This window comes from Cherax quadricarinatus, chromosome 13 (genome assembly GCF_038502225.1).
Source record: "Cherax quadricarinatus isolate ZL_2023a chromosome 13, ASM3850222v1, whole genome shotgun sequence".
Classification (NCBI taxonomy): Eukaryota; Metazoa; Arthropoda; class Malacostraca; order Decapoda; family Parastacidae; genus Cherax; species Cherax quadricarinatus.
In genome coordinates, this window is record NC_091304.1 from 8,652,078 (window position 1) to 8,704,327 (window position 52,250).

A 52,250-nucleotide genomic window follows, 5' to 3' on the forward strand; every position below is an offset into this window, starting at 1 on the left:
TATGATATGGGATGTTAGTGCTATTGGTCTGTAGTTCTTTGCTGTTGCTTTACTGCCCCCTTACGGGCTATGCATATACAACTATGTATCATGTCTTAATAAATTATTATTATTATTGTTACTATTATTATTATTATTATTATTAATATACTGATTTTGACACCGGATTATTATTATTATTATTATAATCAAGGGGAAGCGCTAAACCCGGAGGATTATACAGCGCCTGGGGGGGGGATGTGGAAGGCATTCAGGCTTAATTCGGGGAACTGGAGCACAGATCCAGTTTCCTAAATCAAGAGCCCCTCACCAACATCAAGGAACCTTCCTTGAGGGGTTTGACACCGGAAGAGAGCTCCATACAGCTTACACTGTGGTAACCCTTAATAGCAACAAGAGCAACAACATGTGCTGTGTGAGGTTGATAATACGTGACTAACACCTGCCAGGGAACACCACCATGAGGATAATACAGTGTTTTGTGCTGATTAACATGTGTTCACTGTGGTGGGCTCAGCAGCCACATAATGATGGGGAATGGTGAGCGGCCTTGATCTCGTTAATATCAAAATACCTGTTGAAATTTTGTGAAGAGCATATTTTATAATGGATTGCAGGTGACGAAATTCCTCGTAGGTGAATCATTATAATGGCAGATAAGTTTTTCATTCGTAAGCATTTAGTAAATAGATTTTTAAAGTACGAATGGAAGGACAGTTCAACTATGCTTTCAGTTGTGAAATAATGTAGTTTTAAATGTAGGCGCCTTGATGTTGGTGATGGGTTCTTCCATAGAATTTGAGCTACCATATCTTTCCTTACAACAGATATAATTACGTCTGTGTCTTGCCCTGAATAACCCAAGTGGGTTTAGCGCACAATATGAATTGAACGAAAACATCATCAGGCTCTGTATAGCCCCTGGGATTTAACACCTCCACATGATAAAATAATGTGTTCTGCTAAGATAAGATTTCGTTCGGATTTTTAACCCCGGAGGGTTAGCCACCCAGGATAACCCAAGAAAGTCAGTGCGTCATCCAGGACTGTCTAACTTATTTCCATTGGGGTCCTTAATCTTGTCCCCCAGGATACGACCCACAACAGTCGATTAACACCCAGGTACCTATTTGCTGCTAGGTGAACAGGACAACAGGTGTAAGGAAACGTGTCGAAATGTTTCCACCCGCCGGGAATCGAACCCGGGCCCTCCGTGTGTGAAGCGGGAGCTTTAGCCACCAGGCCACCGGTAAGGAAATTAAGAACCATCATTGTATACTATCTTCGTTTACTGTATTTATGTTGGAACTATGTCAGTCAAAAAAGAATGAAAGTCACAATACAGTGACTGCAGCATTTAATAACCCATGGCCTGATGGCTAAAGCTCTCGCTTCACACGGCGAGGGTCTGGGCTCAATTCCCAGTGAGGGTAGAAACACTGGGCGTGTTTCTTTACACCAGTTATCTATGTTCACCCATCAGTAAAATGGATACCTGGGCGTTAGTCAACTGGTGTGGGTCGCATCCTGGGACAAAACTGACCTAATTTGCCCAAAATGCTCTGCATAACAAGCGGCTTTCTATATTCGTTGTAGTATGTCATTGGTGTCAGCTAGAGCTGTATACCATGTACATGTAGTAAATAAGGATATTATTATTATTATTATTATTATTATTATTATTATTATTATTATTATTATTATTATTATTATTATTATTATTAAGTTGGAAACTGGTCCATCCAGGAGCATTATCATGATTTGATAATGGTCCAGGAAGGACTAAAACATTCTAAAGATTTATCTAATTGTGAATATGTTAGATCATGTGCAAATTATCCTCCTTTTACTACTTTAATTATCTTTCTTGATTCTTAATATCATTATCTAAACTTTACAAGTGGCCCTTGGCCTGGTAGGCAAAGCTCACTTCATACGCTGTGTCCGTGGTTTGATTCCTGGCAAGGGTGGAAACATTGGGCACTTTTCCTTACACTTGTCCTGTTCACCTAGCAAGTAGGTACCTGGGTGTTAATCGACTGGTGTGGGGGTCACATTCTGGGAGACAAGATTGAGGACCCTAGTGGAAATAAGACAGACAGTCCCTCGATGACACACTGCCTTTCTTGGGTTATCCTGGGTGACAAAGCCAGGTTTAAAAAATCTGAACGAAATAGTATCTTAACTAGCAAAAAAAAGGCACAATACCATGACTGGAACAATACACAAATAGCCCGCACATAGAAGAGAGGAGCTTACAACTTTGTAAATGGTCCAAGTAGGACCAAAACATTGTCGTAAGCTCCTCTCTTCTATGTGCAGGTTATTTGTGTAATATCTTAACTTGCAAATGTTCTTTAAGTTAAATTGGGTTGGTTACATAAGCCTATATAAATGCATATTTAATTACAAATTTAAAAGGTACACATGGCATATCTTGCTGCTAGAGGCCTGAATCACTCAAGATGCAAAATGGAGTTAAGTAAGAAGCAAGTTTATTTAGGTACAGGTACACATAAGTACAATTATCATACATAATTTAACATGCGTAAATTTCCTAGGATAACCTAAAAAAGTCAGTGACTTATTTACAGTGGGGTTGTCATATGATATAATGAGCTCTATATGCTATATGTACATAATTATCTTTCTACATTATACTATATTGCTTTCCTAAATAAAGAACCAAAGAAGAAAGAAATTTGAGTAGCACTATAGTCAATAAAGTAAGCAATAAAAATGTATGAATAAATGTATATTAAGAGTACTATACCAAATAGCTAGGCATGTAGTAGGTTCAGTTGTTATTTTATAGGTAAACAGTCATGAATATCTGTGCACTTTATATTCAAGGGCACACAGCCTCATGTCACAACCAAACCTGAAGCCATTTGTTTGCAACCTTAAAATAAACTGAAAATTGATTATTAGTGCAAGATATTATTTTTAGCACTGACACTGTATTAAGTTTTATTTACTTAAATGTTACTTCTGTTATTTCTCTTTATTTGTGATTTTTTTTTTTTTCAATGCAGTATTTTTTATGGTGATTTTATTCTATTTGTGGTTAGCAAGAACATGGAGTGCTCATTCTTGACTGAAAGATTACAGCTAACTATATTATTATTATTATAATCAAGGGGGAAGCGCTAAACCCGGAGGATTATACAGCGCCTGGGGGGGGGGATGTGGAAGGCATTCAGGCTTAATTCGGGGAACTGGAGCACAGATCCAATTCCCTAAATCAAGAGCCCCTCACCAACATCAAGGAACCTTCCTTGAGGGGACAGCTAACTATAACTCCACTTGCATCAGGTCAATTGTTCAGTTGTGGTCAACCTGAAAAATGATCCTGAATGTACACAAAATTTTTCAGAATTTTTACAACTGGTAAAACCCTAGAGTTAATTGTGAATCATAAAGACACTGCACAGACTAAAAAAAATAACATTTCAGGGTGACAAAAGATAGGGACAGAGTAGCCAAGCCAGGACCCTGCAACATTGTGGTGCAAGATGGATCTCTCACACAAGATGAATTTTTAGAAAGGTAATTAAGGTAATCTTATTATATAAACAGTTTTTCTTTGAAGATTTGTTTTACTAAACTGTATTGAATAACAGGAGTATATGCACAGGTATATGTATTTCTTTATACTGTTGTCACTGATACTTTATTAATCCTTAACTAGCATATCTGTACTGTATTTAGTAATTCTTCTTTCACAAAATAATTACATGTAAATTTACAAATAAACAATGATTACAGATACAGTAACAGTATAGGGTAATGACATTTGTAAAAAAAAAAAGCTTAAATAATTATTAATAATACAAACGTATTTTAGATGGGATTTACATTGAAAATTATAAAAAAAAAAGTATGAAAAAAATAGTTTATGGTTGAGATTATAACTAAGACATATGGGTACAGCATGTGTAAATACAGTAGAAAATCCATATTATTATTCGAGAGACATTCCCAGGTCATTATTCCGTATATAAATTACAGGTCTCCCTCAACATTCACGAGGGTTAGGGGATCAAGAGCCTCGCGAATGTTGAAAAACCATGAATGTTTGGTGCCCCATGTTTGTTGAACCATGAACAATAATAAAATACATGAAAATGTTGTAAATTGTACTAAATACATACGTTATGTGTGTAAAGGTAGAAAGTTGAAAGTGAACATAGAAAAGAGTAAGGTGATGAGGGTATCAAATGATTTAGATAAAGAAAAATTGGATATCAAATAGGGGAGGAGGAGTATGGAAGAAGTAAATGTTTTCAGATACTTGGGAGTTGACGTGTTGGCGGATGGATTTATGAAGGATGAGGTTAATCATAGAATTGATGAGGGAAAAAAGGTAAGTGGTGCATTGAGGTATATGTGGAGTCAAAAAACGTTATCTATGGAGGCAAAGAAGGGAATGTATGAAAGTATGGTAGTACCAACACTCTTATATGGGTGTGAAGCTTGGGTGGTAAATGCAGCAGCGAGGAGACAGTTGGAGGCAGTGGAGATGTCCTGTCTAAGGGCAATGTGTGGTGTAAATATTATGCAGAAAATTCGGAGTGTGGAAATTAAGAAAAGGTGTGGAGTTAATAAAAGTATTAGTCAGAGGGCAGAAGAGGGGTTGTTGAGGTGGTTTGGTCATTTAGAGAGAATGGATCAAAGTAGAATGACATGGAAAGCATATAAATCTATAGGGGAAGGAAGGCGAGGTAGGGGTCGTCCTCGAAAGGGTTGGAGAGAGGGGGTAAAGGAGGTTTTGTGGGCAAGGGGCTTGGACTTCCAGCAAGCGTGCGTGAGCGTGTTAGATAGGAGTGAATGGAGACGAATGGTACTTGAGACCTGACGATCTGTTGGAGTGTGAGCAGGGTAATATTTAGTGAAGGGATTCAGGGAAACCGGCTATTTTCATATAGTCGGACTTGAGTCCTGGAAATGGGAAGTACAATGCCTGCACTTTAAAGGAGGGGTTTGGGATATTGGCAGTTTGGAGGGATATGTTGTGTATCTTTATGCGTATATGCTTCTAAACTGTTGTATTCTGAGGACCTCTGCAAAAACAGTGATTATGTGTGAATGTGGTGAAAGTGTTGAATGATGATGAAAACATTTTCATTTTGGGGATTTTCTTTCTTTTTTGGGTCACCCTGCCTCGGTGGGAGTCGGCCAACTTGTTGAAAAAAAAAAAAATGCCTTAACAACATGTATGTTATTAAATACCACTGCCTCCACCACTGCGAGTCCCTACTACCCTCCCTCCGACCCCCCACAACTGGCAGCCAGCCCTCCCACCACTGTGTGGTGAGTGTTTTGTTTGTTCATTATTTGCTATTAAACTACAGTGTAAATACAGTGGACCCCGCATACCGTTGGCATCACATAACGTTAAATCCGCATACCGATACATTTTATCGCTAAGATTTTGCCTTGCATACCGCTAAAAAACCCGCTCAACGCTATTCGTCCGAGACGCGTCTAATGTACAGCCTGAGCCAGCCTCACATGTTCCGCCGGTGGCATTGTTTACAAGCCAGCCTCCGCGGTAACATCCAAGCATACAATCATAACATTTCGTATTATTACAGTGTTTTTGGTGATTTTATCTGCAAAATAAGTGACCATGGGCCCCAAGAAAGCTTCTAGTGCCAACCCTGTGGTAAAAAGGGTGAGAAATATTATCGAAATACTGTGGTACCATGGTCAACTTCTGATGCTGCTGCTGCTGTAGCACTGTCAGCTGCTGCTGCTGCTGCTGTAGCACCGTCAGCTGCTGCTGCTGTACCACCATCACCTGCTGTTGCTGCTGCTGTAGTACCGTCTGCTGCTGCTGTAGCACCGTCTGCTGCTGCTGTAGCACTGTCAGCTGCTGCTGCTGCTGTAGCACCGTCAGCTGCTGCTGCTGCTGTAGCACCATCAGCTGCTGCTACTGCTGTACCACCATCAGCTGCTGCTGTAGTACCGTCTGCTGCTGCTGTAGTACCGTCTGCTGCTGATGTAGCACTGTCAGCTGCTGCTGCTGCATTAGCACTGTCAGCTGCTGCTGCTGCATTAGCACCGTCAGCTGCTGCTGCTGCTGTAGCATCGTCAGCTGCTGCAGCTGCTGTAGTACCATCTGCTGCTGCTGTAGTACCATCTGCTGCTGCTGTACCACTGCCTGCTGCTGCTGTAGCACTGTCAGCTGCTGCTGCTGCTGTAGCACTGTCAGCTGCTGCTGTAGCACTGTCAGCTGCTGCTGTAGCACTGTCAGCTGCTGCTGCTGTAGCACTGTCAGCTGCTGTAGCACTGTCAGCTGCTGCTGTAGCACTGTCAGCTGCTGCTGCTGCTGCTGCTGCTGCTGTAGCACCGTTGTTGGTGTGGCTTATTGAGAATACCAAGAAACAATTAACCCCAGAGGGTTAGCCACCCAGGATAACCCAAAAAAGTCAGTGTCATCGAAGACTGTCTAACTTATTTCCATTGGGGTCCTTAATCTTGTCTCCCAGGATGCAACCCACACCAGTCGACTAACACCCAGGTGAACAGGGAAAAATGCCTGGAACTAGTGCTCATATTGGTGAATTTAAAGCCAGCAAAGGTTGGTTTGAGAGATTTAAGAATCATAGTGGCATACACAGTGTGATAAGGCCTGTTCTGGAAGAAAATGCCAAACAGGACCTACAGTACTCAGGAGGAAAAGGCACTCCCAGGACACAGTGTCTCATCAGTCATTGCTGCATCTTCAATAAAGGTAAGTGTCATTTATTCTTCATTTAGTAGAGTAGTACATGCACAATATATATTGTGCATGTACTACTCTACTATTGTGCATGAATCCTTCTCTTTGTGTGTAGGAAAATGTATATTTCATGTGGTAAAAATTTTTTTTTCATACTTTTGGGTGTCTTGCACGGATTAATTTGATTTCCATTATTTCTTATGGGGAAAATTCATTCGCATAACGATAATTTCGCATAACAACGAGCTCTCAGGAACGGATTGATATCGTTATGCGGGGGTCCACTGTAATGTCAACCCATTTATGACTGCATATTGGAATGGCTATTCGGACAGGTATTGGAAGGTGACATCATATGTTTACTCTTGAACACAGCAAAGAATCAAACATTTGTGCTACTGCTAATAATAATAATAAATACGATAGAGTTGAAGAAGGAAATTGTACAAAAATATGAGGGCTGAAGCAGTGGTGGAGGAAGTGGTTGACACATGGTCCGTGTGGCTTTGTTTATGCTGGAGTGAGTATTAGTCTCCGTGCTCTTCCAAACATTTCACAATAATTCATTGTATTTGGTGCTTGTAGATTGAGTGTGACTGGAGTGGTTGAGGCAGTGGGTGAGGCAGCAGTTGAGGCAGTGGTAGAGGCAGTGGTAAAGGCAGTGGTAAAGGCAGTGGTAGAGGCAGTGATAGAGGCAGTGGGTGAGGCAGCAGTTGAGGCAGCAGTTGAGGCAGTGGTAGAGGCAGTGGGTGAGGCAGTGGTAGAGGCAGTGGTAGAGGCAGTGATAGAGGCAGTGGTTGAGGCAGTGGTATTTACTAACATATATGTTATAAATAATAATAGTACATGTTAATATTAATAACATTTATAATAATAATAATAATAATAAATGTTATTCATAATGTACTATTATTATTTATAACATATATGTTAGTAAATATCACTGCCTCTATCACTGCCTCTACCACTGTCTCACCCACTGCCTCTACCACTGCCTCTATCACTGCCTCTATCACTGCCTCTATCACTGCCTCTACCACTGCCTCACCCACTGCCTCAACCACTGCCTCACCCACTGCCTCTACCACTGCCTCTACCACTGCCTCAACTGCTGCCTCACCCACTGCCTCTATAACTGCCTCAACCACTCCAGTCACACTCAATCTACAAGCACCAAATACAATGAATTATTGTGAAATGTTTGGAAGAGCACGAAGACTAATACTCACTCCAGCATAAACAAAGCCACACTGACCATGTGTCAACCACTTCCTCCACCACTGCTTCAGCCCTCGTATTTTTGTACAATTTCCTTCTTTAATTCTATTGTATTTATTATTATTATTATTATTATTATTATTATTATTATTATTATTATATTAATATTATTATTATTATTATTATTATTATTAGCAGTAGCAGAAATGTTTGATTCTTTGCTGTGTTCAAGAGTAAACACATGATGTCACCTTCCAATACCTGTCTGAATAGCCATTCTAATATGCAGTCATGGATGGGTTTACATTATTTATACTGTAGTTTAATAGCAAATAATGAACAGCAAATAATGAACAAACAAAACACTCACCACACAGTGGTGGGAGGGCTGGCTGCCAGTTGCAGGGGTCGGAGGGAGGGTAGTAAGGACTCGTGGCGGTAAACTTAAATATGATTTGGCAGCTGGGAATTTGGCGGTTGGGAATTCGCGAATGTGTGAAGCCCGTGAATGTTGAGGGAGACCTGTAGTTGATTTTTTTCAAAGAATTTTTACCAAATATTTTACATTCAGACTGTTCCTTTTCACTTACAAATGGTTTTAAACATTGCTTAATTAATGTATAATAAAATATAACAAAAATTTTTACATATGCTCACCACTTCCTCACTTCTGTAGCTGAGTATGTGGTGTGGGAGGAATGGAGCTAACAGACATGAAAGGGCAGACAACAGCTGACTACCCTCTCTCACTCCCATATTCACTTCCATCTTCTCTCACAGCTTATCTAACTCAAGACTTTACCTATACATATGCTCATGACTTCCTTATTGTTATGCTGAGGGTTAATGTTAATGGGTAAGTAGGGTTTGATAAAGGGTGTTGTAAGAGTAATTGTGGCTACCACTATATCGCACCTTACCCACTCACATGTTCAGCACATGGCAATAGCAGTGGCGGTTACCACAGAAAGTAATTAATCTGTAGTTTTTAACCGGTTTATACCAAACAAATATGAGCATTCTGTACATCCATCAAATGAACATATACAAAGTATGAATGCATTTCATAAAAAACTAATGCAGGGGAAAAATGCAGTACTGTATTTATAATTCATTTTTAAAAAAAAAGTTCTAAATATTAAATCCCTAGTTTTTAACCAGTCTCTACCAAACCAATGTCAATTCTTTATACCTGCATAATGTGTTTGGTAAAAATCTAAACAAGAAAAAAGTATTTATAATTCATCCTTAAGAAAATCATAAATCGAATATAATAGTCCTGCCATAGAAAGAGCCAGTTGTATGTCTATTAGTAATTAATGTGGCATATCATAAGTTGGAACATTGTCAGGGTTCTACTGTATAGTATTTATTTGGTAATTCTTAAAGTTGTTGAAAAAAAAAATTAACATTATTATACATTAATATTTGAGTATTCTTGGTGTTTCATGAAAACAACAATACAATAGTGCAGTGCGCTGTTACTTACACAGAGATGGCTTTGTTCAGTTGCATTTAAAACATAACATCTTTTATGAATCTGCTGTTATGTTTTCACACTTCCTCTCCTCGAGTGAGGATCCTTGATGCTGGTGAAAGGGTCTTGATCTAAGTAATGCATCTTCCCCTTCCTTCCTTGGACCAAATCTGAATGCCTCCCATTTCTCCAGATGCTGTATGACCCCAACAGGTGTAGTGCTATCCCATGAATGTAATAATAAATTTGCACTTTCTCCTTATAGCCCCCTTCCTATGACATAGGGTTTTTTCTTTCAATTTCTTGCTCAGTGTCACTTTATTTCCCACTCTGCTTTCTTCAGAAAAGAATTACTGTAATTACCTATTTGTAGCTACAGTAAAGCTATGCCCATGGTGTCCCATCTTCAGTAATTTGTTCATCATACGAATATCTATTTTAAATTTCCACTGGTTGTAGTACTTAAAACTTCCTCTTTTAAGTCATTCAGTTGATCAATGACTTTGTGTGCTTGCTTGCTTGCTTGCTTGCTTGCTTGCTTGCTTGCTTGCTTGTTTGTAATGACATTGAGATTTAGATACTGATAATGAAGCTAAACTTCTTTGTTTTGCTTTATGAGATGTCAGTTAACTCAAAGAAAGAATCAAGTACATTACCTGTAATCCATATAAAGTGTCTTTTTTTCATATCAAGGTATGCATACAGTAAGCCTGTGGTGATCAAGGGAGCATCACATAACCAGGTGAGACCTGTCAAAGTATAAATTATACTAGTGTACTGCTTTTGCCAGTTTTAATTTTTTATTATCATATAAATGGTATACAATACTGACAACTTGATGAGTAAGACCCATGTGCAACACTTGGGTAACTTTATTATTGAAACATTTTTGCCTTTCCAGCAGGTTTCTTCAGTTGAAAAAGTATATAAACATGTAAGTCTCAAACCTCATGACTATGCTTTAGGCTAATGAACTTACTATCTCAAAATTACCTTGCTACTTCTACTGTTTCCACTGTTATAATTGCCTGTATTTGACTGATGAGGCCTGCTTTACAGGTGTAGCACTTCGACAATAAAAATACCTGAGTCTTTCACATGTACTTACTTTATTTTGCTGCATTATAGAGTAATGTACTGTACTATTTATAAAGTGCTTGATTTTATAATCTTGACAAAATTGATTTAAGCATTCCAAAGTATCATACTACCCTTTCTAATTTTATTTTGGCAGTAATGTATAAAAATTTCATGATAAACAAATGTCTTTTATTGCTAGATAATTAAATTAACACAGAACTATACTGTAGCCTCATTTTAAATTTCATTTTTTATTGGACTTTACAGCTGTTTAAATCACGCACACGGCGCTCAGTCCTATTAAACAATTATGGGCACATGACAGTACGCCTGAGCTCAGCTAACAGCTACAGTTATGCAAAGAAAGACATGTCATTCAAAGACTACTGCAATCATCATATTCATCCTCAGCAACTTTCTGCTCTCGGCAATGGTGAGACAATATAGTAGTTGAGAAAGTCCCTTGCCTTTTGAGATGTTTGTTGGAAATGTATATGAACAATCAGCATATAGCTTTTATCAGTGAATTTGCTTTCACTTGTCCTTGAGAAGTTAATTTATGTGGCTTTTACTTTAGCTTTGTTTCTAGTTAAAATTTTAAAGAAACTAAATGCATCTGATAAAGAAACTAAATGTTCATTTTTATTTTATCTCTTGTATGCATTTTGACCCCAGTTCCTATCATATATCTTTGATTAAGGACAGTTTTTAGAACATTGATAATAGGAATGTTTAGAAGCTTGTATTATGTTAACCAGAGTAAGATCTTGATTCAAACATTGGAGATGATACATTAGTGAAATAACTGTTTGTTATTCATGTTTTATATTTCCTTACTAATACACAAGAACAGTCCTGCAAAGGACATATTGACTCTGTATTGGAGACTGTAACAAAAAGAGGACCTAAGACAGCCATACAACTAGGTATCAAGTGATAGAAGATCAAGACAGAAATATCTGAGAAGTAATAGAGTTCTGGTTGCTCAAAGAAAATTTAAGAAATTTCCCTCGTGACCCATGCCTTACTATTAGATTTCCAAAACACACACAATTTACTCTTCATAACATTGTTTTTCCTGAACACTCTGGGATTTTCAGAATGGTACACTAGTAATGGCTTCACTTTGAAATCCCCACTAGCATTAGCACAGAACATTAGCATCAGCCTGTCTTTCATAGGCTTGTGTCCTGGCATTGCCTTTTCCTCTTGTGTAATGAAGGTCCTCTTTGGCATTTTCTTCCAAAAGAGGCCTGTTTCGTCACAATTGAACACTTGTTCAGGTTTCAGTCCTTCAGCCTCTATGTACTCCTGGAATTCATGCACATATTTTTCAGCCGCCTTGTGGTCCGAACTGGCAGCCTCACCATGCCTTACCACACTGTGTATGCCAGTACGGTTCTTAAATCTCTCAAACCAGCCTTTGCTGGCCTTAAATTCACTCACTTCACCGCTATTTGCAGGCAGTTTCTTTACCAAATCTTCATGCAACTGCCTAGCCTTTTCACAAATAAACAAAGTTATAAGAGTATCTCCTGCTAATTGTTTCTCATTTATCCACACCAATAATAACTTCTCAACCTCTTCAAGTACTGGTGATCTCATTTTTGTCAGCATAGTTACTCCCTTTGCAACAACAGCATCCTTTATTTCATTTTTCTTGGCCACTATGGAACATAAGGTTGTGTAGGGTTTCTTATACATCCTGGACAGTTCGGCCACACTTGTACCACTTTCATATTGTTCGATGATGGTTTTCTTAAATTCAATCGTATTTCTCACCTTCTTTACCACAGGCTTGGCACTAGGAGCTTTCTTTGGAGCCATGGTAGCTTATTTAGTACTTGCAAGCACTAAAATAAATGGAATATTATGAAATATTTTGCTGGAGCACGTGAGGGGACCTTCGCTCACTGGTAAACAATGCCAGACTGGCTGCTGCCCTGGCTCACGCCGTGGGTACACGTCCCGGACGAACTACGACTCGCGAGTCAACCTATGAAAAGCGAGTCCATGTTTATACGAAAATACCCCTATGATTGGCGAATTTTACGATTGCCGGGAACTACGAAAAGCGGGGGACCACAGTATATATGTATATATATTTTTTTTTTCCAACAAACCGGCCGTATCCCACCAAGGCAGGGTGGCCCAAAAAGAAAAACGAAAGTTTCTCTTTTTAAATTTAATAATTTATACAGGAGAAGGGGTTACTAGCCCCTTGCTCCCGGTATTTTAGTCGCCTCTTACAACACGCATGGCTTACGGAGGAAGAATTCTGTTCCACTTCCCCATGGAGAATAAATAACTTTTTTTTTTTTTTTTTTCAACAAGTCGGTCGTCTCCCACCGAGGCAGGGTGACCCAAAAAAGAAAGAAAATCCCCAAAAAGAAAATACTTTCATCATCATTCAACACTTTCACCACACTCACACATTATCACTGCTTTTGCAGAGGTGCCCAGAATACAACAGTTTAGAAGCATATGCGTATAAAGATACACAACATATCCCTCCAAACTGCCAATATCCCAAACCACTCCTTTAAAGTGCAGGCATTGTACTTCCCATTTCCAGGACTCAAGTCCGACTATATGAAAATAACCGGTTGCCCTAATCCCTTCACTAAATATTACCCTGCTCACACTCCAACAGATCGTCAGGTCCCAAGTATCATTCGTCTCCATTCACTCCTATCTAACACGCTCATGCACGCTTGCTGGAAGTCCAAGCCCCTCGCCCACAAAACCTCCTTTACCCCCTCTTTCCAACCCTTTCGAGGACGACCCCTACCCCTCTTTCCTTCCCCTATAGATTTATATGCTTTCCATGTCATTCTACTTTGATCCATTCTCTCTAAATGACCAAACCACCTCAACAACCCCTCTTCTGCCCTCTTGACTAATGCTTTTATTAACTCCACACCTTCTCCTAATTTCCACACTCCGAATTTTCTGCATAATATTTACACCACACATTGCCCTTAGACAGGACATCTCCACTGCCTCCAACCGTCTCCTCGCTGCTGCATTTACCACCAAAGCTTCACATCCATATAAGAGTGTTGGTACTACTATACTTTCATACATTCCCTTCTTTGCCTCCATAGATAACGTTTTTTGACTCCACATATACCTCAACGCACCACTCACCTTTTTTCCCTCATCAATTCTATGATTAACCTCATCCTTCATAAATCCATCCGCCGACACGTCAACTCCCAAGTATCTGAAAACATTCACTTCTTCCATACTCCTCCTCCCCAATTTGATATCCAATTTTTCTTTATCTAAATCATTTGATACCCTCATCACCTTACTCTTTTCTATGTTCACTTTCAACTTTCTACCTTTACACACATTCTCAAACTCATCCACTAACCTTTGCAATTTTTCTTTAGAATCTCCCATAAGCACAGTATCATCAGCAAAAAGTAACTGTGTCAATTCTCACTCTGAATTTGATTCCCCATAATTTAATCCTACCCCTCTCCCGAACACCCTAGCATTTACTTCTTTTACAACCCCATCTATAAATATATTAAACAACCATGGTGACATTACACATCCCTGTCTAAGACCTACTTTTACCGGGAAGTATTCTCCCTCTCTTCTACACACCCTAACCTGAGCCTCACTATCCTCATAAAAGCTCTTTACAGCATTTAGTAACTTACCACCTATTCCATAAACTTGCAACATCTGCCACATTGCTCCTCTATCCACTCTATCATATGCCTTTTCTAAATCCATAAATGCAATAAAAACTTCCCTACCTTTATCTAAATACTGTTCACATATATGCTTCAATGTAAACACTTGATCTACACATCCCCTACCCACTCTGAAGCCTCCTTGCTCATCCGCAATTCTACATTCTGTCTTACCTCTAATTCTTTCAATTATAACCCTACCGTATACTTTTCCTGGTATACTCAGTAAACTTATTCCTCTATAATTTTTACAATCTCTTTTGTCCCCTTTCCCTTTATATAAAGGGACTATACATGCTCTCTGCCAATCCCTAGGTACCTTCCCCTCTTTCATACATTTATTAAACAAAAGTACCAACCACTCCAACACTATATCCCCCCCTGCTTTTAACATTTCTGTCATGATCCCATCAGTTCCAGCTGCTTTACCCCCTTTCATTCTACGTAATGCCTCACGTACCTCCCCCACACTTACATTCTGCTCTTCTTCACTCCTAAAAGATGGTATACCTCCCTGACCAGTGCATGAAATTACTGCCTCTGTTTCTTCCTTAACATTTAAAAGTTCCTCAAAATATTCTCGCCATCTACCCAATACCTCCATCTCCCCATCTACTAACTCCCCTACTCTGTTTTTAACTGACAAATCCATATTTTCCCTAGGCTTTCTTAACTTGTTTAACTCCAAAATTTTTTCTTATTTTCATTAAAATTTCTTGACAGTGCCTCTCCCACTCTATCATCTGCTCTCCTTTTGCACTCTCTCACCACTCTCTTTACCTTTCTTTTACTCTCCATATACTCTGCTCTTCTTATAACACTTCTGCTTTGTAAAAACCTCTCATAAGCTACCTTTTTCTCTTTTATCACACCCTTTACTTCATCATTCCACCAATCACTCCTCTTTCCTCCTGCCCCCACCCTCCTATAACCACAAACTTCTGCCCCACATTCTAATACTGCATTTTTAAAACTATTCCAACCCTCTTCAACCCCCCCACTACTCATCTTTGCACTAGCCCACCTTTCTGCCAATAGTCGCTTATATCTCACCCGAACTTCCTCCTCCCTTAGTTTATACACTTTCACCTCCCTCTTACTTGTTGTTGCCACCTTCCTCTTTTCCCATCTACCTCTTACTCTAACTGTAGCTACAACTAAATAATGATCCGATATATCAGTTGCCCCTCTATAAACATGTACATCCTGGAGCCTACCCATCAACCTTTTATCCACCAATACATAATCTAATAAACTACTTTCATTACGTGCTACATCATACCTTGTATATTTATTTATCCTCTTTTTCATAAAATATGTATTACTTATTACCAAATTTCTTTCTACACATAGCTCAATTAAAGGCTCCCCATTTACATTTACCCCTGGCACCCCAAATTTACCTACTACTCCCTCCATAACATTTTTACCCACTTTAGCATTGAAATCCCCAACCACCATTACTCTCACAATATATATATATATAATATATATGTATACGTATATATATATAATTTTTTCTTTTTTTTTTCAACAAGTCGGCCGTCTCCCACCGAGGCAGGGTGACCCAAAAAAAGAAAGAAAATCCCCAAAAACAAAATACTTTCATCATCATTCAACACTTTCACCACACTCACACATTATCACTGCTTTTGCAGAGGTGCTCAGAATACAACAGCTTAGAAGCATATACGTATAAAGATACACAACATATGGAGGTATTGGGTAGATGGCGAGAATATTTTGAGGAACTTTTAAATGTTAAGGAAGAAACAGAGGCAGTAATTTCATGCACTGGTCAGGGAGGTATACCATCTTTTAGGAGTGAAGAAGAGCAGAATGTAAGTGTGGGGGAGGTACGTGAGGCATTACGTAAAATGAAAGGGGGTAAAGCAGCTGGAACTGATGGGATCATGACAGAAATGTTAAAAGCAGGGGGGGATATAGTGTTGGAGTGGTTGGTACTTTTGTTTAATAAATGTATGAAAGAGGGGAAGGTACCTAGGGATTGGCAGAGAGCATGTATAGTCCCTTTATATAAAGGGAAAGGGGACAAAAGAGACTGTAAAAATTATAGAGGAATAAGCTTACTGAGTATACCAGGAAAAGTGTACGGTAGGGTTATAATTGAAAGAATTAGAGGTAAGATAGAATGTAGGATTGCGGATGAGCAAGGAGGTTTTAGAGTGGGTAGGGGATGTGTAGATCAGGTGTTTACATTGAGGCATATATGTGAACAGTATTTAGATAAAGATAGGGAAGTTTTTATTGCATTTATGGATTTAGAAAAGGCATATGATAGAGTGGATAGAGGAGCAATGTGGCAGATGTTGCAAGTATATGGAATAGGTGGTAAGTTATTAAATGCTGTAAAGAGTTTTTATGAGGATAGTGAGGCTCAGGTTAGGGTGTGTAGAAGAGAGGGAGAATACTTCCCGGTAAAAGTAGGTCTTAGACAGGGATGTGTAATGTCACCATGGTTGTTTAATATATTTATAGATGGGGTTGTAAAGGAAGTAAATGCTAGGGTGTTTGGGAGAGGGGTGGGATTAAATTATGGGGAATCAAATTCAAAATGGGAATTGACACAGTTACTTTTTGCTGATGATACTGTGCTTATGGGAGATTCTAAAGAAAAATTGCAAAGGTTAGTGGATGAGTTTGGGAATGTGTGTAAAGGTAGAAAGTTGAAAGTGAACATAGAAAAGAGTAAGGTGATGAGGGTGTCAAATGATTTGGATAAAGAAAAATTGGATATCAAATTGGGGAGGAGGAGTATGGAAGAAGTGAATGTTTTCAGATACTTGGGAGTTGACGTGTCGGCGGATGGATTTATGAAGGATGAGGTTAATCATAGAATTGATGAGGGAAAAAAGGTGAGTGGTGCGTTGAGGTATATGTGGAGTCAAAAAACGTTATCTATGGAGGCAAAGAAAGGTATGTATGAAAGTATAGTAGTACCAACACTCTTATATGGGTGTGAAGCTTGGGTGGTAAATGCAGCAGCGAGGAGACGGTTGGAGGCAGTGGAGATGTCCTGTTTAAGGGCAATGTGTGGTGTAAATATTATGCAGAAAATTCGGAGTGTGGAAATTAGGAGAAGGTGTGGAGTTAATAAAAGTATTAGTCAGAGGGCAGAGGAGGGGTTGTTGAGGTGGTTTGGTCATTTAGAGAGAATGGATCAAAGTAGAATGACATGGAAAGCATATAAATCTATAGGGGAAGGAAGGCGGGGTAGGGGTCGTCCTCGAAAGGGTTGGAGAGAGGGGGTAAAGGAGGTTTTGTGGGTAAGGGGCTTGGACTTCCAGCAAGCGTGCGTGAGCGTGTTAGATAGGAGTGAATGGAGACGAATGGTACTTGGGACCTGACGATCTGTTGGAGTGTGAGCAGGGTAATATTTAGTGAAGGGATTCAGGGAAACCGGTTATTTTCATATAGTCGGACTTGAGTCCTGGAAATGGGAAGTACAATGCCTGCACTTTAAAGGAGGGGTTTGGGATATTGGCAGTTTGGAGGGATATGTTGTGTATCTTTATATGTGTATGCTTCTAGACTGTTGTATTCTGAGCACCTCTGCAAAAACAGTGATAATGTGTGAGTGTGGTGAAAGTGTTGAATGATGATGAAAGTATTTTCTTTTTGGGGATTTTCTTTCTTTTTTGGGTCACCCTGCCTCGGTGGGAGACGGCCGACTTGTTAGAAAATATATATATATATATATATATATATATATATATATATATATATATATATATATATATATATATATATATATATACATATATATATACATACATACATACATACATACATACATACATACATACATACATACATACATACATACATACATACATACATACATACATACAGTGGAACCTCAAATTTCGAACTTAATCCGTTCCAGAAGCTAGTTCTAAATTTGAAAAGTCTGAAATTCGAAGCAATATTTCCCATAAGAAATAATGGAAATACAATTAATCCGTTCCAGAAACCCAAAAATATTCACAAAAAAAAAATACATTTTATAGAGATTAATTACAGTTTTACATACACACAACAAATGCTATAGTCTTTAATTATGTATAGTAATATAAAATAACATTTTTACTTACCTTTATTGAAGATTGGTGATGGCATCTGGAAGATAGGGAGGAGGAGAGAGGGAGTTGGGGTTATTGTTTGGAAGGAGAATCCCCCTCCATGAGGACATCTGGTATCAAAGCCCTCTCTGGGGTTGCTTCCCTTCTCTGTATTTTAAAGCCACTAGGACCAGCTTGAGAGTCATTGGACCCCAGTCTCACAAAGTAACTGTCTACAGTCCTCTGTTTCTGTCTCACAAAAAACTGTCCACAATCGTCTGTTTGTCTCACAAAATAACTCCACAGTCGTCTGTTTCTGTCTCACAAAATAACTGTCCACAATCGTGTGTTTGTCTCACAAAATAACTCCACAGTTGTCTGTTTCTGTCTCACAAAATAACTCCACAGTTGTCTGTTTCTGTCTCACAAAATAACTCCACAGTCGTCTGTTTCTGTCTCACAAAATAACTCCACAATCGTCTGTTTGTCTCACAAAATAACTCCACAGTCGTCTGTTTCTGTCTCACAAAATAACTGTCCACAATTGTCTGTCTCACAAAATAACTCCACAGTCATCTGTTTGTCTCACAAAATAACTGTCCACAGTCGTCTGTTTCTGTCCCACAAAATAACTGTCCACAGTCCTCTGTACATCCTGGCAAACTCAACAAGTCTCACTCCAATCTCATACTTCTGTATTATTTCCTTCTTCACATCTATGGTATTTCTCACTTTCTTTACCACAGGGGTACCGCTAGCAAGTTTCTTTGGGCCCATGGCAGCTTATTTCACAGCCCCACAAGCACTAAACACAATTAAATAATCGTAAAATGTGTGAATGAGATCGCAGGTTAGTGTTCACTCAAGCATAAACAAAGTTAGACTCCTCACGGCGCCTGCGCGGGGACACGGACAGAGCGGGCCAGTGAACAGGTCCCGTACCTGGCGGTCCGAAAATAGGGGCGCGTTCGATAATAGGGACACTGTTCGAAAAAATGGTCTTATTTTCGAAATGTTCGATATGTGATACGTTCGATTTTTGAGGTTCCACTGTATATATACATATATATATATATATATATATATATATACATGTATATATATATATATACATGTGTATATATATATACATGTGTATATATATATATTTTTTTTTTTTTTTAACAAGTTGGCCGTCTCCCACCGAGGCAGGGTGACCCAAAAAAGAAAGAAAATCCCCAAAAAGAAAATACTTTCATCATCATTCAACACTTTCACCACACTCGCACATTATCACTGTTTTTGCAGAGGTGCTCAGAATACAACAGTCTAGAAGCATACACATATAAAGATACACAACATATCCCTCCAAACTGCCAATATCCCAAACCACTCCTTTAAAGTGCAGGCATTGTACTTCCCATTTCCAGGACTCAAGTCCGACTATATGAAAATAACCGGTTTCCCTGAATCCCTTCACTAAATATTACCCTGCTCACACTCCAACAGATCGTCAGGTCCCAAGTACCATTCGTCTCCATTCACTCCTATCTAACACGCTCACGCACGCTTGCTGGAAGTCCAAGCCCCTTACCCACAAAACCTCCTTTACCCCCTCTCTCCAACCCTTTCGAGGACGACCCCTACCCCGCCTTCCTTCCCCTATAGATTTATATGCTTTCCATGTCATTCTACTTTGATCCATTCTCTCTAAATGACCAAACCACCTCAACAACCCCTCTTCTGCCCTCTGACTAATACTTTTATTAACTCCACACCTTCTCCTAATTTCCACACTCCGAATTTTCTGCATAATATTTACACCACACATTGCCCTTAAACAGGACATCTCCACTGCCTCCAACCGTCTCCTCGCTGCTGCATTTACCACCCAAGCTTCACACCCATATAAGAGTGTTGGTACTACTATACTTTCATACATTCCCTTCTTTTCCTCCATAGATAACGTTTTTTGACTCCACATATACCTCAACGCACCACTCACCTTTTTTCCCTCATCAATTCTATGATTAACCTCATCCTTCATAAATCCATCCGCCGACACGTCAACTCCCAAGTATCTGAAAACATTCACTTCTTCCATACTCCTCCTCCCCAATTTGATATCCAATTTTTCTTTATCTAAATCATTTGACACCCTCATCACCTTACTCTTTTCTATGTTCACTTTCAACTTTCTACCTTTACACACATTCCCAAACTCATCCACTAACCTTTGCAATTTTTCTTTAGAATCTCCCATAAGCACAGTATCATCAGCAAAAAGTAACTGTCAATTCCCATTTTGAATTTGATTCCCCAAAATTTAATCCCATCCCTCTCCCGAACACCCTAGCATTTACTTCCTTTACAACCCCATCTATAAATATATTAAACAACCATGGTGACATTACACATCCCTGTCTAAGACCTACTTTTACCGGGAAGTAGTCTCCCTCTCTTCTACACACCCTAACCTGAACCTCACTATCCTCATAAAAACTCTTTACAGCATTTAATAACTTACCACCTATTCCATATACTTGCAACATCTGCCACATTGCTCCTCTATCCACTCTATCATATGCCTTTTCTAAATCCATAAATGCAATAAAAACTTCCCTATCTTTATCTAAATACTGTTCACATATATGCTTCAATGTAAACACCTGATCTACACATCCCCTACCCACTCTGAAACCTCCTTGCTCATCCGCAATCCTACATTCTGTCTTACCTCTAATTCTTTCAATTATAACCCTACCGTACACTTTTCCTGGTATACTCAGTAAGCTTATTCCTCTATAATTTTTACAGTCTCTTTTGTCCCCTTTCCATTTATATAAAGGGACTATACATGTATATATATATATTTATATATATATATATATATATATATATATATATATAATATATATATATATATATATATATATATATATATATATATATATATATATATATATATATATATATATATATATATATATATATATATATATATTTATTTCAACAAGTCGGCCGTCTCCCACCGAGGCAGGGTGACCCAAAAAAAAGAAAGAAAATCCCCAAAAAGAAAATACTTTCATCATCATTCAACACTTTCACCACACTCGCACATTATCACTGTTTTTGCAGAGGTGCTCAGAATACAACAGTCTAGAAGCATACACATATAAAGATACACAACATATCCCTCCAAACTGCCAATATCCCAAACCCCTCCTTTAAAGTGCAGGCATTGTACTTCCCATTTCCAGGACTCAAGTCCGACTATAAGAAAATAACCGGTTTCCCTGAATCCCTTCACTAAATATTACCCTGCTCACACTCCAACAGATATATACAGTATATATATACCTGTCTGGGTTTTCTTCTATTTTCTTAATAGTTCTTGTTTATTTTTTCTAATCTCCTTGGGGAAGTGGAACAGAATTCTTCCTTTGTAAGCCATGCGTGTCGTAAGAGACGACTAAAATGCCGGGAGCAAGGGGCTAGTAACCCCTTTTCCTGTATAAATTGCTAAATTTAAAACGAAAGACTTTCGTTTTTCTTTTTAGGTCACCCTGCCTCAGTGGGATATGGCCGGTTTGGTGAAAAAAAAAATGTGAATACTGTATACTGTAATTATTATTATTATTATTATAATCAAAAAAGAAGCGCTAAGCCACAAGGGCTATACAGCTGTATACTGTAATAATAATAATTTCAGAAACATTTTACCTCTTTGGGGACAACAGTCATGAAGAATGGCAAAACCTTCTCGAGTTATACGAACCCCCACCTTATAGTCTGCCTCATCACTTGCCTGCTTATAGCTTTGGACTAGCAGGTTAGTTTTTTGTCTTATCATTCTGGTTACCTCACTTTTCAGTACCATTATATGTACCTGTATGTGAGAAGTTATAAAAACATAATTTACAATTATTAGGGTTTAGTTACCTTTTATGTTTTTTATTTTTTAATAAAATCTTCTCTCATTTTTCTAAATTTCGAGGACCTGGTACTGGTGTTCCTTTCCACTTCCATGGCCCAGGTTTTGCTGAAACCATGTGAGTATTGAGTCATGAATTTCAGTTCAGAATATGTAAACCTATAGTTGAATTACATAAAATAATCATACCAATTACTGTACATGTATGTGTATGTGTGGGGGGCTCTTCACTCTCTGAAAGCAGGACAGTAAGTAAATAATGTTTTACCGAGTGGTATTTTTTCGACTATTATTTGCCTGAATCTTTCACACAGTGTGGTGCAATTATTTTATACACAAGATAGTGCTCCTTGCCTCACCACAAGGTTTCAGTGGCTTTGTAACTGTGAGGTATCCTTTTTCGATGACTGATCAGGAAATTCCCCTGATTTTAACCCCATTGAGAGCTCTGGGTTATGATAAAGAGATGCTAAGGTAAGGATATCTTCCCACTCCCAAGGCTGGAAGAAGCCATCTGCAAGTCATGGAGAAATTTATCCCATGAAACCCTGAAGAACATGTGTTAATAACTTATTAGATAGTTGAAGACTGTCCTGAAGTGTAAAGGACTATCTATTTGGTGATCCTGGTTTTAGAGAGGGCTGGCATACCATAATGATAAACACTGTACATTTAATATATACTACTATTTTCAGATGGGGGCGAAAGCGGTGGTTTATGTATCCACCTGATGTAGAACCTAAATTTCACCCAAACTGCACAACTTTGCAGTGGTTAATGGAAGTTTACCCAGATGTGAAAGATAATCCAAATCTTTATGAGTGTACACTTCAACCTGGAGAGGTATGCTGTTTGAGTAGTAGAAGGCACCACAAAGAGAGTACATGAAAATATTTGGTAATATTGTGAAACTGATTTTACTTATCAGTTTAAACAAAAATTAACTAAAGACAAAATGTGTATGGTAGTTTCACATTTGCTGCTGGTACTGTTGAAATAATATAACACACATAGTAATATGATGGTGAAAGTGTTGCTTCTTTTTCAGCTCACTGTACCTTGGTGGGAGACAGGTGGTGTGTTAAAAAAAGAAAAAAAAAAGTTGACTTAGAGAAATATATAAATAAGGCCAAGTTATAAGTGTATTGATATATTTGCTTTTATATTTGCAGATCGTCTATTTTCCTGACAAGTGGTGGCATGCAACGCTCAACATCGATAGCAGTGTCTTCATATCAACATTTCTAAGTCCATAGCAGTGGAAATTAGTCTCTTCCTATAAATTATAGTACAGTAAATTATTTGTTTGTGATTTTCATTGTCTCTGCTGTAAGCAGGAAATAATGCTATAGAGTATATTTTTATTTAGCAAGATAGTATTGGAAATGAAATATACAATGGTAAAATTTTAAATTATCAACCACAGTGAATTAAGTTGTGTACAAAAGATAATTAAATTTTAGTGCATAGCAGTTTTGATTAAAAGCATCAGTTTTATGTGAAGTGTTAGCCAGTATTTATTGCATATTAGCAAGCAGCAGTAGTAGTTGATAAATCTTTAAGTAGCAGTTGAAAGCTTTATAAAAGATGACATTTTGTCTGCATAGCAGGCTTTAGTCTCACCTGATATTTCGCTTTCACGTCAGGCTCTGTCATCTCGATAAAGTTACCAGTTGCTGCTAGTATGTCTTTTTACCAACTTGTTTGCAATTACAAACTATAGTACAAGGGACCAACTGTTTCCTGCCATAAATAACTGAATGAATGGGATTAAGGGTTAAGAAATTAGCAATAAGCCGACTTTTTAAAGTTGTCCATGTTTTTGTGTGTATTTATATACAGTGTAACAAAAAACGTATTTTAATAAACGATAAACATTAACTTGGTTTGGTGTCATCACTCATCAGGCCTCCTGTCAGGATGGCTAAACAGTTCAAAAGAGGTCCATATGGGTCACACTTTTTTTTTTGTACTATACAGTAATGATAGTACAAAATACTATTCCTGATGATGGATGAAATACTATGGCACATAACCATGATGACAAGATGATGCAGTGGTGCCACAGGGAAGAATGAGGACATATGTGGCTGTTGCCATAATTTTTTTTTCCTTGCTGCAAAAATGTAAATAATCACAACAAAGCTTTAATACACAAATAAAGAAATTAAAGAAAAAACTGATGTTTAAAATATTTTCCTTCATAATTGCAATTATAGAAAATAATTCGATAAATTACATTTTATGAGTTGTAACATCAATTTGCCATTACAGCTCATAAAGAAAACTTAACTGGCATTTGCCTTAATCCTTTTGCTGACTGTGCTGTAGCACTACGCCTTTGAGCTCACTGGCCATACCATAGTACTACATGATGAACTTGGCTTGCTCAGATAAGCTCTGAGAAGTAAATTTGAGCCTAGATATAAGAGAATGGGTCGAAGCAGTAGGTGTGCACCATATAAAAAAAATCCTGGAGCACTCGGTGCATAATGAGGAAAAAATGCAACCGTGTTTTTGGTTTAACCCTTTCACTGTCAAGAATACTGCTCTCACACTTCCTCTCATTGTCAAAAAAAAAAAAATTATGAAATTATAGAGAATCTTTTCTTGATGGTAATGACACCAAAAGTAGGAAATTTGATGGAAAACTTACGGAATTACACTCACGAAGTTAGAGGTCTCGGCAATATTTACGCATCAGCAATTTCGCCCACTTTGAACCCTATTTTCAACCAATTCCACTGTTCCAGTTGACCAAACTCATAGCTATTTCACTAGAACTTCATTTCTATCGATTAAGTACAAGAAACCACCCATTTACCAATTTCAACTACCCAATAAAGTGATCAGAAATTGGTAATTTGGCTTCATACACAATTCAAGTAAGGCCAATTTCAAAATAGGGTCCAGAATTAACAATACAAACATTCCTAGCACTAAAATAATATTTTCTCTGTTCATTATTCACGTCTCCAGGCCCCTCTAATATTATGCTTGCTTGACATTTTGAATTTTTATTCACACAAAAAATAGAAGATTTACTGTTATGCAGACTACTGTATATTGTAAAAGTGGTATAAATAATATCAGCGCATTTGTGAAAGCATATTAGACCCACCAGTTAACATGTACTGGATGCATGATGTGATTTGTTTACTCTTGAACATCGGTAAAATCGAACATTTCTAGTACTTTGAGTTCAATTTCAAGATACTTTGAGTCCATAAACCATTCAAAATCATCTCTATTTCTGTAATATATCTTCCATTCTATCAAATGAGACCAAGAAAATGAGAATACAACCCTAAATACCACATGATAATACACTGCAAAGTCAGTGTTTTAAACCAAAACACGGTCGGAGTTATTTTTTTCTCCTGCACTGCATGCTACAGGATTTTTTTTATACTGCGCACACTGACCACTCAGAAATATTCTCTCATATGTAGGCCTACCAGCTTTCTCCCGCAAGATTGGAAGCCACTAGAATTCTGGCGTAATATTACGGGATTGATACTGGCTTGCCAGCCGTAATATTATGAGACTGACAGTGAAAAGGGTTAAAACAGTAACTTTGAAGTGTATTTTCATATGGTTTTTATGGTTGTAGTCTCTGTTTTTTGGTCTCATTTGATAGAATGGAAGATATATTACAGAAATAGAGATGATTTTGAATGGTTTACAGAATAAAGTACAGTGGACCCCCGGTTAACGATATTTTTTCACTCCAGAAGTATGTTCAGGTGCCAGTACTGACCGAATTTGTTCCCATAAGGAATATTGTGAAGTAGATTAGTCCATTTCAGACCCCCAAACATACACGCACAAATGCACTTACATAAATACACTTACATAATTGGTCGCATTCGGAGGTGATCGTTATGCGGGGTTCCACTGTATCTTGAAATTGAGCTCAAAGTACCGGAAATCCGTATTCGATTTTTGCCGATGTTCAAGAGTAAACAAATCACATCATGCATCCAGTACACATTAACTGGTGGGTCTAATATGCTTTCGCAAATGCTCTGATATTTATACCATTTTTACAATAATGCAGTAGTCTGCATAACATTAAATCTTCTATTTTTTGTGTGAATAAAAATTCAAAATGGAAAGCATGCGTAATATAAGAGGGACCTGGAGCTGTGACTAATGAACAGAGAAAATGTTATTTTAGTGCTAGGAATGTCTGCATTGTTTATTCTAGCCCCTCTTTTTGAAATTGGCCTTACTTGAATTGTGTATGTAATTGGCCAAATTACCAATTTCTGATCACTTTATTGGGTAGTTGAAATCAGTAAATGGGCAGTTTACTGTACTCAATCGATAGAACAAATGGAGTTCTAGTGAAATAGCTATGAGTTTGGTCAACTGGGACAATATAATTGACTGAAAATAGGGCTCAAAGTGGGCAAAATCAGTGATGCGTAAATATCGCTGAGAGCGCTAACTTCGTGAGAGTGTAATTCTGTAAGTTTTCTAAGTAATTTTATTTTTTTTGGTGTCATTATCATCGGGAAAAGATTTTCTATCATTTCATAAGAAAAATATCATTTTTTTTTTTTTTGAATATTTTTCGACACAGAACAAGAGTTTAGAATCAGGGGTCCCGACAGTGAAAGGAAGCTGCCACAATACACACAGAATGTAAACACACAGATGAATACACCAGCTAACCCCTTTACTGTGAACTTCTTTTGTACTTCTTCCATTTTCCTCGTTTTTCCTCTTCCAAGTGCTACTGCACTTCTAACTTTATCTTGTACTATGGAGTGCACAATAAAGTATAAATCTGTACCTATATGCATTTATGGATTTAGAAAAGGCATATGATAGAGCGGATAGGAAGCAATGTGGCAGATGTTGCAAGTATATATAATAGGTAGTAAGTTACTAAATGCTGTAAAGAGTGTGTAGGAGAGAGGGAGAATACCTTCTGGTAAAAGTAGGTCTTAGACAGGGATGTGCTGTCACCCTGGTTGTTTAATATATTTATAGATGGGGTTGTAAAAGAAGTATATGCTAGGGTGCTGGAGAGAGGGGTGGGATTAAATTATGGGGAATCAAATACATAATGGGAGTTGGCATAGTTACTTTTTGCTGATGATACTGTGCTTATGGAAGATTCTAAAGAAAAGTTGCCAAGGTTAATGGACAAGTTCAGGAGGGTGTGTAAAGGTAGAAAGTTGAAAGTGAATATAGATAAGAGTAAGGTGATGAGGGTATCAAATGGTTTAGATAAAGAAAAAATGGATATCACATTGGAGAGAAGGAGTATGGAAGAAGTGAATGTTTTCAGATATTTGGGAGTTGACGTGTCAGCGGATGGGTTTATGAAGGATGAGGTTAACCAAAGAATTGATGAAGGAAAAAAAGGTGAGTGGTGCATTGAGGTATATGTGGAGACAAAAAAATGTTATCTATGGAGGCAAAGAAGGGAATGTATGAAAGTATAGTAGTACCAACCCTCTTATATGGGTGTGAAGCTTGGGTTGTAAATACTGCAGCGAGGAGGCGGTGGAGATGTCCTGTCTAAGGGCAATATGTGGTGTAAATATTATGCAGAGAATTCGGAGTGTGGAAATCAGGAGGTGTGGAGTTAATAAAAGTATTAGTCAGAGGGCAGAAGAGGGGTTGTTGAGGTGGTTTGGTCATTTAGAGAGAATGGATCAAAGTAGAATGATATGGAGAGCGTACAAATCTAGAGGGGAAGGAAGGCGGGGTAGGGGTCATTCTTGAAAAGGTTGGAGGGAGGGGGTAAAGGAGGTTTTGTGGGCGAGGGGCTTGGACTTCCAGCAAGCATGCGTGAGCGTGTTAAATAGGAGTGAATGGAGACAAATGGTATTTGGGACCTGATGAGCTGTTGGAGTGTGAGCAGGGTAATATTTAGTGAAGGGATTCAGGGAAACTGGTTATTTTTATATAGCCAGACTTGAGTACTGGGAAGTACAATGCCTGCACTTTAAAGGAGGGGTTTGGGATATTGGCAGTTGGGAGGGATATGTTGTGTATCTTTATACGTATATGCTTCTAAACTGTTGTGTTCTGGGCACCCCTGCAAAAACAGTGATTATGTATGAGTGAGGTGAAAGTGTTGAATGATGAAAGTATTTTTCTTTTTTGGGATTTTCTTTCTTTTTCGGTCACCCTGCCTCGGTGGGAGACAGCCGACATGTTAAAAAAAATATATATATATACATGTGTATATATATCTTCTTTCGTCTTTCAACAAATCGGCCATATCCCACTGAAGCAGGGTGGCCCCCAAAAAAAAAGTTTCTCTTTTTAACTTTAGTAATGTATACAGGAGAAGGGGTTACTAGCCCCTTGCTCCCGGCATTTTAGTCACTTCTTACGACACGCATGGCTTACAGAGGAAGAATTCTGTTCCACTTCCTCATTTATTTATTGTCCATGGGGAAGTGGAACAGAATTCTTCCTCTGTAAGCCATGCGTGTCGTAGGAGGTGACCAAAATGCAAAGGGCTAGTAACCCCTTTTCCTGTATACAGTGGACCCTCAACCAGCGATGGCATCGATGAACGATACATCTGACTAGCGATTCATTTAAACGCAAAAATTTTGCCTCGACTAGCGCTTAAAAACCCGACCAGCGCTTTTCGTTCCGTACCATACGCGTCCACTTTGGCCTGAGCGCGCCTCACTTGTCCCTTTGGTGCCAGTGTTTACAAGCCAGCCAGCCACCGCGGTCGCTTCCAAACATACCACTGGAACATTTCATATTATCACAGCCTTTTTAGTGATTGCACCTGCAAAATAAGTCACCATGGGCCCCAAGAAAGCTTCTAGTGCCAACCCTACAGCAAAAAGGGTGAGAATTACTATGGAGATGAAGAAAGAGATCATTGATAAATATGAAAGTGAAGTGCGTATCTCTGAGCTGGTCAGGTTGTATAATAAACCCCAATCAACCATCGCTACTATTGTGGGCAAGAAAACGGCAATCAAGGAAGCTGTTCTTGCCAAAGGTGCAACTATGTTTTCGAAACTGAGATCGCAAGTGATAGAAGATGTTGAGAGACTTTTATTGGTGTGGATAAACGAGAAACAGATAGCAGGAGACAGCATCTCTCAAGCGATCATATGTGAAAAGGCTAGGAAGTTGCATGACGATTTAATTAAAAAAATGCCAGCAACTAGTGATGTGAGTGAATTTAAGGCCAGCAAAGGTTGGTTTGAGAGATTTAAGAAGCGTAGTGGCATTCATAGTGTGATAAGGCATGGTGAGGCTGCCAGTTCGGACCACAAAGCGGCTGAAAAATATGTGCAGGACTTCAAGGAGTACATAGACAGTGAAGGACTGAAACCTGAACAAGTGTTTAATTGTGACGAAACAGGCGTGTTTTGGAAGAAAATGCCAAGCAGGACGTACATTACTCAGGAGGAAAAGGCACTTCCAGGACATAAGCCTATGAAAGACAGGCTTACTTTGTTGATGTGTGCCAATGCTAGTGGTGATTGCAAAGTGAAGCCTTTATTGGTGTATCACTCTGAAACTCCCAGAGTGTTCAGGAAAAACAATGCCCTCAAGGCTAATTTGTGTGTGCTGTGGAGGGCAAACAGTAAGGCATGGGTCACTAGGGACTTTTTCTATGACTGGTTACACCATGCATTTGCCCCCGATGTGAAAAATTACCTAATTGAAAAGAAATTAGACCTTAAGTGCCTCCTGGTATTAGACAATGCCCCTGGTCATCCTACAGATGTGGCAGAGCGACTTTCTAGGGACATGAGCTTCATTAAGGTGAAGTTTTTGCCTCCTAATACCACTCCTCTCCTGCAGCCCATGGACCAGCAGGTTATTTCCAACTTTAAGAAACTGTACACAAAAGCTATGTTTGAAAGGTGCTTTGTAGTGACCTCAGAAACTCAACTGACTCTAAGAGAGTTTTGGAAAGATCATTTTACCATCCTCAATTGTGTAAACATTATAGGTAAGGCTTGGGAGGAAGTGACTAAGAGGACATTGAACTCTGCTTGGAAAAAACTGTGGCCAGAATGTGTAGACAAAAGGGATTTGGAAGGGTTTGAGGCTAACCCTGAGAATCCTATGCCAGTTGAGGAATCCATTGTGGCATTGGGGAAGTCCTTGGGGTTGGAGGTTAGTGGGGAGGATGTGGAAGAGTTGGTGGTGGAGGACAGTGAAGAACTAACCACTGATGAGCTGCTAGATCATCTTGAACAGCAAGAGGGCAGACCTGAGGAAACTGCTTCGGAGGAGGGGAGAGAGAAATTGAAGAAGTTGCCTACTTCTAAGATTAAGGAAATCTGTGCAATGTGGCTTAAAGTGCAAAGCTTTATGGATGATAATCACCCTGACACACCTACTGCAAGCCGTGTTGGCAACCTGTACACTGACAATGTTGTGAACCACTTTAGGAAAGTCATAAAGGAACGAGAGGTACAGGCCTCTATGGACAGATATGTTGTGCGACAGAAGTCCAGTTACTCTCAAGCTGGTCCTAGTGGCATTAAAAGAACAAGGGAAGTAACCCCAGAAAAAGACTTGCTGCCTCAAGTGCTAATGGAAGGGGATTCCCCTTCTAAACAGTAAGAAGATAATGCTCTCCCCTCCTCCCATCCCATCAATCATCACCAGATCTTCAATAAAGGTAAGTGTCATGTAACTGTGCATGTAATCTTCAGTTTGTGTGTATTAAAATTAATATTTCATGTGGTAAAAATTTTTTTTTTTCAATACTTTTGGGTGTCTTGCACGGATTAATTTGATTTCCATTATTTCTTATGGGGAAAATTAACTTGACTAACGATTATTTTGACTAACGATGAGCTCTCAGGAACGGATTAATATCGCTGGTTGAGGGTCCACTGTACATTACTAAAGTTAAAAAGAGAAGCTTTTTTTTTTTTTTTGGGCCACCCTGCATTGGTGGGATATGGCTGGTTTGTTGAAAGAAGAATATATATATGTATATAGTTTTTTTTTTTTTAACATGTTGCCTTTTCCCACATATATCAACAGTAATCCCCCCATATCTGCATGAGATACATTCCAAGACCTACCATAGATACCCGAAGCCATGGATAGTAGTGAACCCTATACAGCCTCTCCTCACTTAATGACGGAGTTCCGCTTCTAAGACGGCGTCGGTAAAAGAATTCGTCGCTAAGTGAGGAGCTTACTATATTGGTAGTGGGGTTGTGTCAACCACCTCTGATGTTGTTTTAATGTCACCTTTGCACCATTTATAACATTTCTGGTATATTTTTAAATGTTTATACACTAGTGTACTGTATATTAAAATAAACAGAATAGAAGAAATCAGCTCTTAATATAAATTTTTTGGTATGCATACTGGTCAGAGAGCTCATTGTAAGTCTGAGTCTTTGGTAAACAAGTACGTCGCTAAGTGAGGAGAGGCTGTATGTAAGTCATTTTTCATTTACATATATATGTACCTATGATAAAGTTTAATTGATTATTTTTTTTTTTATTATCACACTGGCCGATTCCCACCAAGGCAGGGTGGCCCGAAAAAGAAAAACATTCACCATCATTCACTCCATCACTGTCTTGCCAGAAGGGTGCTTTACACTACAGTTTTTAAACTGCAACATTAACACCCCTCCTTCAGAGTGCAGGCACTGTACTTCCCATCTCCAGGACTCAAGTCCGGCCTGCCGGTTTCCCTGAACCCCTTCATAAATGTTACTTTGCTCACACTCCAACAGCACGTCAAGTATTAAAAACCATTTGTCTCCATTCACTCCTATCAAACACGCTCACGCATGCCTGCTGGAAGTCCAAGCCCCTCGCACACAAAACATTTACCCCCTCCCTCCAACCGTTCCTAGGCCGACCCCTACCCCGCCTTCCTTCCACTACAGACTGATACACTCTTGAAGTCACTCTGTTTCGCTCCATTCTCTCTACATGTCTGAACCACCTCAACAACCCTTCTTCAGCCCTCTGGACAACAGTTTTGGTAATCCCGCACCTCCTTCCAAACTATGAATTCTCTGCATTATATTCACACCACACATTGCCCTCAGACATGACATCTCCACTGCCTCCAGCCTTCTCCTCGCTGCAACATTCATCACCCATGCTTCACACCCATATAAGAGCGTTGGTAAAACTATACTCTCATACATTCCCCTCTTTGCCTCCAAGGACAAAGTTCTTTGTCTCCACAGACTCCTAAGTGCACCACTCACCTTTTTCCCCTCATCAATTCTATGATTCACCTCATCTTCCGTAGGCCCATCCGCTGACACGTCCACTCCCAAATATCTGAATACATTCACCTCATCCATACTCTCTCCCTCCAATCTGATATCCAATCTTTCATCACCTAATCTTTTCGTTATCCTCATAACCTTACTCTTTCCTGTATTCACTTTTAATTTTCTTCTTTTGCACACCCTACCAAATTCATCCACCAATCTCTGCAACTTCTCTTCAGAATCTCCCAAGAGCACAGTGTCATCAGCAAAGAGCAACTCTGACAACTCCCACTTTATGTGTGATTCTTTATCTTTTAACTCCACGCCTCTTGCCAAGACCCTCGCATTTACTTCTCTTACAACCCCATCTATAAATATATTAAACAACCACAGTGACATCACACATCCTTGTCTAAGGCCTACTTTTACTGGGAAATAATTTCCCTCTTTCCTATATACTCTAACTTGAGCCTCACTATAATCGTAAAAACTCTTCACTGCTTTCAGTAACCTACCTCCTACACCATACACCTGCAACATCTGCCACATTGCCTCCCTATCCACCCTGTCATACGCCTTTTCCAAATCCATAAATGCCACAAAGACCTCTTTAGCCTTATCTAAATACTGTTCACTTATGTTTCACTGTAAACACCTGGGCCACACACCCCCTACCTTTCCTAAAGCCTCCTTGTTCATCTGCTATCCTATTCTCCATCTTACTCTTAATTCTTTCAATAATAACTCTACCATACACTTTACCAGGTATACTCAACAGACTTATCCCCCTATAATTTTTGCACTCTCTTTTGTCCCCTTTGCCTTTATACAAAGGAACTATGCATGCTCTCTGCCAATCCCTAGGTACCTTACCCTCTTCCATACATTTATTAAATAATTGCACCAACCACTCCAAAACTATATCCCCACCTGCTTTTAACATTTCTATCTTTATCCCATCAATCCCGGCTGCCTTACCCCCTTTCATTTTACCTACTGCCTCACGAACTTCCCCCACACTCACAACTGGCTCTTCCTCACTCCTACAAGATGTTATTCCTCCTTGCCCTATACACGAAATCAGAGCTTCCTTATCTTCATCAACATTTAACAATTCCTCAAAATATTCCCTCCATCTTCCCAATACATCTAACTCTCCATTTAATAACTCTCCTCTCCTATTTTTAACTGACAAATCCATTTGTTCTCTAGGCTTCCTTAACTTGTTAATCTCACTCCAAAACTTTTTCTTATTTTCAACAAAATTTGTTGATAACATCTCACCCACTCTCTCATTTGCATAATTGATTAATTATGCGAAATAAGTTTAGAATTACCACTTTTTCACTGATGGGAAGCATTTCATGGATTCTCTTAGGCTCTGAAGAACTGCCAGCATCACAACATTTGCATTTTGGTGCCATTATTAAGCAAAATTAAGGGTTATTTTTGGGCCATAGTGTATAACTGAAACCACGGATACTGAATCCGTGGATACGGGGGTTCTACTGTGTGCATGTACGCACACGTGCATGCTCAATTTAACCCCTTGAGGATCCAGATCATATCTGAAAAGTGTCCACAGGGTCCAAGAATTTTCATTTTTTTTTCCTGATGGTAATAAAACAAAAAGCACAAAATTTGATGGAAAACTGACAAAATTACACTTTCATGAATTTTGCAGTGTCAGCGATATTTATGCATTGGCAATTTTGCCCACTTTAAGTCCTATTTTAGGCCAATTACATTGTTTCAATAGACCTAATTCTTGACTATTTCACTAGTATGTTTTTCATTTAATTGAATAAGCAAAAGAAATTGCCCAATCAGCTATTTCAACTACCCAACAAAGTGATCAGAAATTGGTAATTTGGCCAATTTCACACAAATTTCAAAATAGGGTCCAGGAATGCAGGCATTCCTGGCACTAAAATAACATTTCCTCTGTTCATTACTTGCATTCCCAGCCCTCTCTTATATCACACTTGTTTTCCATTTTGAGTTTTTATTTACTGTTATGCATTTTTGTAATACTAATTGTATAAATAATGTCAGTGCATTTGTGAATGCATATTAGACCAACTAGTTGGATGTGTATTGGACAAGTGACATGATCTGGTTACTCTGAAATATTGGCAAAAATAAAATATTTCTGCTACTTTGAGCTCAATTTCAAGCTACTTTCCTGTGCTGTATGACCCTTGTAGGTTTACTGCTTCACTTTGGATTATAATAATAATCAAGCTACATCCAATCCTGAAACCAATCAAAATCATCTCTATTTCAGCAAAATACTTTCCATTCTATCAAATAATACCAAGAAATAGAGAATAAAACCATAAGAACTCTCTGAAAATACACTGCAAATTTACTATTTTAAGCCAAAAACCCAGTCAATTTTTTTCCCATCATGCACCTGCATGAGGCAAGACTTTTTTTTTATATAGTGAACTCACTACATAGACCCATTCTCTCATATCTATGCCAAAATTTACCCCTCACAGCTTATCTGAGTGAGCTGAACTCATGACATAGTTCTACGGCACTGACTCTCAAGGGGTTAAATGGTGAGAAGCAATGTACAGTATATAGTACATAAGTACATGGTTATATTTATGTCACTAACATGAAAGTACTGTAAGCTCAAGAAATGCTTGGGAGGGAAAGTAAAGCAAATTAGTTGTATTGCATCCCAAAGGGATAATTAAAAGAAATTCAGAGATTAACTGATTTATACTTTTGTGCAGTGCAAACCATTAACATTCCTTTATTTCTAAGAGCTGCTGATTCACAGGTACACACAATTAAATTGCAGTCTGGAGAAATATTTTAGGAATATAAATACAGAATATTGTACAGTACTGACTGTTTCTGTTGCAAAATTTAAGTTACCACATGCACCTCATGAAAACATTAAATTATTATAGCACTTTGGTACCAAGACTGCTACAATTGCAAAAAACTGTGATAATGTTGAATGGATATTTAGTTCCTTTCAGAAACCAACAGTATAAAACCTTTATTATTATATTATACTCTTATAAATCTTTAATACTGACTGCACATATTTTATCACTGAAACTTATGCATCGTACTTTACATAAATGGTTTTTCACTTCTTACTAGATCTTTCAACAGGGACATCTGGGCTTTCAGCTCGTCCATCTTGAGGCCTAAAGCAAAAACAAATAAATAAAAGTTGTAACCATATATGGCAATAAGAAATGATCTGATAATACAGTATCATGTAACAGTACATTATTTTCTCAAAAATTTTTTAGAGCTTTAAAAACTTACAAAATGCTTCATTTTGAATGCATGAGTGCGCATTTTTTCCAGTCTTCATTACTTAATTTGCCATATACATTTTAAGAGATTGCAGTGGTTTAATATATATTACCTCATGAAGCCTATTCCAGCCATCCATAATATTTGTGAAAAGGTATATACTAGCTGTATTACCAAAGGTGCTGTATGATCCCTAAAGGTTTAGTGCTTCCTAGTGAAATAAGTAAAAGTACCACTTGACCAGTACAGTAATTTGATGTGACTTCTATTTGTAATTTTCAATAAAATCACTCATTTGTTTTCTCACAGCCTTTTTTATACATTTTGTATGTTTATCACATTATAGAAACTGTGTTAAAATGTTTTTGTTTACCATATTTCAAAGAAGTCATTTAAGATGAGTGAAAGGACTCAAAAAATAAGTTTTTAATTGGTGGCTAAGAAAATTAAAGCTTGCCAAAGACTGCCTAAAAATTTTTGTAGAACTTGTCACAAAAAAGAGTAACAGAAAAAAACATTTAATAAAATCAACCCCTGAAGCATGTATAACAATTACAGTAATTATCTTGAATGCTAGAAAGACAGTAAGCAGTAAGCCATAACAGACCCCTCTTGGGAAGTTCCTGGATGCTAGTGCTATTAATAACATTATACGCTAAACCTATAGATGTTGGCAAGGGGCTCTCGATCTAAGGAAATGGACATGACTTTTCCATCCTAAGATCATACTCAAACCGCCTTCTATTCCCCAGGTACTGTATGACCTTTACATGTTTAATGTTTCTCCTATAAGGCTTTTCAATAATATCTACACACCACAGAGCACAAAACATGCAGTAATCAGTGAGTAAATGCTCCTGACAACAAACTGACACTAGTACAAATATAAAGCTCTTAGGTCTTGGCTCAACAGATGGAGGATCAAGCCTCCACTATGTTTTGCCCTGAATAATACATTTGTGGCACATCATCAACATTTGAAAATCTTTTGAATTTGAAAGTTTTTCAGATACTGAAGGTTTTCAAATTTTGAAATTTCGGATAAAGGATTCTGTACTGTATTTGTATCTCATTTTATTATGTGACCTCTAGACTTTTAAACTTCTGCCAGTCCATGAAATATTACTGCCTGAACTATTATTTGTAATATTGTTTTTATGTGCAGCTTCAGGATTATTATTCTTAAAAACCACCACCCTGACTACCTCACATTAGTATTAAGATTAAATAAAGTTGTAATACGGTTAACCACTATTATCTTGTCTAGTTTTAAGTAGTTACTATGTACTATTATCTGTCTAGTTTTAAGTAGTTTCTATGTAGTATTAGGATTAGTCTGCCCGAAATGCCTTGGCATGATAGTGGCTTTCTTTGTACTTAGCAAACCAAAACTGTAATTATGCATTGTAAACTTTACAAAGAAATAAATCTTTATCTTTGTCTCATTAATGGAGTCCATGTTACAGAATTATTAATATGTATTATATATGGAGGAAAGCACTAAATCCATAAGGGTCATATAATTCTTAAGGAATGGGGTGCAGTTAAGTTCAATGCAAGGGGAGGAAAAGTTCAATTCCTTGGACTAAGAGCCTTTCACCAGCATCGTGGACCCTCCTTTGAGGGGTCATATTACAGAAATAAGACCGGCAAGAACATGGCCCCTCAAGGGAGGTTCCATGATCCTTATGGATTTAGTGCTTTCCTCTACATATAATATTCATAATTCTGTAACATGGACTCCATTAGTAAGATACAAATACAGTACAGAATCCTTTATCTGAAATTCCAAAATCCAAAAGGTTTTGGAATGTTGACATGATGCACCACAAATAGATCATTCAGCGCAAAACATAGTGGAGGCTCGATTCTCCATCTTTTGAGCCAAGGCAGAAGAGCTTTATATTTGTACTAGGTAGCATCAGTTTGTTGTCAGCAGCATTTACTCACTGATTACTGTATATTTTGTGCTCTTTGGTGTGATGATATTGTTGAAAATGTCAAAAAGGCATATGAGTAACAGTGAAAAGAAAAAGAGGAAGTATTTATGTTTATGTGTATCACAGAAAGTCAAGTTGTTGGAGAAACTTGACAGTGGTGTACATGTGAAGTGTCTGACTGAGGAGTTTGGCATTGGAACAACCACTATCTACCACCTAAAGAAACAGAAGGACAAACTGTTAAAGAACATAAGAAAGGAGGAACACTGCAGGAGGCCTGCTGGCCCATACTAGGCAGGTCCTTTACAATTCATCCCACTAACAAAACATTTGCCCAACCCAATTTTCAATGCCACCCAAGAAATAAGCTCTGATGTGAAAGTCCCACTCAAATCCAACCCCTCCCACTCATGTACTTATCCAACCTAGATTTGAAACTACCTTAAGTCCCAGCCTCAATAACCCAACTAGGTAGACTGTTCCACTCATCAACTACCCTATTTCCAAACCAATACTTTCCTATGTCCTTTCTAAATCTAAACTTATCTAATTTAAATCCATTACTGCGGGTTCTCTCTTGGAGAGACATCCTCAAGACCTTATTAATATCCCCTTTATTAATACCTATCTTCCACTTATACACTTCGATCAGGTCTCCCCTCATTCTTCGTCTAACAAGTGAATGTAACTTAAGAGTCCTCAATCTTTCTTCATAAGGAAGATTTCTAATGCTATGTATTAATTTAGTCATCCTACGCTGAATGTTTTCTAACGAATTTATGTCCATTTTGTAATACGGAGACCAGAACTGAGCTGCATAATCTAGGTGAGGCCTTACTAATGATGTATAAAGCTGCAGTATGACCTCTGGACTTCTGTTGCTTACACTTCTTGATATAAATCCCAGTAATCTATTTGCCTTATTACGTACGGTTAGGCATTGCTGTCTTGGTTTAAGGTTGCTGCTCACCATAACCCCCAAGTCCTTTTCGCAATCTGTATGGCTAAGTTCTACATCATTTAACTTATAAGTACGTACTAGGGTTATGGGCACTCCCAAGCTTCAGAACCTTGCATTTATCTACATTGAACTGCATCTGCCACTTTTCTGACCAAGAATAGAGTTTGTTTAAATCCTCCTGAAGTTCCATAACATCTACATTTGAATCAATTATAATACCTATCTTTGTGTCATCAGCAAATTTGCTTATTTCACTAGTAATTCCCTTATCAAGATCATTGAAATATATTACAAACAACAATGGGCTCAAGACTGATCCCTGTGGAACGCCACTTGTTACGGATCCCCACTCGGATTTAACCCCATTTGTGGTCACTCTAGTTCCTGTCTGTGAACCATGACTCGATCCATGTGAGCACTTTTCCCCCAATGCCATGAGCTGCCACTTTCTTTAACAGTCTATGGTGCGGAACTCTATCAAAAGCCTTACTAAAATCTAAGTAAATAATATCAAATTCTTTATTGTGGTCAACAGCCTCAAAAGCTTTACTGAAGAAAGTTAATAAATTAGTTAGACAAGACCGGCCTCTTGTGAATCCATGCTGAGTATCATTAATCAAGCTATGCTTATCGAGATGGCTTCTTATAATCTCAGCTATAACTGACTCTAGTAATTTGCCTACAATTGAGGTCAGGCTTATTGGGCGGTAATTTGACGGTAACAACTTGTCCCCTGTTTTAAAAATAGGAGTTACATTAGCCATCTTCCACATATCAGACACTACACCTGTTTGAAGAGATAAATTAAAAATATTAGTTAATGGTTCACAGAGTTCCATTTTGCATTCCTTAAGAACCCTTGAAAAAACCTCATCAGGACCCGGCGACTTATTTTGCTTCAGTCTGTCTATCTGCTTCACAACCATCTCACTAGTGACTGTGATGTTACATAGTTAATTTTAAGGGGACCTATCTTATCTCTAACTTTTGTTCTATAGATCTGGAAAAAACTTTTTGGGTTAGTTTTAGAATCCCTAGCAACTTTAATTTCATAGTCCCTTTTAGCTTTTCTTATCCCCTTTTTAATGTCCCTCTTAATGTCAATATACTGATTCATAAGATGACCCTCACCTCTTTTGATACGCCTATAAATTCCTTTCTTATGCCCTAGTAGATATTTGAGCCTATTATTCATCCATTTTGGGTCATTTCTATTTGATCTAATTTCTTTATATGGGATAAACGCTCTTTGAGCAGCATGTATAGTGTTCAGAAAACTGTCATATTGATAGCTCTCTTCGTTACCCCAGTCAACAGATGATAAGTGTTCTCTAAGCCCATCGTAATCTGCTAAGCGAAAATCTGGGACTGTTACTGAGTTATTGCTACTATCGTACTTCCATTCAATGCTAAATGTAATTGATTTGTGGTCGCTAGCACCCAGTTCCTCTGAAATTTCTAAATTATTAACAAGGGATTCATTGTTTGCCATAACTAAGTCAAGCAGGTTATTTCCCCTTGTAGGTTCTGTCACAAACTGCTTCAAAAAACAATCCTGAAATACTTCTAAGAAGTCGTATGATTCTAAATTCCCAGTCAAGAAATTCCAATCAACATGACTAAAGTTAAAGTCTCCTAGAATTACTACATTATCGTGCCTTGTGGCCTTAACAATTTCCTCCCATAGTAGTTTCCCTTGGTCCCTATCTAAGTTTGGGGGACGGTATATCACTCCTAAAATCAGTTTTTCATGCCCCTCTGAAAATTCTATCCAAACAGACTCTGTATGTGTTACTTCAGACTTAATACCCGTTTTTATGCAACAGTTCAAGCGATCTCGGACATACAATGCCACCCCACCCCCCCCCTCCCAATACTTCTATCTTCTTGGAACAATTTAAAACCCTGAATATGACATTCTGCAGGCATGTCCCGACTTTTTGAATTAAACCACGTCTCAGTTAAGGCAAATACATCAATGTTACCTACACTAGCAACTAATCTCAACTCGTCCATCTTATTCCTAGCACTACGGCAATTAGCATAATAAACATTGAAAGACTCTCCTTTCTCTTTACCCTTCCTGCTCATTTCTATTTTTCTACTAAACCTATTACTGTCCTTATCACCCAAGGTCCCTGGCTTTTCAATATCTATCTCGTTCTTATTATTACTAGTTCCCCTAGAACTCGTAATATTACTACACTGGAACTTCACTGTTTTCCTGCCAAAACCCATACCACTAACTATTCCTAGTTTAAAGTCCTAACTGCTCCCTCCACTGCAGCTGCCAGTGCTCCCACCCCACACCTACATAAGTGAACCCCATCCCTAGCATACATGTCATTTCTGCCATAGAAGAGGTCCCAGTTGTCAATGAATGTTACCGCATTTTCCTTACAGTATTTGCCCAGCCAGCAATTGACACCAATTGCCCTGGACAACCATTCATTTCCAACTCCCCTCCTTGGCAAAATACCACATATGACAGGTTTCCCACCCTTACTTCTAATTATTTCTATTGCTGACCTATACCTGCTAATCAGGTCCTCACTCCTACGTCTGCCAACATCGTTGCCTCCAGCACTGAGACAGATAATAGGATTGCTCCCATTACCTCTCATGATGTCATCCAGACGGCTAACAATATCCTCCATCCCAGCCCCAGGAAAGCAAACTCTCTGTCTCCTACTCCTGTCCTTCAAGCAGAACGCCCTATCCATATACCTAACTTGGCTATCCCCAACAACAACAATATTCGTACCTTCCTTAATGTCTTTCGTCGTGACGTTCCCAGTATTCGACTCACATTTGTCGGGTAGCACTGAGAATGTATTGGATGTTTCCACAACAGTTTCCACGGCAGTCTCTTTCTTCTTCATCGTTTCTACCTTTCCATTCGTCTTCTTGATCGTCAACTTCTTTCCCTGCTGTCCAGCCACTGACCAGTTTCCCTTCTTGACCTGAGGACTCAAAACATGAGGACTACTCCGAATCTTTTTGTTTTCCTCAGTCAGTCGCCGAATTTCCATATTCGCCAACCTCGATTCTTCCTTAAGCTGTTGGTAAAGTTGCTCGATGGAGGGCATCTTGCTTCAATTCTAGAGAGCGCGCAAACAGGTCTTCACAGAGCCAAGTACACGTCAACACTGCGCAAAAGCCAACTCAATCAGGAGCTACTGCGCAGCACGTCCGCACGGCCCAATAGCGACGCGAAGTTCTATGCTCAAAGTGGTGAACAGAGGTCAATAAAAAATAGAAAAATACTGCATGGAGAGGAAAATGAAGATCTTGATCATGTACTGATGGAGTGGATTCATTACTGTCGGAGTGAGCACATGCCACTCAATGGACGAACTGAATACTGAAGGTAACTTTGAATATTCAGCAAGCTGGTTACAAAAATTTAAGAAAAGGCACAGCATTAAATATTTGAAGATTAGTGATGACAAAGCATCTGCTGATCATAAAAGCAGCAGAGAAATTCATCAATGTTTGCCAAGATTGTTTCTGCATTTATCTTCTTTTTGTAAGCAGTGATCACTTTTTTTTTTTTTTTTTTTTTTTTTTTGTGCAGTACAATACTGTGTTTAGACCTGGGTTCCATCCCTAAACTGACCCATTTTATCGATGAAAATATACAAATATTCCAAAATCCAAAAAAATCCGAAATCTGAAACACTTCTGATTCAAAGAATTTTGGATAAAGGATTCTCAACTGTATCTCTAAACTTCTTCTTTCACTAAACTTGAAGTTCAAAATATCTCACCTATAGATTGAATAACATCTCTTTTCTGGCTCTCATTTAACTTTTCCAGTAATGTGCTATAATCTTCCAATGTTTCTGTCACCTGAGCATTTGTGTCTTCCATGTCTTGTGAAAAGTAAACTGTTCCTGCTGATGCTCTCTGTAATGTGTAAGAAAATGGAAAATTGTTAGGATTAACAGTTCTGCATTTGATACAGCAATAAAACAAATAAATTATAAAATATTTTCTTTAAAAAACTATGTACAAGACCTTCTATGCACTGCTGATTATTAATCTGTAATGACCATCTTTTCTTTTTCTTTACCCTGAAGAAGCTTATAACACCACCTGCCATAATCACATTTTGGGCTTTAGTCATCTTCACTTAATCATTGTAAATGGTAGAAAATTATTCTACAACTGCGCCTAGGTTACACCAGGCACAAATAACATGCACATAGAAGAGAGGAGCTTACGATGACATTTCGGTTTGACTTGGACCATTTACAAAGCTCTTACGACGTTTCAGCGAGGGAGCCAGTATATACAGCAGAGGGGAACAGGGAAGGGGACAGAGAGAGGAAGAAAGAAGGAAGGTATGACTTTGTAAATGATTCAAGTCGGACTGAAATGGTCCTAAGCTTCTCTCTCCTATGTTCGGGTTATTTGTGTATTGTTCCAGTCACGGTATTGTGCCTTTTTGTTCTTTAGATCACACTAGACTTGCTCATGGTCATCTCATGAAAGGGAAGAGTACCTAATGCCACTCTGAGGACTGCAAGGTCATTTTAACAGTCTAACACCTTTCCATAAGATTTCCTAATTTACAGTATAAGAACAACCTATCACCCTAACCAATAGTCAGAATTCTGATTGTTTATAAGCAGTTGGATTTTTTATCAAATAACTCTTTACATTAGTTATGGTTAGGTTTAGTTAGGCTACACAGTTGTCTAATAATATAAATTAACCTATTATAACATACCTGCAATGTCAATAAAAACTATAATGCCAAAGAAAATAAAAAGATAGTAGAACCTGGTCGGTCCCTGATTTCTGTTCCTCTCATCTTGTTAATTTTCACATTCATTACAGTTTCATTTACCACCCTTCAGGGTTCCTCTCATCTTGTTAATTTTCACATTCATTACAGTTTCATTTACCACCCTTCAGGTATGTTATAACTAGTTTATTATGACTGCCAGAGTGTAATCTAACATAATTACACTAATTGAACCCAAACTAAATATGAAATTTGCTGTTAGAAGAAATGGCTAAAAATTCAATGGGACAAATCTGTTTATAGACAGTCATAATTACAACTGTTGCTTAGGAGGATTGGCTGATATGTGAGCATACCAACTTTATTTACATGTGTATCTTTTCACTTTTTTTATAATTGCTCTTTTACTTTGCATCTTTTTAAACAAAATGGCCATCTCCCACCAATGCTTTTGTAAAGTTTTTCTTCTTTTTTTCATTTAGTAATTTGTACAGGAGAAGGGGTTACTAGCACCTTGCTCCCAACATTTTAGTTGCCTCTTATGACATGCATGGCTTATGGAGGAAGGATTCTTCTCCACTTCCCCATGGAGATTATATACCCTGTTTATGAAGAACAAAAAGGCACAACACCTTGACTGGAACAATACACAAATAACCCCACAGAGGAGAGAGGAGCTTACGATGATGTTTCAGTCCGACTTGGATCACCCCATGTTTTTGGTTTTAACCTTTTGTGGGGTCTTAGCTCTCTTGCAGTGCTTCTCTTTCCTTCCCTTTGACTGACTCCACTACTACTACTACTACTACTTCCTTCCCTGCTACCTTTGGCTCCTACCTTCTATTTTGCCTCCTTTTCTCTATTTTTTGTCCCACTAACTTTTCTCCCTACTTCACACTACCACTTCTACTTCCACTACAAGCCTTACCTCTACCACTGTTACTTCCACTATCTGCCTTACCTCTACCACTACTCCTCATACCTCTCTTGTCCCATCCATGCTAGCTTGCCTATATATACTGGCTCCTTCTCTCCCTCCTGTTTGAAAATCCATGAATTTTAGCGGAAAAATCAGGTTTGTTTCTAAAAGTGTTCTAAATGTTTCAAATCATCGAAATATGCAGTAAAACATCATTTTACCATATTTTCCGATTTTTTCAATGCTTCAAGTGACTTTGTAAATGGTCCAAGTCAGACCAAAATGTCGTTGTAAACTCCTCTCTCCTATATGCAGGTTATCTGTGTACTTTGGTTATATGCCCCTTTAATTTATCACTTTTAAAAAAAAAAAAATAATATTCTATAGCATAAATTTTAAATAGCATCATCAATGAACTACAGCACATGACCAACACTTACTGCATCATTCATCAGTTCCATAGCTTCCGCAAACTTTTCGGATATAGTTTCAATAGCTTTCTTAATTTCTGCTTGTGTCATTTGGTCAGACTCACTTGAGAAGTAACAACCATATGCAGTTTGTTTTGGTCCTTGAAGAAACAGGCAGCTCTGGCTCTGACGTAACATAACTATAATTCTCCTCTCAAGACAGTCAACTCTTTTATTGGATACTTGATTTACTGATGTAAATAATCTGTGAACATATGTATATGTATATCCATTATATTTTCAACTTTATATGCAATTAACAATATTCAGTAGTGTGCATATTAATTGGGACAGGAGTAAATTTTGTGATTATCTCATAATATGTCTTAGTCCCTGGTTTAATTAGTGTAGTTTGGATTCTTTTCTTTTCAGAAGAATTTGCTATCGACTTCTGGTAATCATCCAGCTGTGGTGTTACCCTGCGACTCTCATCAGTGCTACAACAGCTATTGTTCTGTAAGGCTATTCCTGCAAGCATGCTGTGTGAGTGAATGTGGGTTTTGCCAAATTCTCCCCTTCAATTCATGATTACTGTTGAAATTCATAATGGATGTTACACCTAGGAAGCATGCAAGAATTATAGCTCTTAGAAAACATGCTGATTTGAGCATCAGACAGACTGCCGATAATTTGAGCCTAGCAAAGTCAACTGCTGGTCAGATTCTGAAAAGAGCTGACGACACTGGTGATTGTGGAGTGCTGCATCAAGGAAGACGTGGAAGAAAACACAAGACAACACCTCATGTTGACAATGTTATAATAAAAAATAGTGTGAAGGATCCCAAGAAAATCAACAAAGATCTACAGAGAGATTTAGCTTCAGCTGACGTAAATGTTGATTCTTCAGTTGCTCGACGAAGGCTCTTTGAAGTTGGCAGAACTACCAGAAAGCTGCTAAAGAAACAATTATTGGCTGCTGCTAAGAAAAAAATGGCTGCGGTGAGCACTCGATTATAAGGGATGGATGACAAGTGAATGGAGAAAAGTTATATTTTCAGATGTGGCACATTTTAAAATATATGGGTACAGATCAGCGGTAGTGAGACAGAACAAAGGCAAACCTCTTCGGAATGGGTACATTCAACAAGCGCCAAAATACTATCCTAAGATGTTTTAGAGTAGTTTTACCGCTAAAGGCCCTGGATGGCTTGTTATTGCTGATGGAACGATAACTGTGACAAATCCTGTCAACTCATTTGCTTCCCGTTGTGGATAGAGATTTTCCTGATGGAGAAGCTATTTTTCAGCAGGATCTTGCTCCATGCCACATTTCCAGAAAAATGCTGACATTCTAAATTGGCCTGGAAATTCTCCTGACCTCAACCCAGTTGAGAATCTATAAGCAATAACCAAACACAGGATCGCAAAACAGGACTGTTCAACTGTGGAAAAGCTAATTGCTGCTGTTATTGGGACCTAGTACCACAACAAACTTTTCAAAATGTGTTCATTGTTCAATTCTATGCCAAAGCTTGTAGCAATACTTATAAAAGCAAAGGGTAGTCATAACTCACATTAAATCAATTTCCTGTCATATCATTGCCATATATTTTTCAAATACACATTAATTTTCCAAATAAATGTCTTATTTCATCACTGTCCCAATTAATATGCACACTACTTACATACCAAACTGTATTATATACTAGTCCTCATTCATTTATACCTTTTTCTGTTACAGGTTTATTATTATTTTATATAACTGTCTTACTCTCCTTCATTCTATTAGAAAGTTAATTGTTATGCTACTTGTAAATGTCTAGAAGATAACTTCATACTGACTTTCCTAGGTTATATTCTGTATCAAATACTCCTGCACAATTCAAAATATAATTACAGTAATAACATAGAAGATATAGGATCAGGTATGTACTTTTTATGCAGAAAAAACATGTTCCTTGAAGCAATTTTATTTACTTATTTGAAATTATGGGTCCTCATCATCTACACTAGAGGTGAACCCTCCTAAATCCATCCCATACATATAAGCACACTGACAAGTACTAGATGACATCCACACAACAGGGAAAGAGGTAAAGAAATTTTTGACAGACTTGCATACATCAAAGGTAATGGGACCTGACAATGTCACTATGGATTCTGCAAGACGGTCCAGGAACACTGTCTATGACCCTCAATAAGTCAATGGTTACCAGAGACATGGAAGACAGCAAATGTAGTCCATATATTTGAGAAAGGATACAGACAAGAAGCATTAAACTACAGACTAGTTCCGACATGTACACCTTGGAAGGTAATGGAGAAACTTATCAGGATAGTAGAACACTTGGAGAGAAGTTTCATAAACAATAACTAGAATAGGTTTAGGGATAGCATATTTTGTGCAACAAGAATGAGATTATTAGAGGGACTGCATTTTTTTAAGACTGCAAGAAGGCACTTAATACTATACCTAACAAGAGGCTGGGCCAAAAACTTAAGATTCAAGCAAGAATAACAAAGAATATACTCCAGTAAATCAAAGAGTATCTTAGGAGAAGGGAGCAAAAAGTGACTGTAAGGAAAGACATCAGAATGGGGAAGAGTAACTATCGGGGCTCCACAAGTATCAGTAATAGGGCCAGTACTGATTCTGGTTTATGTAAATGACTTTCCAGAAGGAATTTATTCAGATAGTATATATTTGCTGATCATGAAAAACTAACGAGGGGAATACAAATACGTACATGTAGATGAGGACAAGAAAAAGCTCCAAGGGGACCTGGACAAATTGCAAGTGGTTAAATAATTGATTCTTGAATTTTATATTTATATGTATGTATGTATGTATGTATGTATGTATGTATGTATGTATGTATGTGTGTGTGTGTGTGTGTGTGTGTGTGTATGTGTGTGTATGTGTATGTGTGTGTATGTGTGTGTATGTGTGTGTATGTGTGTGTATGTGTGTGTGTGTGTGTGTGTGTGTGTGTGTGTGTGTGTGTGTGTGTGTGTGTGTGTGTGTGTGTGTGTGTGTGTGTGTGTGTGTGTGTGTGTGTGCATGCGTGCGTGCGTGCGCACACACACAATGTTGCAAGGGAGCAACCAAAGCAGGGAGAGAGGTCTCAGAGTAGCATAGGTGTCACTCTCCACGGTTACCCTTAGACTGGGTTAGTGGTCAGTGCCAACCAAACTCTACCATCATCCTCCTACTCCTCATATGGGGTAGGAGGGTTTCTGAGATGTCTAGTATGAAATTATAAGATATAAAAAGCCAGCCCTAAGCTTTTTCTAATCGTTTATAACAGGTCATGTGGTTTGAGAAAATAAGTTTCTCGTTAGATACTGTAGACATGGATTGCTATTATTCTGTGGGACCTTTTCAAATAATGAAAGAAAGGAGTACAATGTGCTCTGAGACCTCTCTCCCTGCTTTGGTTGCTCCCTTGCAACACTGCACAGCTCCTGATGATGCACTGAGAAGTGTGAAAGTACTTATATATATATATATATATATATATATATATATATATATATATATATATATATATATATATCTATATATATATATATATATATATATTTATATATTTATTTATATATTTATTTATATATTTATTTATATATTTATTTATATATTTATATATATTTATATATATTTATTTATATTAATATATTTATATTTATATATTTATAATATATATATTTATAATGGGAAGTACAATGCCTGCACTTTAAAGGAGTGGTTTGGGATATTGGCAGTTTGGAGGGATATGTTGTGTATCTTTATACGTATATGCTTCTAAACTGTTGTATTCTGAGCACCTCTGCAAAAGCAGTGATAATGTGTGAGTGTGGTGAAAGTGTTGAATGATGATGAAAGTATTTTCTTTTTGGGGATTTTCTTTCTTTTTTGGGTCACCCTGCCTCGGTGGGAGACGGCCGACTTGTTGAAAAAAAAAAATTATAATGAGTTACTTACATACTGATTTATATTTATTTAGTTGCAAAGCTTCTGTAAACTTAATTCTATTTAAATCTAGGTTGGGTTAGATTAGGCTACTTTTTTTTTTTTTTGCTTATCAAGATTATTATTATTATTACAATCAAGGGGGAAGCGCTAAACCCGGAGGATTATACAGCGCCTGGGGGGGTATGTGGAAGGCATTCAGGCTTAATTTGGGGAACTGGAGCACAGATCCAATTCCCTAAATCAAGAGCCCCTCACCAACATCAAGGAACCTTCCTTGAGGGGTGCTTATCAAGAGATGAACAAAATATAACTGTCTCCATCGCACAATCCACTTCATATTTTAGATTTTTTTCTTAACAGGTTACCACTAAACTCAAAACCGAGCCCCAAAAATTCAATATTACCCTTAAATTCCATCAAGCTACCTATTTTTTTTATCTCTAAGAAATTTATAGTCTTCTATCTCATTGCTTGAAAGGTAACAAGGGAATAATAAACCTCTTGATTGAAGTAACGAGAGTTCTGTCTAGCCTGGTTAAAGGCATCTGTCCCAGTAGTCTCCCACCGTGTTGATAAACCCACAACATTTCACAGTGGAGTAACAACTTCAGTTCTTTCTTTCTTTGTTGGGTTTATCAGGGCCACTGACAGCGTAAGAACTTCAGTTCTTATAGTTATTCCTCTTCTTGTTGGGGGTTTAAAGGGCGACCGCAAGTGACGCCGTATTGAGCACTGTCTCCCCGTGTAAGGAAGGTAATTTAAGATAAGATAAGATTTCGTTCGGATTTTTAACCCAAGAAAGTTAGTGGGTCATCGAGGACTGTCTAACTTATTTCCATTGGGGTTCTCAATCTTCTCCCCAGGATGCGACCCACACCAGTCGACTAATACCCAGGTACCTACTTGCTGCTAGGTGAACAGGACAATAGGTGTAAGGAAACGCGTCGAAATGTTTCCACCCGCCGGGAATCGAACTCGGACCCTCTGTGTGAAGCGTAAGCTTTAGCCACCAGGCCACCTTTGAAGAACAAAGAGGCACAATACCATGACTGGAACATTACACAAATAACCAGCACATAGGAGAAAGAGGCTTATGATGACGTTTCGGTCCGACTTGGACCATTGATTATGGTCCAAGTCGGACCGAAACGTCTTCATATGCTTCCCAATGGAAATAAGTTAGAGGACCCCAATGGAAATAAGTCACTCTGTCTGACTTTTATGGGTTATCTTAGGTTCTCTAAACATATGCTGCTATGTATGATATTCTATATAACTGTATTTGTGTATACCTGAATAAACTTACTTAATTCTTCATCGTCTGTCTTCTATCCTCTCTGCTCGAAATGCACATGCATGCTAGTAACTTTCTTTGCTCTTAACAATATTTTATTACATGTAAACTACATTTTGTATACTACACAAAGAAATAAAATTTGTTTGTTTATGTGCGAGTTATTTGTGTAAGGAAATGTTGCTCAACTCTAGCGAGTAATTTGAAGTCAGATAATAAGGGTTCCCTCCTTTAAATATAAACGGGATGTAAGGTGGACGTTCCCGGCAGAGCAAGAAAATCGTGTAGCGCATTTTTATATAAATGGTCTGGAAAACCGACACGTAAATAAATGAGACACTTTGTTTGGAAACGTTTCGCCAGCCAGTGGCTTTGTCAGTCCAATACAGAGAGAAACGGTGGAAGATGTGGAGTTTGAGGAGATCATCTTTCTGCCAGTAAAGATTGATGGATTGAATATATTATTTCTAGGCTTTGAGACTGGTTGCCTCAAACTGTTTCACATCTTCCATCGTTTCTCTCTTTACTGGACTACTGAAGCCACTGGTTGGTGAAGTGTTTCTACAGTAAAAACGCGTAAGTGTTTCATTAATCTACTTCACCCAGTGTCTAAGTGATCGGCTTCCCCCGAAGCCGTATTCTATTAACATCAATCTTGTCAGAATTAGAAAACATCCAAGTAAAATGGCCTGAATTTTCATATATGAGGATTGGTTATGATTGCTGTATTTTCTTAGGAGGGTAGTTCAGGATATCTATTACCGGCAAATGTATAAAGAAGGACGTTTCACCCCAAACGAGCGAAGCGTTTCTTAAATAAAAATCCTCGTATACGTTTTAAACATATCAAACCTTTTAACATATCAAAACCGATTGTTAAGCAGAGCATTTCCGGCAAATTAGGTCAGTTTTGTCCCAGGATGCGACCCACACCACTCCACTAACACCCAGGTACCCATTCTCCTGATGGATGAACATGGACAGCAGGTGTGTTATGGAAACACGTCCTAACGTTATCCAGCCGTGCCGGGGATTCGAACCCCGAACCTCTGTGTGTGAGCTGAGTGCGCTAGCGATCGAGCTACGGGACGCTGTTAATTAATGAGGAGCTCCTGAAAATATCTACATAGACGACTAATAATAAACTCATTCCTAATACTGACAAAGCCGAATAGGTAAAATTTACGATTCTGGCTTAAGCCAAGGGCCCGGAGACTTCTTAATCCGGCCCTGCTGAGGAAGGGTTGTTGAGATGGTGTAGATATGTAGAGAAGATGGAACAAAATAGAATGACTTTGAGAGTGTATAAATCTGTAGTGGAGGGAAGGTGAGGTAGGGGTAGGCCTAAGAAAGGTTAGTAAGTAAGTAAGTTTATTCAGGTATACACAAATACAGTTACATAGAATTATCATACATAGCAGCATATGTGTAGAGAACCTAGGATAACCCAAAAAAGTCAGACAGAGTGACTTATTTCCATTGGCCAAAACGACATGGGTTCAAATCCTCGGCTAGTCACAGTGTTGTTATTAATGGGTATAATGAACATATTGTCCCATCGTATCCAGTTGAACCTGGTACTAGACCTATTTATATACCTGCGTACAGAATGCCTCATTCACAAGTTGCTGTTGCAGAAGAATTGATCAGTCAGTTGCTTGATGATGGAGTTATTGCACCTAGCAGTTCACCCTGGAATGCATCCTTGATCCTAGTACCTAAGAAGGATGGTACTTGGTGCCCAGTGATTGACTTTAGGAAGTTAAATGCGAAAACTATTCCAGATCGCTTCCCACTTCCTATACTTGGTAATCTTTAACGTAACATCGGAGATAACAGTCTTTTCGACCCTGGACTTGTTACAAGGGTTTTGGCATGTCCCTCTTCATGAGGACAGCCAAGAGCTAACCACATTCTCCACTCCTACAGGTCATTATCACTTCCCCCGTATGGCCTTTGGGTTATGATCTTCCCCTATCACATTCTCAAGGCTCATGACTAATATCTTTAGTGGTCTCATAGGTAATGCACTTAAGGTGTACTTAGATGATGTAATCATCATGACTGAAGACGTGGATACACACTTGAAAAGACTTGATATAGTATTTGGTAAGCTTGAAGAAGCCAATTTAAAGATCAAACTGTCTAAATGTCAATTTTTCAGATCAGAAATCAAGTTTCTTGGTCACGTAGTCACTCCTGGAGGGGTTACGACTGACCAAAGTAAAGTAACTGCAGTACTAAATTTTTAGTCTCTCAAAACTGCTGATGCCGTAAGATCCTTTGTGGGCTTA

General features: G+C 38.3%; 2 protein-coding genes across 4 annotated transcripts; one reads left to right on the forward strand and one right to left on the reverse strand.

The window, feature by feature from the left end:
* The first annotated feature begins 246 nt into the window (after positions 1-246).
* LOC128688618 (jmjC domain-containing protein 8) lies at positions 247-24,360 on the forward strand. Of its 3 annotated transcripts, XM_070084451.1 has the most exons (8): positions 252-540; positions 3,457-3,549; positions 10,116-10,164; positions 10,770-10,935; positions 21,986-22,105; positions 22,271-22,325; positions 22,903-23,050; positions 23,380-24,352. In XM_070084451.1, exons 1-8 carry the CDS (start codon positions 461-463, stop codon positions 23,461-23,463), a joined length of 795 nt encoding a protein of 264 aa, XP_069940552.1. In that variant the 5' UTR covers positions 252-460; the 3' UTR covers positions 23,464-24,352. The 3 variants fall into 3 exon arrangements, with proteins under 3 accessions (XP_069940554.1, XP_069940553.1, XP_069940552.1); XM_070084453.1 differs by lacking the exon at positions 22,903-23,050 and having other exon boundaries at positions 247-540; positions 23,380-24,360; XM_070084452.1 differs by lacking the exon at positions 21,986-22,105 and having other exon boundaries at positions 249-540; positions 23,380-24,357.
* Positions 24,361-35,132: 10,772 nt separating this feature from the next.
* Positions 35,133-49,306, reverse strand: LOC128688616 (uncharacterized; the record flags this gene model as incomplete). The annotated part of the gene is given in 4 exon segments (XM_053776521.2): positions 35,133-35,591; positions 42,378-42,516; positions 44,720-44,954; positions 49,161-49,306. Coding segments are annotated over 4 exon segments (540 nt in total). The 3' UTR covers positions 35,133-35,514.
* Positions 49,307-52,250: the final 2,944 nt, after the last annotated feature.

Excerpts from the sequence above, each read along its gene's own strand:
- LOC128688618 (XM_070084451.1), top strand. The coding sequence starts at position 461 with ATGAGGATAATACAGTGTTTTGTGCTGATTAACATGTGTTCACTGTGG. Across the intron at positions 541-3,456 it reads CCACATAATGATGGGGAATG|GGTGACAAAAGATAGGGACA; the intron begins GTGAGCGGCCTT and ends ATAACATTTCAG. Across the intron at positions 10,936-21,985 it reads ACTTTCTGCTCTCGGCAATG|AAACATTTTACCTCTTTGGG; the intron begins GTGAGACAATAT and ends TAATAATTTCAG.